Genomic DNA, 71526 nt, shown 5'->3' with positions numbered 1-71526 from the left:
TGCCAGAGGCAATTTAGTATTTGAATAATTAGAAAAAAATAATAAAATTCCTAACATGATTGCATATGATTATTAACTAAATTAAGCATGATAACATGATAACAAAAGATAAATTTCTTTTTATTTTTATTTTAATTCAAATTTTAAAACTTTATCTATAAAATTTAAAATTATATTTTAGTTCAAATTCAGTTTTACACACACACACACATATATATATAGAGAGAGAGATTTTAATTCAAATTTTAAAACTTTATCTATAAAATTCAAAATTATCTTTTAGTTCAAATTCAGTTACACACACACACACATTATATATATATATATATATATATATATATATATATATATATATATATATATATATATATTTGACTAACATAATCAAATATAGAATAAAGTTACCATACATAATTGACATTTATTAGGTTGTCACTTGGCTTAACCACATTGCTAATTATATTTGGTAACTTTATTCCTTTAATACATATATAGATTTCTAACTCATGAACATGCTCGTTGTTGGCTCACCAAGATTTCATTTAAACTCTATAGGCAGTTTTTCAAAACAAAAAAAAACGTGCATGCAACACAATAACATTTCGTCGTCTTAAAAGTAGTGGCGAAGCCAGAAATTTATATAAGAATATTCAAAAAGTTAATAGAATATTATACTTCGGATTTGGGCCTAGGCTTACATACTGTAACTTTTGGACCTCCTTTGCCATTTCACTAGACTTTTTTTGTTATATCAAGCAGATTCAATAATTTATATATAACTGAAAGTATTATTTTTGCCCTAGTTATATAATAATATAATTTTTTAACAAAAGGAATTCAATTGATCTCGTTTGTTCACTCAACTTAGCCACTATTTGCTCATTTTAACAAAACACTTCGTTTTAATTGCTAAAAACAAATAATCTAGTGTTGATAATGAAATATTTTCATTAAATAAGTGTCAGTTTTTGACTTTTGCAGTTGCTCTATCCTCCAGTCTCCATAATGCACTAAAATAATCAGAAAATCGTTCATTTCTGCTTTCAGAAACACGATTTCACATTTAACAGAAAAGGATTGGAAAAATAATTAAAAGCCGGTTAGGCTTTACATATTGGAAATTTGATGAATATATCCCACGGTATTAGGCTATACGACCCTGACTTTGACTATAGGGTACACTCTTCTCTAACTTAATTACTCATAGAAGGTTTTTATAATAAAAATGGGAATTTATGGAATATATTCTTCTTGTTTTCCCTCCTCTTTCTTCTTCTTCTTTTCTTTTTTAAATTTTTTATGTGGACGAAAATTGACCACTGTTTGTTAGGTACCAGAATAAAAAAAATAGAACAAGTGATTTATATTTAATTTTAACGACAATGAAATCAAAATTAGAAAGGTCCTAAATCGACCGTACTGTATTGAAGTGATTGATTTTATAACAAGGCTTTTTATGAAGATAAAGAGCTAATAGCAATATGTATTTACGATATTTTGCACAATTTGGAATTTATGTCTTTATTATCATTTTTTAAAGCTAGATATTCCCCTTTTTTTGTCAAGGAATAGTATACTAGTTTATATTATCCCTTCATTATTCCTTGCATATTGGTTGCCCTTTTAAGTAAATGATGCACCAGAGAACATGTAAAAAGGGAATAAGAAAAAGAAAAGCTAAATATTTTTCTTTGGAAATGTCTGTTGCCCCGTTGAAAATTAAGATACTACAACACACACACACAAAAAAAAATATATATGCTTTCTTGATTTACATTTAGAGCAGTACTTGTGAACTCGCTTCAATCCTACTGAAATAATGTTCAAAACAGACCATGAAATATCTTAAGCCCAGTTATGCATCATGAAATTTTACTGGACAAATGCTATAATATAGCCGCTTTTAAAATAATAGTCGGAAAATATATATTTTTGTATATTTTCTGTACATACATACATACATACATATATATATAAATATGCGCATGTGTGTGTATTTCTATATATTATAGACTAAAAATATACAAATTATATACATTTTTGCGGTTACTAGATGCAAATAAATTTGAGCACGGGCTGAAAGTGATATTTGCCCAATTTTAACTGTACTTGCAAATTGCATCTCTACGGACTTCGACTCCTTATCATGAAATATGTAGCAAAATGTAAATATCATTTCGATAATCAATCTGAGTTATGAGCTTTCATGTGATTAGCATTATAATAAGATGACGTATAAACCAAAAATAACTGGCAAAAATTACGTGTAATTTTAGCAATATGTGCTAATAGATCTTTGGCATAAGCAACACTGCAACAGCTAAATTTTTGCAACCCGAGTGTAGAAATTATGTACTGTTATAAATCACATTCTTTTAAAATTAAAGTGTTGATCTAAAGTTTCAAAATTATAATCAGTAAAAGAATTATTTGACTCTCCAAATAATACTAGCGGCAAACAAACTATGACTCTAGAAGAAGTAATATTAATAAAATAAGAAAAATAATAATAGCAAAAAATAGGGAAAGGAAAAAAGAGACAGAAAAATAAGAGAGGCGCAATTGAGGGCAATGCGACTGTAACTGAATGGTCAAACTATTCACGCTATATCCAAAAATAAAAAATAAAAAAAGAAAAATAAAAGGACTATATTGACGATTTTATTCTCCTCTACTTGTTCCTTTATTTCTCACAAATCATGAATGTTTATCTCATGAGACAACATTCTTGATTTGTCCTCCTTATTGTCTTTTGCCTCTTTGCCAAGATATTCATATGAAACTTGTATTCTGATTCCCATTCCATCTTCAAAATTACTATACGAATAATTCCATTTTCCACATTAGGAAAAGGACCAAATTATAACTAAAGGAAAAAAAAACTCTCTTTGGCTAAATCTGAAAATTATATGGAATGGTTTTAAACTCCTGAGGCAAGATTTATTATTTGTGAGGAGATTATATTGCAGAAAAAAATATTAAAGATGGGTGCATGTTGTTCCTGTCAAAGGGTACGGCATTTTGATCAAGGAAATTATCGTCACCATTTTGTGGAGGAGAAAGAGGAGAAAGATATTATTAATGTTGAAGATGATAATTATAATGGTAATTTTGTAGGAAAGGGAGATTTTGGTGCTCATATTAGGTTGCATGGATATTCTAAATTTGTATCAATGTATAGTCAACAAGGTAAAAAGGGGATTAATCAAGATGCCATGACTGTTTGGGAGGTACATTAATTTATTCTTTCTTCTTCTCAAAAATTAATATTGTAATATTATGCATATTATCATTATGTTTGTGGGTAATTAGCCCATTCTTAAGGACGAAAGATATAATATTTATATTGTAACAGACAGATGAAAGTTGTGTCTCTATTCCTTCTTCACGAGGAAGAAAGGGGGTGGGAATAATTACTTTAAATTAATCCATAGTTTTTTTTATTTCTCGGATATCTAATTTGTATTTCCATTCATTACCATGAATATATAATTTTTTTTATGTTTACCCTCATAATGGTCAAAATAATCATGCCTTACTTATTGATGATTGTGAAATGTTGCCTGGAAATGGATGAATAGGACTAATACATTTTAATTTATTCATAATGGGTGTGTTTCTATGAAAGAATATATTTTCCACGAAAAAATTTTCTGGAAAATAAATGTTTTCTTACTTATTTCCTGGTGTATAGAACTTTGGTGGACAGAAAGGTGCGTTCTTTTGTGGTGTATTTGATGGACATGGTCCCTCCGGCCACAAGGTTGCACGCTATGTGCGCGACTCGTTACCGTCGAAAATTTCATCATTGTTGAAGGAGTCTAATAATGTGAGTGAAATTACAAGCACTGAAAATGGTGATGAATCTGATCAGAACCCACTCTTTGCTGCAACGAAAGCTGCATTTCTCAAATCCTTTAAGGAAATGGATGAAGAACTTGAAAAGGAACCTTCTATTGAGAGTTATTCCAGTGGCACAACAGCTGTTACTTTATTTAAGCAGGTACTTAAATTGAGAGAGAAAACAAGTATTCCTCTGTTTCATTATATGTGATCAGTATTTGACTAAACACAAAATTTAATTGTGTAATTCCGTGAGCAGATCACCTTAAGTTAAGAGGTGTCAATTGACCAGTTGAGGTTGTTGTGAGCAGTAGGCAATCCACCTTAGGTTAAGGAGTGTCAGTTGATACCCTAATTACACTGTTTAATTAGGTCAAAAAATTATTTTGACGTGTATATATACTATATAGTATAAATCCACTTAGCTTTTTAATGTGTTTAAATTTTTATATTTTTGATACCCCTCAATGAAATTTTTGGCTTTGCTGCTTCTCACCAACAACCTAACTTGTTTAGATAGATGATTGACTTGTGATTCTTTGTTTATTCTAATTGTGGAATTTCCAGGAAGAACATTTGTTAATTGGAAACTTAGGGGATTCTCGAGCTATAATTTGCACCAGGGATGAGAAAAATCAGCTTATTTCCGAACAACTCACAGTGGACTTGAAGCCTCATATTCCAAGTAAGTGCATGCTCTCAAGAAAATGTTTAGTGAACTCAATTTTTAGAACCCAAAAAAAAAGAAAAAGTCATATTATATTTATTGTATTATTTTTTCGTTAGGTGAATATGAAAGAATCAAAAGTTGCAAAGGAAGAGTAATGGCAATGGAACAAGAACCAAATGTATATAGAGTTTGGATGCCAGATGAAGATTGCCCTGGCTTGGCCATGGCTAGAGCTTTTGGAGATTTTTGCTTGAAAGACTATGGCCTCATTTCTGTCCCTGAAGTTTATTACAGAAAGCTTACTGAGAGAGACGAATTTGTTGTATTGGCAACTGATGGGGTAAGCATCTTCACACAAATAACTAGGGGAATTCAGTATTTACTTTTTCTAGTGGGTATACATTGATTATATATTGATTATACATATTTATGTATGGGTTATTTTTAATTTGAGGCGATTGGGTGGACAACTATTTAAGTTAATCCTTCAACTTAAATACCACATTGTTGCATATATCTCTTTGGTTTTTCCTACACTTGAATAGATGCATAATCCTACATATGACATGTACAATGCATCTACATGTTTTAGATCATAGGATTAATATATCATATTTGAATGACTTAATTATTACTCATATTATTCTACATAATGTTCGAAAAAAATGCTTACTTTTAGGGTCGTTTGATTGGGAAATAAGTTATCTCAGGATTAATTATTCTAGAATTTGTTACCCCATACTTCCATAGGGATAAAAATAACACTACAATCTCACGATAACTAATCCTGAAAGTAGTTATACCGCGATTTTATTTCAACCAAACATAGGATAAACTCATCTCAATTTAATCCCGAGATTAATATCCCTAATCCCTCGTACCAAACGAGCCCTAGAGTAATAACTGTTATAATCGGTTAAATTGCATTAGTAATATAAAATTTCTTCATGTTATCACTTGATATAAGTTAAACTCTTTCTATTTTTAGGTGTGGGATGTTTTAAGCAACGATGAAGTGATACGGATAGTAGCTACAGCAAGAAAACGATCAATGGCAGCAAAATTGCTGGTGGAATGTGCAGTTAGAGCCTGGAAATACAAATATCCACGCGCAAAGATAGACGATTGTGCTGTAGTATGTCTGTTTTTGAAACGCCAAAGGCCACTATTAACCAAATCAATGTCCGAGGTTACACAATTGAGCTTCAACTATACAGAACTAGCAACCGATCAAAATAACCCTGAGAATGCCAAAACAGACGATGGCCTTGATACGTTGCTTAATTTTCAAGTCGAAGAAGATGAAGATGATCAAGATATTGCTCGTGGACCTGAAGATGGACGGGATAATGATAATAAAAATTCATCGACTACAGAGCATAAACATAATCAGGGCCAGCGAAGAAGATCTGGAATGAAATTTGTGTATCCTGATGATCATCAATAATGTAAGAGACTATAGGTTACTGGAAATTGAAACCAAATGCTTGTATACATATATGTAAGTGCCAGATTTTCTTCTAAGTGTTTAATATTTATTATTTACATAATATGTTGCTCTATTACTAAGAATGTAATAACTTAGAATTTTATTATGTACATATGCTGTTGTGTCTAGTTCGTTAAATCGAGTTTTGTGAAATTTGCTTTTGATCAATTTTATACAATTATAGTGTATTCTCTATTAAATTTTTGTATTTTAAAAATTCTACTTAAAAATAAAATTAATGAGATTTACGTGCCAGGTTAACACAGTTATAGGTAGACACTGCTGCCTACTACCTAATATCCTAAGTTGCTCCGACAAGACAGTTTAGATGCCACACCCATGTCGGCACGATACTAATATGGGTGTGGGTATGGGACCTATACCGGATCTAGTCAAACAATTTTGGGTACTTTGACGATGACGGATAGAAAAATTCGAGATGAGATACAATTTGATTTTCAAAATGAGAACCAAAACTAGGGTAAATTTGAAGATTATAGCATACCTTGTCTACCAAATCAATCCTTTACTTATCGACAACTTGAGAATAAAAAAAAAAACACTTTATAAGCTATACGTAAGTATTCCACAAAATTTCTCATAACTTAGAGTTTTTTATTTTTATTTTTTAAAATTAATTTTAGTCTGATCCCCTGCACCCGTATCCGTACTAGAAATCTTAAAATTTATATCTCGAAGTATCCAACCTCTAGATCCTCACCCGTGTCCGAGCAACTTAGCCCATATCTACTATATTGGTTGCCGAGTTCATAGAAGTGATTTGTAAAGATGACTTGTTTAGCTCTTACCAACATCTTTGAAAATACAAAGTATTCAAAATAAGATTTAAGAGGTACACCATAAGCAATGTAACTTGTAGCTTAAACCTAAGCATACACTTGAAAACTAAGTAGATCTTATTTCCTAACGATAGGTAATAAAGTAAAGTCATTTAAGCCAAAAAGAAAAATATTTACTTATCTACAGAGTAATTAGCCAGCCTGCAATAAGAGTTAATTAGTCGAGTACGATACATACAGCATATCGATTGACTGTATCCTGCAATATATTACACGTGGAATTTAATTCTAACACGATTAGATAGTGTATTGAGCTAGCTAATTAAGTAACACATTTTGCATAGTGATAGAGAAACTCTAATTATCACATATATAAACGATCAATTTTAATTCAATTTAATTATTGTGACGACCCGGTAAATCGTCTCATGAGTTACCGCTCCGATTTCCTCATTTCTGCTTCTTTATTCTTTGTTTATCTGTGTTATGTGGTATCGGGTTGGTCGGATCAAATTTGGATTGATTTTGGTAAGGTTTGAGACACTTAGTCTCCTTTAAGGAAACTTAAGTTGGAAAAGTCAATCGGACGTTGACTTATGTGTTATAACGCTCGGATGTGAGTTCCGATGGTTCGGTTATCTTTGGAAGGTGATTTGGGACTTAGGAGCGCGATCGGAATAAGTTTTGGAGGTTCGGAGTAGATTTAGGCTTGAATTGGCAAAGTTGATATTTTGGCGATTTCCGGTTGGTAGGCGAAATTTTGATCTAGGGGTCGGAATAGAATTCCGAGAGTTGCAGTAGTTCCGTTGTGTCATTTGGGATGTGTGTGCAAAATTTTAAGTCATTCGGACGTGGTTTGTTTGGGTTTTTGATCAAAAGTGTAATTTAGAAGATTTTGGAATTTTTAGGCTTGAATCCGATGCGAATTTAGTGTTTCGATGTTGTTTTGAGCGTTCTGAAAGTTGGAACAAGTTTGAATGAGGTTATGAGATATGTTGGCATGTTTGGTTGAGATCCCGGGGGCCTCGGGTGAGTTTCGGGTGGTTAATCGGACCATTTCATGAAGTTTAGAATTGCAGAAATCTGTTGCTCAGTGTTGCAAACAAATGCTCTTCGCGTTCGCAACAAGGGAGCCGCGATTGCGAAAGGTTAGCTGGAGAAGGCTGAGACTTTGGCCTTCACGTTCGCAATGGAGTCTTCGCGTTTGCGAAGGAGTGGGAAATGATGCATCGCGTTCGCGAGGTCTGCTCCGCGTTCGCATAGAAGGAATTGGCCAGCTGGGTTTTGAGATGTTTTGTTCATCGCGTTCGCGGACGAGGGAGCGCGTTCGCGAAGGTCTGTCTGGGTAAAGCATCGCGTTCGCGATCGGGTGGTCGTGATCGCGAAGAAGAATTTTGGTCAACGAAATTTTTGTGCTTCACGAATGCGAGGCTTTGACCGCGTTCGCAAAGAAGGAAATTTAGGCCTGGACAAAATGTTTAAGTACTCGTCTTGTCCGCGATTTTGGGGTTTATTTCCTCCATTGTTGGTCTTTTTTGGAGCTTTTCGAAGGGGATTGAAGAGGGATTCAAGGGGAATCATATGGAGGTAAGATTCTTGGACTTAAAACTCTATTCTAATGCGAATTCCACCTAGAAAATCATAGAAATTAAGTCAAAAATTGAAGAACTAGGGCTTGAAAATTTAGATCTTTGATTGAGGATTTAAAGGGCCATTTGAGGTCGGATTTCAGAACTTTTGATATGTATGAACTCGTGGGGAGATTGAAATCTATTGATGTAAAAATTATTGAATTTCGAGGCGTGGGCCCGGGGGTCGGGTTTTGGTAATTTCGGGATTTGTGTCGTATTTTGATTACTTTCGCTTGGGCTTTGTTCCCTTAGCATATTTTGACGTCCTCGTTCTGATTTTGGATAGATTCGATGCGAGTGAAGGCCGATTCAAGGGGAAAAGGCGTCACGAGCTAGAGATTTGACCGGTTCGAGGTGAGTAATGATTGTAAATGATGTTCTGAGGGTATGAAACCCCGGATTTGCACATCGTTGTGCTATATTGAGGTGAGACACACGCTTGATGACGAGCATGGGGTCGTGTACTATTAGGGATTGTGACTTAGTCCGTTCCGAATGACTATTTTACCGCGTATTTGACTGAAATCTATTTGTTATCATCATGATTTGGGTTGAATGCCATATTTGGGCCTTTTAACAACTATTTGAACCCTTCGGGAATTTTTACTGGTATTTCCTCACTATTTTGACTCTATACTTGAACTCAGTCATGTTATATTTCACTGTTTTCGTACTCAGCCATGTTTACTCTGTTTTAACACTTAAATGATCTTTTAAATGATATTTTGGGCTGAGAAACATGTTTTACTACTGCCCGAGTGGCTTGTGAGGATTTTGACTGAGTAAGACCGAGGGCCTATGTTGTGAGGAAACATTTGATATTGTTTATGAGCTCGAGGGCCTGAGATATGTACGCCACGAGGTGGATTGATTGATATGAGGCCGATGGCCTAATGATGATGCCACGAGGTGGCTTGATATCGCGCTTGGGTCGTTAGGGTCCCCTCCAGGAGTCTGTACACCCCTAGTGAGCGCGGGTACCCATTGTGATGGGAGATTGAGCCCGAGGGGCTGGTATTGTTCTATGTGATTGCCCGAGGGGCTGATATTGTTCTATGTGATTGCCCGAGGGGCTGGTACTATTCTGAGATGTTGCCCGAGGGGCGGATTTGTTGATATTGTGCCCGAGGGGCGAGCCTTTATGTGTTTACTTTTCATAATTGACTGTCAATTACCTGCTTAATCATTGAAAAAGGCTTTTCATGAAACTATATTTGACTTAAAGAATTTTGCCTATCTTTCACTGATTTACTAATTTTAAATGGTTTTATTGCTTCATTATAGAATGCTTTGTGTCTTACGTGATTTCTTGATTTCAGTCTTTATTTACATTTGTTACTCACTGAGTTGGAGTACTCACTTTACTCCCTATACCCCTGTGAGCAGATTTAGACATTGTTGATCCCGCCAATGCGAGTTGAGAGCTCCCAGCGGACATTCGGAGTTCACAAGGTAGCTGCTTGACGTCTGCAGACCCGTGTTTCTCCCTATTTATCTTTTCTATCTCTTATCAGACGTTTGTAATAGTTTGTAGACTCTTCATACTTGTATTAGGTTATATAGGTGCTCATGACTAGTGACACCTCGGTATCGAGCTGTGTTGGGTTGTCTTTCCGCATATTTATGATATTATCTGCTACTTAGTATTATTAAATCATGTTTTAGACTATTTTCTTACTGTTTAGCTGTTTAACATCGAATTGGGAATAGTTGGTTGGCCTTGTCTTCAAGAGAGGCGCCATCACGACCGAGTTTGGGGTTTAGGGTCGTGACAAGTTGGTATCAAAGCCTAGGTTATTTAGGTCTCATGAGTCATGAGCAGGTTTAGTAGAGTCTCGCGGATCGGTACGGAGACGTCTATATTTATCCTCGAGAGGCTACATAACCTTTAGGAAAAATTTCATATTTTTGAATTCTTATCGTGCATCCTTGATTCAGCTTGAAAAGTAACTCTTTGAATTCCTTCCACGCATTCGTATGCGCGCATGAGCGTTCGGTATCAAATATGCATCGATGGCATGTGATTCCCTGATTGAGGGGCGAGATGTGATTTCTGTGCATTGATGTTAGGCTAGTCTGGAGAACTCGAGGCCGGATTTTTGTCTATAGCTCGAGCCCTGAGCTGTTAATTTTGTGAGCGTATGTTTCTGGATCCATATGTTCTATTGTGTCCCTATTAAGAGAGGTGATGACTCGATAGTTACGTAATGAGTGTGATGTGACTGCAAAATGTATTCATGCGATTTGGAAGTGACGAGAAGGGTCTGCTGGAGGATAGAAGGACTATTAGGTGCTTGATTTTCATTTTGATTTGAGGTATAGCCCCCGAGTTATGGGTATGTGAAGGATCTTTCCATGTTTCCTAGTTGGGAGTGGAGTAAATTTCATGTTGCGGTCTGAGTTCAGACTCAGGAAGTTTAAGTGACTGCGTAATGTTTATGACGGTGGAAAGTATACATAAATATTAGTTTGAGGTAGAGCAGGTGGGGTTATCTCCTGCAGATTGTTCTGAAGTTTGCGTAATCCCTTGTGTTATTTATTGGAAGATCTCTGTTACCAGGGAAATATATATTTTATAGTTTGAATTTGGGTTGCTCAAGAGAGTAGGCTTGACTACTACAAGAGTGAATGCGAGATTTGCAGAAGATATAAAGTACCAGATAGTCTGTGTTCCATGAGCTTATGAAGAATTGAGTTTAATCTCACTATGGTATTATGACAGTAATAAAGTACATGCGTTATGGGTTATTATGTATGTTTGGTCTATGGCTTTGAGCCAAGTGGGGGGAGTCCACTATTAATTAGTCGATTGCACGGATTATGTGCTACGGTGGTTCCAGTTTGAGGCGTGCGAGTGAATCAATCATTGGCTTCAGCGCCAGTTACTTCACCACCACCCGCCCAGTCAGCTAGGGGTCGCCCCAGAGGGGAAGGTCGATCAGGTGGTGGTCAGGCCAGTTTCTATGCACTTCCGGGTAGACCCGATGTTATTGCTTCAGATGATGTTATTACATGTATTATTTTAGTCTGCCACAAAAATGCCTCTGTATTATTTGATCCCGGTTCCACCTTTTCATATGTGTCCTCATATTTTGCTCGTTATTTGGATACGCCCCGTGAGTTTCTTCCTTCACCTATTCATGTATCTACCCCGGTAGGCGATACTGTTGTTGTAGACTGTGTGTACCGGTTGTGTATGGTGACTATTAGGGGTCTGGAGACCTGTGTGGATCTTTTATTATTGTGTATGGTGGATTTCAAATGTCATTTTGGGTATGGATTGGCTATCTCATTATCGTGATATTCTGGACTGTCATGCTAAGACAGTCACATTGGATATACCGGGTGTGCCATAGATCGAGTGACGAGGTGTGACTGATTATGTTCCTAGTAGAGTGATCTCATTCTTGAAAGCCTAGCGTATAGTTGGGAAGGGTTGTCTTTCGTATCTAGCCTTTGTGAGGGATGTCGGTGTTGAGACTCCCAGTATTGATTTTGTTCCAGTTGTGAGGGATTTTCCCCATGTGTTTCCTGCAGACTTGTCGAGAATGCCACCGGATAGGGAAATTGATTTTGGTATTGACCTGGTGCCAGACACTCGGCCCATTTCTATTCCGCCATATCGTATGGCACCAATGGAGTTGAAGGAATTAAAGGAGCAACTTCAGTAACTCCTTGATAAAGGGTTCATTCGGCCTAGTGTGTCACCTTGGGGTGCGCTTGTTCTGTTTGTGAAGAAGAATGATGGCACAATGAGGATGTGCATTGATTATAGGCAATTGAACAAGGTAACAATTAAGAACAAGTATCCTTTGCCTCGCATTGATAATTTATTCGACTAGCTTCAAGGAGCGAGAATGTTCTCCAAGATTGATCGTCGTTCAGGTTATCACCAGTTGAAGATCAGGGACTCGGTTATTCTCAAGATAGCTTTCAGGACCAGATATGGTCATTATGAGTTCTTGGTGATGTCTTTTGGGCTAACCAATGCCCCAGCAGCGTTCATGCATTTGATGAACAGCGTGTTCCGACCTTATCTTGACTCGTTTGTCATAGTTTTCGTTGATGATATTCTGGTGTATTCGCGTAGTCAGGAGGAGCACGCGGAACATTTGAGAGTTGTGTTGCGGAGATTGAGAGAGGAGAAGTTTTATGCAAAATTCTCCAAATGTGAGTTTTGGCTTAGTTCAGTGGCTTTCTTGGGGCACGTGGTGTCCAACGAGGGTATTTAGGTTGATCTGAAGAAGATAAAAATGGTACAGAGTTGACCCAGACCGTCCTCAGCCATAGAGATTTGCAGCTTTCTTGGTTTGGCAGACTATTATCGCCGGTTTGTTTAGGGATTCTCATCCATCGCATCACCCTTGACCAAGCTGACTCAAAAGGGTGCTTCATTTGTATGGTCGGACGAGTGTGAGGAGAGCTTTTAGAAGCTCAAGACAGCTTTGACCACAACTCCAGTGTTAGTTTTACCATCAGCTTTAGGTTCATATACCGTGTATTGTGATGCTTCGAGAGTTGGCATTGGTTGTGTATTGATGCAAGAGGGTAGAGTTATTGCTTATGCTTCTCGTCAGTTGAAGCTTCATGAGAAGAACTACCCCGTTCATGATTTAGAGTTTGCTGCCATAGTTTACACGTTGAAAATTTTGAGGCATTACTTGTATGGTGTGTCTTGTGAAGTGTTTACTGATCATCGCAACCTCCAACACTTGTTCAAATAGAAGGATCTCAATTTGAGGCAGCGGAGGTGGTTGGAGTTGCTTAAAGATTATAATATCACTATATTTTACCATCCAGGAAAGGCCAATGTGGTGGCTGATGCCTTGAGCCGAAAAACGGTGAGTATGGGGAGTTTGGCATATATTCCAGTTGGGGAGAGACCTCTTGCGGTTGATGTTTAGGCCTTGGCAAATCGGTTCGTGAGATTAGATGTTTCGGAGCCTAGTCGAGTATTGGCTTGTGTGGTTTCTCGATCTTCCTTATATGATCGCATCAGAGAGCGCCAGTATGTTGATCTGCATTTGCTTGTCCTTAAGGACAGAGTTCAGCATGATGATGCCAGAGATGTGACCATTGGTGATGATGGGGTGTTGAGGGTACAGGGCCGGATCAATGTGCTCAATGTGGATGGGCTTCGGGAGTTGATTCTAGAGAAGGCCCATAGCTCGCGATATTCCATTCATCCGGGTGTCGCAAAGATGTATCAGGATTTGAGGCAGTACTATTGGTGGAGAAGAATGAAGAAAGATATTGTGGGATTTGTGGCTCGACGTCTCAATTGTCAGCAGGTGAAATATGAGCATCAGAGACCGGGTGGCTTGCTTCAGCGGATAGATATTCCCGAGTGGAAGTGGGAGAGGATCACTATGGACTTTGTTGTTGGACTTCCATGGACTTTAAGAAAGTTCGATGTTATTTGGGTAATTGTGTATCGGCTGACCAAGTCCACGCACTTCATTCCTGTACCTATTCTTCAGAGCGGTTGACAGAGATCTATATCCGGGAGATTGTTCATTTGCATGGTGTCCCAGTTTCCATCATTTCAGATAGGGGCACTCAGTTTACTTCACAGTTTTGGAGGTCTGTGCAGCGAAAGTTGGGTACTCAGGTGGAGTTGAGCACAACTTTTCACCCTCAAACGAACGGGCAGTCCGAGCGCACTATTCAGATATTGGAGGACATGTTGCGTGCTTGTGTCATTGATTTCGAAGGGTCATGGGATCGGTTTCTACCGCTTGCAGAGTTTTCTTATAACAACAGCAACCAGTCGAGTATTCATATGGCTCCATATGAGGCTTTGTATGGGAGGCGGTGTAGATCTCCCGTTGGTTGGTTCGAGCCCGGTGAGGCTAGGCTATTGGGGACAGACTTGGTGCATGATGCTTTAGAAAAGGTGAAGGTGATTCAGGAGAGGCTTAGTACCGCGCAGTTGAGGCAAAAGAGCTATACTGACAGGAAGGTTCGAGATGTGTCCTACATGGTTGAGGAGAAGGTTCTGTTGAAGGTTTCACCCATGAAGGGTGTTATGAGATTAAGGAAGAAAGGGAAATTGAGTCTGCGGTTCACTGGGCCTTTTGAGGTGCTTCAGAGGATTAGGGAGGTGGCTTATAAGCTTGCTTTGCGACCCAGCTTGTCGAGTGTGCATCCGGTATTTCATGTTTGTATGTTCCAGAAGTATATTGGGGATCCGTCTCATGTTTTGGATTTCAGCACGGATCAGTTGGATGATGATTTGACTTATGATGTGGAGCCAGTAGTTATTTTGGTCGTCAGGTTTGAAAGTTGAGGTCAAAGGATATAGCTTTAGTGAAAGTGCAGTGGAGAGGTCGGCAAGTGGAGGAGGCTACCTGGGAGACCGAGCGGAAGATGCAGAGCAGATATCCTCACCTGTTTGAGGCTTCATGTATGTTTTTTGATTCGTTCGCGGACGAACGTTTGTTTAAGTTGGGGAGGATGTGACGACTCGGCCAGTCGTCTCATGATTTACCGCTCCGATTTTCCCATTTCTACTTCTTTATGCTTTGTTTATCCGTGTTATATGGTATCGGGTTGGTCGGATCGAATCCGGATTGATTTTAGTAAGGTTTGAGACACTTAGTCTCCTTTAAGGAAACTTAGGTTGGAAATATCAACTTGACGTTGACTTATGTGTTAGAAGGCTCGGATGTGAGTTTCGATGGTTCGATTATCTTCGGGAGGTGATTTGGGACTTAGGAGCACGATCAGAATTAGTTTTGGAGGTTCGGAGTAGATTTAGGCTTGAATTGGCGAAGTTGATATTTTGGCGATTTCCGGTTGGTAGGCGAGATTTTGATCTAGGGGTCGGAATGGAATTCCAAGAGTCGCAGTAGTTCCGTTGTGTCATTTGAGATGTGTGTGCAAAATTTCAGGTCATTCGGACGTAGTTTGGTTGGGTTTTTGATCAAAAGCGTAATTTAGAAGATTTTGGAATTCTTAGGCTTGAATCCGATGCGAATTTGGTGTTTCGATGTTGTTTTGAGCATTTCGAATGTTGGAACAAGTTTGAATGGGGTTATGGGATATGTTGGCATGTTTGGTTGAGGTTGGGGGGCCTCAGGTAAGTTTCGGGTGGTCAATCGGACCATTTCATGAAGTTTAGAATTGCAGAAATCTGCTGCTCAGTGTTGCAGACAAATGCTCTTCGCGTTCGCGAGAAGGGAGCTGCGATCACGAAGGGTTAGCTGGAGAAGGCTGAGACTTTGGCCTTCGCGTTCACGAAGGAGTGGGAAACGATGCATCACATTCGCGAGGTCTGCTCCGCGTTCTCATAGAAGATCTGGGTTTTGAGATATTTTGTTCATCGCGTTCGCGGGCGAGGGAGCGTGTTCACGAAGGTCTGTCTGGGTAAAGCATCGCGTTTGTGATGGGGTGGTCACGATCGCGAAGAAGAATTTTGGTCAACAAAATTTTTGTACTTCGCGAACGCGAGGCTTTGACTGTGTTCGCGAAGAAGGAAATTTAGAACCTCGACAGAAGGTTTAAGTACTCGTCTTGTCCGCGATTTTGGGGTTTATTTCCTCCATTGTTGGTCATTTTTGGAGCTTTTTGAAGGGGATTTAAGAGGGATTCAAGGGGAATCATTTGGAGGTAAGATTCTTGGACTTAAAACTCGATTCTAATGTGAATTCCACCTAGAAAATCATGGAAATTAAGCCAAAAATTGAAGAACTATGGCTTGGAAATTTAGACCTTTGATTGAGGATTTGAAGGGTCATTTGAGGTCGGATTTCAGAACTTTTGATATGTATGAACTCGTGGGGAGATAAGGAATCTATTGATATAAAAATTATTGAATTTCGAGACGTGGGCCCGGGGGTCGGGTTTTGGTAATTTCGGGATTTGTGTCGTATTTTGATTACTTTTGCTTGGGCCTCATTCCCAAAGCATATTTTGACATCCTTGTTCTGATTTAGGATAGCTTCGACGTGAGTGAAGGCCGATTCGAGGGGCAAAAGCATCGCGAGCTAGAGATTTGACCGATTCGAGGTGAGTAATGATTGTAAATGATGTTCTGAGGGTATGAAACCCCGGACTTGCACATCATTGTGCTATATTGAGGTGAGACACATGCTTGATGATGAGCGTAGGGTCGTGCACTGTTGAGGATTGTGACTTAGCCCGTCCCGGATGACTATATTACTGCGTATTTGACTGAAATCTATTTTCTACCATCATGATTTGGGCCGAATGCCATATTTGGGCCTTGTGCCAACTATTTGAACCCTTCGGGGATTTTTACTGGTATTTTCTCACTGTTTTGGCTCTATACTTGAACTCAGTCATGTTATATTTTACTGTTTTCATACTCAGCCATGTTTACTCTGTTTTAACACTTAAATGATCTTTTAAATGATATTTTGGGCTGAGAAACATGTTTTACTACTGCCCGAGTGGCTTGTGAGGATTTTGACAGAGTAAAGCCGAGAGCCTATGTTGTGAGGAAACATTTGATACTGTTTATGAGGCGAGGGCCTGAGATATGTACGACACGAGGTGGCTTGTTTGACATGAGGCCGAGGGCCTAGTGATGATGCCACGAGGTGGCTTGATATTGCGCTTGGGCCGTAAGGGGCCCATTGTGATATGAGATTGAGCCCGAGAGGCTAGTATTGTTCTATGTGATTGCCCGAGGGGTTGGTACTATTCTGAGATGTTGTGTGAGGGGCGGATTTGTTGATATTGTGCCCGAGGGGCGAGCCTTTGGGTGTTTACTTTTCATAATTGACAGTTAATTACCTGCTTAATCATTGAAAAAGGCTTTTCATGAAACTACATTTGACTTAAAGAATTTTACCTATCTTTTACTGATTTTAAATGGTTTTACTGCTTCATTATAGAATGCTTTGTACCTTACGTGATTTCTTGCTTTCAGTGTTTATTTACATTTGTTACTCACTGAGTTTGAGTACTCACTTTACTCCCTACACCCTTGTGTGCAGTTTCAGTCATTGCTGATCCTACCAGAGCGAGTTGAGAGCTCCCGGCGAACATTCGGAGTTCACGAGGTAGCTGCTTGAAGTCCGCAGACCCGTGTTTCTCCCTCTTTATCTTTTCTATCTCTTATCAGATGTTTGTAATAATTTGTAGACTCTTCAGACTTGTATTAGGTTATATAGATGCTCATGACTAGTGACACCCAGTATCAGGCTGTGTTGGGTTGTCTTTCCGCATATTTATGATATTATCTGCCACTTAGTATTATAAAATCATGTTTTAAACTGTTTTCTTGTTGTTTAGCTATTTAACATCGAATTGGGAATAGTTGGCTGGCCTTGTCTTCACGAGAGGAGCTATCATGATCGGGTTTGGGGTTTAGGGTCGTGACAAGTTGGTATCAGAGCCTAAGTAGCGGGCCGGTCCGGTCCAGGTTTCAACCGGTCTGGGCCGGGCCGATCCCGGGGTCAACCCAGCCCGTTTGACCACTATAAATTAACATAGTTAAAAGAAGGTGAAATGGCTTCCTGGCCACTTAAACTTGTATCGGTTTGTAAATCCAATATATAAACTTATATTTTTCCTATTTGAACACTTCAACTTGACGGAATGAATACTAATAAACACTTTCTGTTGAACATGTTCGTCAATCGCTCTGACATGAATGTCATGTCACATATTTGGTCTTTATTATATGACATGTGGATTTGTGGGTCCTATATTATTAGAAAAAAAATTAATCTTTAAATTTTTTAATTTCTTTTTCGTTCTCTTTTTTCTCCACCATACACAACCTATCCAACAACTCTAAACCTCAACCATTTTCAATCACCATCATTTTCTTCCTCCTATAAGAAAGCTTCGTCCAAACTCCAAACCTCACCAATAGACAATGGGACAGGGATAGTCCCTCCCGAGAACTACTCGACTTTGATTCCAAACCCTGCCCTCCTCATATTGACGGCTTCTTCGCTAAGCCCCACATGCAAATCCTAGATTTTCCCCAAAACAGCTCCAATCCGATCTGGAAGAGCTCAGTGACGGCCAAGAAGAACCAGATGATAATGATGCTAATGAATTTGATATTCGGTCTTACATTTCTTTTTCCAGTAAATCAACGCATAACAATTTGGACTATTATTAGATTTGTACTTGCCATCCTTATGCATGAGCCATTTAGTGAATGGGGAAGAGAAAGAGAAAAAGAAACGGGGAAGGAGGGGGGTAAGTAGGATAGAAAATGAAAAACGTTTACAGGACGGAGGAGTTGCTTGGGAAGATGAGAGAGGAGGGAGGGAGGGGAAAGAGAAGGGGAAAGAGAAAGATCTTTTTTTTTTTCCCTTTCTTATTTATATTTTATTCTATTTCTAATATTTTTTTAATAAAAATAAAATTATTCACGCATTTTAACAGCGTGATTTGCACACAATTTAGCCATGTCAGCTATGTTACTTCCACATAGGCTTGGTCAATGGTCAAATATATTTATTAATATTTATTCCGTCAAGTTGAAGTGTTCAAATAGAAAAAATATAAGTTTATGTATCGGCTTTACAAACCGATACAAGTGGTCATGAAGCTATTACGCCTTCAAAGAATGTAATTTACAATTTTTGTATGTTAAGGAGGTTTATAAAATATTTTGAAACAATATAAAAAGAACTTAAATAAATAATAAAGTTGTCATTTTCTTTCCCTGTACTTATAAAGTTGGGGTTTAACGTGTCTGTTTCGCTCCTCCACTACACTGGCAGTTCCTTTTTCAGACTATCTGCATTTTCCATTGCTGCCAGGTCTGTCGTCTTTCCTTCTTCTGCTTAAGCTACATTTTCACGTCTCTGTTCTGTCTTTCTACATTAACCATACTTTTATACTCTGAATCCATCACATTTTGCTTCACTGGAAACATCGATCACTGAGTTGGAGCTTAAAACGTGGGTTTCTAAGTTCATAATATTTGGTGAATTTTTTGTTGTCAAGGAACATAAAAAAATGTCTATATTTTGTGAAATGTTTTTCATATCGTCGTGTGTTACGTTGCTGAATTTTTGATAGTTATACCTTTGATTTTTTCAAAAAATGATCATGCTCTCTCTTGCTCTTTTAATAATGGCGGTGTTCAAGCCAGCTTGTGGTTAACTCTGTCCTAGAAAAATATAAAAAATCACCTAATGAGCACCCAAGGGTCAATGAAGTGGGAGAAGAATCACGAGGTCTCGGTTCAAATTTTAGTAGATGCAAAAAATATTAGGTGATTTTTTCTCATGTCTAAGTTTTGGGAGACAGAGTTACGGTATTTGTACTGGTGGGAGATAGCAGGTATCTGATGGAATAGTTGATATGTGCTGCAAATTGGCCCGGATACAACAAGTCTTTGTACCTGGTGGAATAATCATTATTAAAAAAAATCACCTAATATTTTTTGCTCCAGGCTCCGGCTAGAATTTGAACCCTGGTCTGCCATAGTTCATTTTTCGCTACACATGTATCCGGTAATTCTTCCAAAAAAGCGTAGTAAGCGGAACACCTAGTGTTTTTGCCTATGTTGAGATTTAAAGCCTGGTCTCCCACAAAATTTGTCCCACTTTATTGATAGTTAGGGCACAGTGTGGGTGGCAAAAATGATCATGCTCTCTTGGGTGGTAAATGCGGAAACAGGGGTGAGCTATAGGTTGTAGTCGTTCTTAGCGTCCCAATGATATTTACCTTCGACTTCTGAACACCAAAATAAACAAATTACTAGACAAGTGGAGACATATGTTCATATGTTGTAATTTTATTTTTTTTTCGTTTTCAAATGGTTTTGCTAGACCTCTTGTTGTACTATTTATGGAATTTTATGTGACACTTTGTAGGACTCTTTTAAGCAATTTGAATTCCTGTGTGGCTGTGTCATCTCTGTCTCTTTTTGTTTTTAAATACAATTTACTATAACATAAACTTTCCTGAAAAAACATTAGCATGCAATTGGGTTAGCTTGCTTGTAATAGTATTTTGATTTTTTTTCTGTTATAGTCATGATGAGTAAGTTTTATGCATATTAATTTTTCAGGATGGGAGCAGGGAGAAGAACGCAGACCTTTGTATTTGATTCTGCATCATCACTACCCAACCAGACAAGCTACACTGGAGATTTTAGATACTTGACGAAAAGAAAACTTGGCGGTGTCATATTTGGTTGCACGAATGATACCATGAAAGAATGTCTATGTAAACAGCTATTTGGTTAGTTATTTGGGTGCTAATAAGTTGACCGCTTGGCCTTTCACAATAGTATTTAGGACATTTAGGAGTAAAGGCATATATATGGTTTGATAATTAGCTTTAAATGTCCTTTTAACTATCACATGAGAGCTGGAAATTGTTATATATCTCTTTCCTTTCTTCTTATTTTTGTCCTTTGATCGAATTGCTTATCTTTCTTTCTTTTTTTTCCTTTTTTCTTTTTTAGGTTTGCCTGCTAAACATTTTTCATATGTGAAGAACATAGATCCAGGTCTGCCACTGTTTTTGTTCAACTACAGCAATAAGGAGCTTCATGGTATTTTTGAAGCTGCAAGCTCTGGAGCAATGTCTATCAATCCATATGCTTGGACACAGGACGGTTCTGGAAGAACACTATATCCTGCTCAGGTTTTATGTCATGGTTTTTACTTCGGGTTTATTTTCTTTTGTTTATGCTTTCCTGTTTGTCCACAGAAGTATCTTCTGTTAAAAGTTTGCTGTTTTCCTGTCTATAAATGAAGGTTCAGATGCGTGTCCGTCTGCAGTGCCAACCACTTCCAGAAAGTCTGTTTAAACCTATAATTCTGGATAACTATTACAATCAGAACCATTTCTTATTTGAGCTAGATCATGTTCAAGCTGGTAAATTGATCTCCAAGCTCTCATCTCTTGCATTTGCTCCAAGCAGCTGCATGCCGGAGAATGCAACTACATGGAGAAATATAATACAAGGTTTACCGGCAAAAGACAATAGAGAGGAAAATGGTCAATCCGAGCCACAAGACTTGAAAGAAAATTTTGTCAACCCACTTGATTTAAATGGGAATTTTGGTGGGGGAGACATTTTTCTTTGTCCTAATGGCGCTGACCAGCAGCTGGAGGCACCATTAGATAATCAAGTAGAATTATATGATAAGGATCTTATACACACGGAAATTAGAGAATTGGCTATTCAACATGAATGCTCGGGGACCTCTATAAATGGGCATGCAGAGGAAAGCACTAATGCAGTGACGAATGCCACTATAAATGATGTAAAGATTGGGCAAGAAACTTTTCAGAAAACACAGACACTGAGAGAGGAAAAGAATGAAGAAAGCTCGTCTGACTTGGCTGTCTATCCTGATATTATAGCTCAGGTACTTCATCTTCTTGTAGTATCTGCTGATTGATGGAATTTTAGTTCACTTCAACTATATATTTTGATTACAGTTGCTTCAAGGAATGGAAGAATTGAAAGCTTCTAAGGAGGCGCAAACTCATAAGATGTGTAGTTTGGAGCAGAAGCTGGTATGCAATCTCAGAGCTATAGTACCATATCTATTCTGTGCTGAAATTGCATTCCTTCTTGGTTTGTCTCTATTGGAGAATATGGCCGCAGAAGACATGCACTATGTTAAATATCTTGGAACAATGGATGAATACAGAGATCTGATCTTTTCCTCTCCTTTTTTTTCCTTTTCCGTTTGGTATTTTTTATTTTTTTGTGTGTGTTGGGGGAGGGGGAGGGGTGTAGGTGGAGGTGTGTTGGCATAAGTAAGAAAACACATTTTCATATAACACTGGAGTCCATATGCAACCCAAGGATTTGTATTACCACTTTTGACTGTGAAAAGTCATCAGTCTGTCATCTTTCAAACAAAATAAAGGAGTTTCAGAAGGATTTTGACATTTGTCTCCTCTTTCGAAGTAAATGAAACAATCAGAACAAGCAATAGCTTCCAATGGTCTTCAGGATTCATTGGGATGTATGCATCTAAGAAAAGCTAGCCTAATTTCTGAAAGAAGATGATAGGGATATTGTCACCAGAAAATTATCTTTTTGAGTAACTCGTATGAGAAAGTTACTCTGTTTTCAAATGATATTTATTTTAATTGACTAAATTAGCGACCAAAAGATAGAACTGTGAAAGTAAAGGCTTAATGATAAGTAGAAGTGAGATAGAATATATGCACTTCAAATTTAGCCCCCTGTAAGAAAAATGTAGGTCGGGTGAAATTAGATGAGATTCTTGTGCCTAAGTGCAAACAATTCAGATATAGGCTCAGTCTTCTAGGAGAATGGTTGATATACCTTACATAATCGGAGTAATGTTTTTAGGTGGTATAGTGGTGGAGCTTTAATAGGCTGATTCATGGGTTCTATTAGTGCTATGAATATACTGAAGGACAAAAAGTAACATGAGTAGTAATTATAGAACTGGTTAGTTTACTTTAAAACTCTTTAAGTCGGGCTTCAATTGTTGTGAGAAGAAGATACTGGAAATTGAATATTTAGAGGAGAACCACCTGTGGGATTACGCTAGGTATGTTGTTGTTGTCGTAGAGGAGAAATTATCAGCTTTAGGCTGTAAGAGACTTGGAAGATTATAACTTGGGGGAAATGGGGATTTGATCATTCAACAATTTGGAATCGGATGTCATGGTGTAATTAAGGTTACATTATGAACCAAAAGGAATGAAATAAGGTTCTTGGTGCGCTGCAGGATGCAAAGGGGAAATGATATTTGTATTCACGAAAACTGAGAAGTGGATCCAGTGTTATTATCTAGCGTCAAACATGAGACAAACCTTGTGTTTCCTTTATCAGAAAAGAAGAAGAAGGAAAAATACTGGTATTTTGAAAACCTTGTGGTTGTGTCAGGGAATTTAGTATCTCTTGTTGCTTATTGTGCATTCTGCTGTATCTAGATGTTCTAAGGGTGAACAAACCTTTTGCCCGCCTCTGGAATTCTAGTATTTTCCCCACTTCATAGTGTTTATTGTGCATGCTGTACTGTATCTACACGTTTTGACGATGAAATTTTGTATTCTTGTCCTCTTTGGTAAATAAGAACTTACCACTTGTATGCATGATGTGCATTTTAGAAATGCACTCCTGATGACTGTTATCTGCCTTGCATTTCAGGCCGATGCAAGAGAAGAGATTAAGCAGTTAAAATATAAATATTTCATGCCTGAGTCCTCAATTCCGTCATGTCAATTGGCTGATGAAACAGTGTTTGAGCCAGTTGATCAAGTATTGCTGGATCCTGAGTCAATCATCCTAGCCGGAGGATATGACGGGGTATCATGGTTATCTACCTTGGAGTCATACTCACTTTCAAATGATGTGTTAAAGTCTCTTAAGCCAATGAGTTCAGTTCGATCATATGCCTCAGTTGCAAAACTGTGTGGAGAGCTTTATGTATTTGGTGGCGGAACTGGAAGCTTGTGGTACGACACAGGTACATCTTATAGTTTTTAGCCCCCAGCACTCATTGCTCCCATGTGCCACTTTCTCTAGCATCTTAAGTTGCTAATGCTGATGCTATGCTGCTTTTGTATAGTTGAATCATATAATCCAGCAGATAACGAGTGGACCCTACATCCTTCCTTGAATAAGAAAAAGGGTAGTTTAGCTGGTGCTACTTTGAAGGACAAAATTTTTGCAATTGGCGGTAGCAATGGGATTGACTGCTTTTCAGAGGTCGAGATGTATGATCCTCTAGTAGAGCGTTGGATTTCTACAAGATCCATGTTGCAGAAGGTTAACTTAGTTGCTCCTTTTATTTGCATGTACCAGTATTTATTTGTTTCAGAAACAACAAACTATATATGAAAAGATGAAACTTGTTTGCTTAGATGGACGAATTTGAAATGATGAGAAAGCTTATTTCGGTTAAAGTCAAATTTCCAACTAGCACGTTGATGTGTATTGCTCTGGAGTTTATTGTCACTCTTAAAAGTTGTGCGAAGTCAATATGGGATCATCTTGTCCTTGAGCTTCATTTTTTCTTATTGAAATCTTTATGTGTTGCCTCTTGGTCAAGCCTTATCAGCCTCTTATTATAATTAATTAATAGTGAGAAAACCTAAAAATGAGAGGAAGGATAACTTAAATTGCAAACTGAAGTTATGCAGGTGGATTAGCAACGATTTTAATCCAATAGCAAGTGAATTCTTGTCAGTGCTCGGTAACTCAGACAGTATGCTGTTTCCTTGCCTTGACCTTGTTTATGTTGCGGAAGCTAAATGTATATAGTGTGAATAAGTCACAACTACTATACCAAAAATTATGACAGCCACCAAATAATAAATAAGACAATAAAACAATAATAAAGGGAACACCAGAATTTACGAGGTTCGGCTAATTTTGCCTACTCCTCGGACACAACCAATATTTTATTTCACTCCAAAAATACAAGTGAAATAATACTAAAGAGAGAAGATACAAATGCCTTAAACAGATGAGAAGGCAAATGAGAGGTGTGTTTCAATCCTAAACATTAGGCCTTCTTTTATAGGGGAAAAATCCCCCCCAAACTTAACTCCCAACCAATGTGGGACTTTGGCATTTTGCCAAACTTCAACAAATCTCCACCTTGGCAAAATTCCACATTTTCAATTCTCTCTCAATAACAAATTTTGGTTGTGTCTTCATCTTCAATCTTCAGTGTTCAACAATGTTGATCAAATCCAAACAATGTTGAAACTTGACCGCAGTCACCACCTTTGTCAGCATATCAGCAGGATTCTCTGTAGTATGAATTTTCTTCACCGTGACTCCACCTTCTTCTATGATTTCGCGTACGAAATGATACCGAACATCAATGTGCTTCGTCCTTGCATGATAAACTTGGTTCTTCGCTAATTGAATAGCACTTTGACTATCACAAAAAATTGTGATACCTTTTTGTTCAACACCAAGCTCCTTTAGCAATCCTTGAAGCCAAATTGCCTCTTTCACAGCATCTGTAATAGCCATGTATTCTGCCTCTGTTGTAGACAAAGCAACTGTTGACTGCAAAGTAGACTTCCAACTAACTGGTGCCTTTGCAAAAGTAAACACATAACCAGTAGTTGATCTTCGTTTGTCCATATCACCCGCAAAATCTGAGTCACAATATCCAACTACAGACTGATTGTCTTCCTGCTCAAAAACTAACCCGACATCTACAGTATTATGAATATACCGTAGAATCCACTTCACAGCTTGCCAATGCTCCTTCCCTGGATTGTGCATATATCTGCTAATAACTCCAACAGCTTGTGAAATGTCAGGCCTTGTGCAAACCATTGCATACATCAAGCTACCAACAACATTTGCGTATGGTACCTTTGACATATACTCTCGTTCAGCTTCATCCATTGGCGACATAGTAGTACTTAGCTTAAAATGGGAAGCAAGTGGAGTACTAACTGGCTTAGTCTTGTCATCTATGCCAAAACGTTGAAGTACTCTCTTCAAATATTCCTTTTGAGATAAACAGAGTTTCTTTGAACGTCTATCTCTAATTATCTCCATGCCAAGAATTTTCTTTGCCTCACCCAAATCCTTCATCTCGAACTCCTTCTTCAGTTGAATCTTCAACTTATCAATTTCTTCCAAATTCTTGGAAGCTATCAACATATCATCAACATATAGGAGAAGATATACAAAAGAACCATCTTTAAGCTTGTGCAAATACACACAATGATCGTATTTGCTTCTCTTGTACCCTTGCCGCAACATAAACTCGTCAAATCGCTTGTACCATTGTCTAGAAGATTGTTTCAATCCGTACAACGATTTTTCAAGTTTGCACACCATATTTTCTTTTCCAGCAACTTTGAATCCTTCTGGCTGAGTCATGTAGATTTCCTCCTCCAAGTTTCCATGTAAAAACGCAGTTTTTACATCCATCTGAACTAGTTCCAAATCCAATTGTGCTACCAAAGCCAACATAATTCTAATGGAGGAATGTTTTACAACTGGAGAAAACACTTCATTGTAATCAATTCCCTCCTTTTGAGCATATCCTTTGGCCACCAATCTTGCTTTGTAGCGAACATCTACTTGGTTAGGAAATCCTTCCTTCTTTGCAAATACCCATTTGCACCCAATTGCTTTCTTTCCCTTCGGGAGATTGGCCAATCTCCATGTATGATTCTGATGAAGGGACTGTATTTCATCATTCATGGCAATCCTCCACTTATCTTCTTCTGAACTTTGGACAGCGTCTTTATAAGTAGTAGGAACATCATCAGCTACAATTGAGGTTGCACAAGCAACCGTCTCTATGAGACGAACAGGTTTCGTTATTGTTCTTTTTGGCCTGCTGGTTGCTATTGATTCAAGTTGTTGTTGAGATTCCTGAGTTGGAATCTCCTCTACTGGCTCTCCTTCCAGAGGGTAATCTTCATTTGTTTCCTCCTCTGCTTCTTGTGTAGGAAAAATAAATTTTCCCTCAAACTCCACCTGCTTAGAAGCACCTTCATTTTGTTTGGTATCTTCTGTTACCTTATTTACCATAGCAAATTCATCAAAGGTAACATCTCTGCTGAATATTACTTTCTTTGTCATAGGACACCATAAGCGATATCCTTTGACTCCAGAAGTAATTCCCATAAAAATAGCCTTCTTTGCCCTTGGATCCAATTTTGACTCTGTCACATGATAATATGCAGTTGAGCCAAACACGTGCAAAGAGTTATAATCTACAGCAGGTTTTCCGTACCATTTTTCAAATGGTGTTTTGCCATCAATAGCAGCAGATGGTAGACGATTAATGAGGTGGCATGCATATGTAATTGCCTCAGCCCAAAATTCTTTGCCCAAGCCAGCATTGGACAACATACACCGTACCTTCTCCAGCAAGGTCCGGTTCATACGTTCTGCCACTCCATTCTGTTGTGGTGTATGTCTAACAGTGAAGTGTCGGATGATGCCATCATTTTCACAGACCTTATTGAAATGATCATTTTTGTATTCACCTCCATTGTCTGTGCGAATACACTTGATTCTCCTGCCTGTCTGATTCTCCACCATCGTCTTCCATTTGAGAAAAATTCCCAACACTTCATCTTTGCTCTTCATTGTATACACCCATACTCTTCGGGAAAAATCATCAACAAAGGTTACAAAATAGTGCTTCCCACCCAATGAAGGTGTTTTGGAAGGACCCCAAACATCAGAGTGTACATAATCCAAAATGCCTTTAGTATTATGGATCGCTGTACCAAATTTAACCCTTGTCTGTTTCCCTTTAACACAATGCTCACAAAACTCCAAGTTGCAAGCCTTTACTCCTTTTAACAATCCTTGATCTGATAGAGTTTTCAAGGATTTTCCTCCAGCATGTCCCAAGCGCATGTGCCATAGCTTGGTTGCTTCTGCCTCTTTGTCGTCACTGGATGTTACTGTCGCTGTCCCAATAACTGTACTGCCACGATAGCGGTACATATTATTATTCTTCCGATTAGCCTTCATTACCACTAGTGCACCGGAGCATACTCTCATCACTCCATTTTCTGCAATGATTTTGAACCCTTTTGATTCTAGGGCTCCCACAGAGATGAGATTCTTCTTCAAATCCGGTACATATCGAACATCTATCAATGTTCTGATCATTCCATCATGGTTCCTTAATCGTATTGAACCAATGCCATATGAGGTAAGAGGGCTGTTATCCGCTGTGTGGATGACTCCATATTCTCCTTCTTGAAATTCCATGAACCAGTCCCTGTTGGGACACATATGATAGCTACAAGCCGAGTCCATCAACCATATGTCTGATGATGTTGATGACTCTGTTGTAACTAATGAGAAGTCTGAATCATCACAATCAGCTACATTTGAATCCATAATAGCCTTTCCATTGTTATGTTTGGCCTTATTCTTCAACTTCGGACAGTCTTTCTTCCAGTGCCCTTTTTCTCGACAAAAGGCACATTCATCTTTACTGGGTCTGGATCTTGACTTGGATCTTCCCTTCTTTGTCCTCGTTTGATTTTGAGGACGACCCCTCACAAACAGTGCTTCTCCTTCTCCGCCCTTCTGTTTTTCTCGCTTTCTTTGTTCATAGCTGTACAAAGCTGAACAAACTTCTCTGAGAGAAATTTCGTCATTTCCATGGAGTAGAGTAGTTTCAAGGTGCTCGTACTCATCAGGAAGTGACGCCAACAACATTAAGGCCAAGTCACCATCATCATAAGTTGTATCCATATTTTGCAAATCTGTGACCAACTTATTGAAACTGGTGATATGTTCATTCATCGTGGTACCAGGAACATAGGTGAAGTGAAACAGTCTCTTCTTCATGTACAATTTATTTTGACTGTTTTTCTTCAAAAATTTATCCTCCAGTGCTTTCCATAATTTACTTGCAGAAGTTTCCTTTGTGTATGGATATTTCTGCTCTCTAGCAAGGTAGGATCGAATGGTACCGCAAGCAACACGGTTGATAATTCTCCAATCTTCTTCTCCAATAACATCTGGTTTCTTTTCTTCAATGGCCAGATCTAGCCCTTGTTGAAAAAGGACATCTAGAACCTCGCCTTGCCACATCCCAAAATGTCCGGACCCGTCAAAAATTTCTACCGCAAATTTCGCATTTGACACAATTCTTGTCATAAGCGAAGATGCCAATGATGACGTATTGTTGACACTTGATGTAGATTCTTCTTGTTTATTGTCCCCCATATTTGACACAAATATTATTTAATAGCTGACGACACAAATCAAGATTATTTCCTTTCTGATGTAGAAGATCAGACTAAGCTGCAACTACAGAGCATACTCAGACAGAACCTTGACTCAGTTACCAAGATAAATCTTTTCTGATGTGGAAGATCAGACTATGCTGCAACCACAGAGCATACTTAGACAGTACCTTGGCTCTGATACCAATTGTTGCGGAAGCCAAATGTATATAGTGTGAATAAGTCACAACTACTATACCAAAAATTATGACAGCCACCAAATAATAAATAAGACAATAAAACAATAATAAAGGGAACACCAGAATTTACGAGGTTCGGCTAATTTTGCCTACTCCTCGGACACAACCAATATTTTATTTCACTCCAAAAATACAAGTGAAATAATACTAAAGAGAGAAGATACAAATGCCTTAAACAGATGAGAAGGCAAATGAGAGGTGTGTTTCAATCCTAAACATTAGGCCTTCTTTTATAGGGGAAAAATCCCCCCAAACTTAACTCCCAACCAATGTGGGACTTTGGCATTTTGCCAAACTTCAACAGTTTAAACATCAGGACCTTCACTTATCTTGTTTTACATTATTGTTCTTAAGTAATTTCTCATATATGTTTCCATTTACTTGCTTTTACTGTTATCTGTCTTACAGAAGCATGACTTTATCTTCCATGAGTGTGTATTTGCAGCGATTTTCTCTTGCTGCAGCAGAACTCAATGGTGCGTTATATGCTGTTGGTGGATATGATGGAAGCAATTACCTGGCGTAAGTTATGCAATTGCCTTTTTTCTTATTCTGGCGCCTTCTTTGAACTGTATGTTTGAATGATACTTGACATTGTACCTCATGTCTCCAATCACTTTTATAATTGTTAATATCTTCCCCAAGGAGGAGACTTGGTTTTCCAATCTGTTGGTCTCGTAATGCTGATTACGCGAATTTTAGTCAAAGGAATTCTGCAAAAGTGCATGTGTAAAGGCATTTATTTTGTTGTTACAATTTTCTGCTCTCTTCTCTTAACTCCTTTCTGATCAAATGTTATCACAGGACTGCTGAAAGATTTGATCCCAGAGAACATTCCTGGACAAAAATTAAGAATATGAGTACGAGCAGAGGATGCCATGCATTGGCTGTGTTGGACGGGAAGTTGTAAGTTGTTATCATTTTCGTGCTTTTTGATTGCATTTCTAATATTATAATGCCACCAAAAGGAGTAGGAGGTGCATTCTCCTGTAGTCACCCTCTTTATTCTGGTTTGGGGATGGGGTTTGGGACCAGGGACCAGGTGCTATGCCTTATGTTGTAGCCTTTCCCATTTGGGATGAATATCATCTTGTTATTTACTTTTAGCTTCACAACTGCTATGCAGATACGCACTTGGTGGGTACGATGGGTCTACAATGGTGCCTAACACTGAGATATATGATCCCCGTCTTGCAACATGGATGGTTGGGGAGCCAATGAAGCACTCGAGAGGGTATTCAGCAGCTGTTGTTCTACATGAGTCCATTTATGTGATTGGAGGGGTTCAACCTGGTGAGGAAGTTGTAGACGTGGTGCGTATCATTATTTAATAAGTTTAAGTTATATATGCCGTTAGTATAAGTAATATTTTACTCTATCAACCACTTTAAAATATGCGATTTGTAATTTTGAAAATTAGACAGGTTACCTGCTACTATAGGTAAAAGTGACAATGGTGATGTAAAAATTCCTTACACTAATAGTGTTTATAATTTAAACTTTTATTTCATTGTTTTTCGTCATGCTAAGTTTCCATTATGTACACGTGTTGCTCCTGCTAGCTAACTCTCCGATCATGATTGCAGATCGAATGTTATAAGGAGGGTCAAGGTTGGCAAACACCCAACTTGAGGGGAATAGGGAAAAGGTGTTTCTGCTCAGCTATAGTATTGGAAGACTGAGTTCTGTTTTCGAAGTACAGAAGCTGCATCTTCGTTGGCATCCTTTGTTCAAAGAGTTTAATATTTGCATTTTACAACTGTGAATAGGGTTACTAAATGTTTTTGGAAGCCTAAAAGCACTTAACATTGGGAAGTAGCAGAGTTGTGTCTGTTGGATCGACATCAGAAATGGCAAACCCTGTAGAACTTCTGATAGTACAGTTAAGTAATAGCGTTGTTACCCATCTTTTGCACAAATTCACTCTTAGGAAAATCTCTAGTTCCTTTCACAACATTATGCTCTTGCCAAGGGAAAACCATTTAGTATATGGAGGGTGGATATTCAATGTTTTGTGTCTTTCCCTGCACTTACATTTGTAGGATGTTTACACAAATAGTCGATCAAATTCACTATTTACTTTTCCTAGCATCTATATACATAGATTATACATGGTTATACTCATATTATACATGAATTATTCTCGGTTATTTTTAGTTTAAGCAGTTGGATGAAAAGCTATTTAGGTTAATTCTTCTAAATGTTTTTGCTAAAATCACGTGGTGGCAAAATGGATTTAAAAAACAGTTATCCATCCATACTATCCACTAAAAAAATGGGTTACATAATGAATTTTTTAAAAATGGATCAAATATTATTCACTTAGAAAATGGATAACTAATGAATTTAACCTGTATATTTTTGTAAAGACTCAAATTGGGGTTCCTCGAGTTTGAGAGACTAGGAATTCTCGAAAAAGTGATCATATTCAAGAATTCATGTATTAAATATGAGTCGAGTCGGATAATTTATTCATTTGCATTGCCCATTTTCGGCCTTTCCATATTCGACCCGATCCTCCGTTTGCCACCCATAATCACCACCAAGAAACCTCAAAATTGTCGCGAGAAGCTAAATCCAAAACTTTAAAACAAAATGGGAAAGGTGGATTGACCTTACATAAAATCACTATATCATGCTTTCATTGCATTGCTTTGCAAACAAAAAGGAGAATGAAAATGACAGTGATATATATTGGTTTGAGAAAATTAGAGTTTGGAGAATTTGGTAGCCATTGTTGTATCGTAGACCTTGAGAAAGAATCGAGTTGTGGGAATGGAGAAATTATTCTGCAAAATGGTGCCGAGAGTAGCAATAAGGTTTCTCTTGACATCCGAGTTAATGCCACCCATTGATACAATTTCAGCAAATGCAGCTGGTTCCTTGTTCCCTCCAAATGATATGTTCACTGATCCTTTCAGTACAACCATTACGAACTGTGAAAACACATACATGTAAAAGTCAAAACACTAAGTGTTCGTTTTCTTTTTTTGGTTAAAAGTCTAATAACATCTTGAAACCATAAAGAAAAGGAAAAATGATATTATATAGCCGATTTGAAAATAATAATCGAAAAAATGTATATTTTTTTGTATATATATGTATACATTCTGTATTATATAAAAAACTATACCAATTTTATATACTTTTCGGCTATCACATATAAATAGTTTTTGGCGCGGGCTAAAAGTGTCAATTTGATGTTGCTTCATAATAATAGTAACAATTAAAAATAATAAGACTCATGTCGTAGTATCCTCCGATCCGCCCATGCAACAACAACATACTCAATGTAATTTTACACGTGGGGGGGTTTGGAAAAGTTAGTGTATACGCAAACCTTACCCCTATCTTGTAGAGGTAGAGAGGATATTTCCAACATACCCTCACCTCAATATATCCTTCGCCCATGCGTTTTTTTTTTTGACGTGCATTAGCCTTTTGACACGACAAGGTTACCTGAAGTCACTGAATTACGTTACATATTCTTCCAGAGAGTTTAGCTTTTATCAAATTCTCATTTTTTAATTCTGGTATTTTAATATTAATTTTATCTATTAATTTCTTATTTGATTTATGCTGACAAAGGCATTTACTTGCATGCATATAGTTTTTATCATAGTATCTATTACGCACCTGATTACGTCGTTTGGACATGCATAATACTTTAAAATATTGTTAAAAAATTGCGATTCAGTGTTTAGATAACAATATTGTTGAGTATTTCAACTTCTAATTCAAAAATAGAATTTGAAGTTGAATTAATAGTTTGAGTAGTATATTTCAAGTGCAATAATTGTTTCTTCTCACGGATTTTCAACTTACACAAACTTATTTTCAAGTGAAGGTCATATCCAACATGGTCAATTAGTAATCTTTTCAACTGTAACTTCAAATGGAGTATATATTTTTTCCACTAAATATTGCCAGACACGACTAGTGGAGAAAATAATACAATGGTCAAAACTCAAAAGAGTTTTTTAATTTGTGGTCACTTTCCAATAACAATGGACACGTTTTTATAACCTGAAAAAAGTGTGTCAATTTGTTCATAGTTGCTAGGGATCTCAAATAACCTCAAACCCTCGGTGGCCATTCATTTTGGTCAAGGATATATTGGGTCCAAAAGTTGCACTCATGACTCTTTTTTAGAAATGACATCATGCAGCCATTTTAAAGTTCAGGTGTTCTGAATTTTTGTTTTTCAATTTAAAATTTCAGGATAAAAACGTCCTAAATTATCTTGAAATTAAAATTTTTAGTTCAAAATTTTAAATTAAAATAAATATTGGATAATATTTAAATAGCATCTTTGAAAATGAGGTTTCATCAACTTTGGACATTTGTTTTGGATAAGAAAAGTGTGAACCATTTTAAACAACGCACTTCAATCATCTCCACAACTTGATAATACACAAATCAATCGACGACAGACAAACAATAAGGGGCCCTGCTAGTTTTCTAATAATTACAACTTTAAAATGGTAAAATAGACATCTCCTATCAGTATCAATCGCCTGAGAATATAATCATAAATATGTCATTTAAAAGTAATTCTGATATGTATCCAATGGCCGCGGAGCCACCGGGATAGCCTTTTCTGATAAATTAAAAATATTTTGACACTCCTTACTAAAATTTCTGACTCGGCAAGTATATGTGTCTACTATTTTTTCTTCGTAAAGTCCGGCCTGAAGCAAACACAGCCAACATAAAATGAAACGGAGAGTATATAAGAGTTGTTAAAACATGAGCTATTTACAAACCTCACCTTTTACATGAATCTTATACTCCTCTTTAAGAAAGTAGAAAGTAGAATGAAAAACTCGTGCTGAGAAAAAAAAATAGCGAGACATATATGTATAAGAAAATATTGAGGAAAAATTTATATAGTCGATCCTAACTTGCTCGTACAGAGGAAGATAGAGAATACGTACCTTCTCGGGTTTACCGATGATAGAAGCAACAGCTTTGGTGGCTTCAGAGAAGAAAGGAGCAGTGTCTACTCCATCAAGATTCACGTTAGTTGAAACATTAAAGCAAGGCATGATTTTTCCTGTCTTTAATTTGCTGTATAATAGAAGAGAGTGTTTCCTTTTCAAATAGGCTGCACAGCTTCTTAATTTATAGAATCCCAAATAAGAATTATGTTGCAACTTGGCTTTTTTTTCTTAGGACTTTTCGTGGGGTCCTCTGTATGGTACTAAATAATGCGGCTTGTCCCCCTTATTTATTTTTTTTCGCTTTTGATAATTATGATGTTCAAATTAGCTTACGCTTGTCTAGATTAATCTGACAGATTTTTTTTTTTTATCTATGCCAACATATATATAGGCAGTGGCAGAGCCACATTCATTCAATGTGATACTTCTTCATCAGAAAATTACACTATATCGCTGGTAAAAAAAAAATGGCGTAATGGCTTCCTGACCACTTAAACTTATAGGGCTTTTGAAAGCCGATACACGAACTTTGGATTTTCCTATTTGAACATTCAGACTTAACAAAATGGGTACTAATAAACACTTTTGACCGTTGACCATGCCTATGTGGAAGCACTGCAATTGACATGACTAAACTGTGTGCAAATCACGCTGCCGAGGCGCGTGAATAGGACCACTATCCGTCAAGATGGGGAGTTCTCTTAACGTAATGAAGAACTGGGATCCATTTGTATTAGGACCACTATTTGCCATCGAGAGAAGACCAGCATCAGTGTGAACAACTTTAAAGTTTTCGTCTACATGGAGAAATTTTTTTTTACCATCATTAACCAATCATATAACCATTTATCAAACACTCAAACATATATACTACTAATCTACCATATATACTCTCTCCACCAATGCCGGCAAAACATTAAAAGTTTGTGTGCCTTACTTTTCTGGGCTAGAGTTTGGAAGTTAAAGAGTCCTCTGCACCAATTGAAGGTTCAGGGCCCAAAAGGGGAAAAAACATACCATTCCCTTTGGAGAAATCACCACCCTATAGTAAACAGAAAGAAGTCATGGGATGGTGATTATTCCCTAATATATTGACCTACGGGAAAAAAATCTAGAAGTCCTATGTAGATTACAGAAGAAATATAAAGGCAAAAATAGCTATATTTTTTATGCCAACTATAGTCATCAAACCAAGCCCAAAAAGTTCATGAACTAGATTAGCTGATATTCACCCCTACACAATTAATTTCTCATTTGAAATAAATGACAAGCACAACAGTTTTTTTTTTTTTTTTTGAAATTCCAAATTCTTTTTTTTTTTGTTGGTTAGGGTCTAATCATGGCCATAGTGATGTTGTGAATTTGATTTAGAAATAAGAGAGAAAGTATAATGAAGAAAAAGAAAAAGGAGAAGAAAGAAGAGTAAAGAAAGGAAGGGAGGAGGGTGGACGAGGAAGAAGGGGTGGTTGAGTACAGATTAATACTGGGTATGTTTCATGGTTTTTTCTTTTTTTGTATTTGTAACTTTTTTTTTCTTTCTGATTTTGTATTTAAAAATGGGTCCCACAAATAAATAGCTTAGAATAATGTGTTGTATATGTCAGCGCAATTGGTATACACGCTCCGGTGGATGTGTTTATTAGTACTTATTTTGTCAAGTTTGAGTGTTCAAATGGAAAAATCCAAAGTTTATGTATCGGCTTTCAAAAGCCCTACGAGTTTAAGTGGCCAGAAAGTCATTACGCCAAAAAACATTGTGTATATACTATATGTTGACTCCCTTAATATTTTTGTCTATTAGTTTTTTTATTTATTTGGACACTCCTGTAAAATTTCTAGTTTCGTCATCGCCACTAAGCATAGGCACCGGTCTATATATCCTCCAAAGTTTGAGATGGAAGGAAATCACTTACTCCATATTTTTATCCTTATTCTCCACTAAAATTTAAACTTGAAACCTCGTGATTCTCATTGCCAAAAAGTACAAGTTATAAATTAAAAAAAAAAAAAAAAAGAGCCTTGGAAACCTAACGTAGATTTGACTTCATAACACTAACTTTCGTTGTGCTTATAGTATTACACTAGCCTTCATTGCTTTTATCTTTTTGTAAGAAATTCTTTTAAATTACTTATCATAGTGCAAAAAATTTATAATATGACCAATTTATTTTTCAATATTTTTCTCGTTATAATTGATTTTAGGGATGTGTACTTTGAAAGTTATTCTAGAGTATCCAAATCTTTTGATTCTGCATTAATTTTTCAAGTCAGTCCTTATTGATAAAAGCTGAGTGGTTAGTACCGATTCGGTAATGATTCTTGCTGGCAATTTCTTTATATTTTGTCCTTCTTAATTGCTTTTAAAGACTCATATAACTGTTGTCCTTAATTATGGTCATTAACTGATTATAAATGTGTATGTGCTGCTATTATTTTAATACAAGTTCCAGATTTGCGTATCAAATAAACTAAAAGAAAATTGCATAACAAATTACTGTATTCGTAATTGGTTTTAGAACGATAGCACCATTTTTCTGTGTGTGTTCATTGGCATTTGAAGAGTTTAATTTTTTTTATATATTTATTCTAGAAATATTTTTGAAATACTATATTGATATCTTTAATTACTACGATATTAGTATATATTAAAGAGTGATTATAATATTAGAAAAGGGTAAATTAGATTAAATATATGTGTTTATGATAAGTAGGTTAAAACAATTGTTAAAAAAATCAAAGTAAGGAAAGTAAATATAATATTGTACATTAGAAACGAAGTTAGTGTTACAACGTTAGACATGGAGAGAGATCTCTTTAAATTATGTAAAGAAAAAGTAATTTTTTCATGGTCTGGTACTATGACCAGATGGGAACCTTGGAGCAATGGTAAATTTGTCCCCGTATGATTTATATGTCATGGGTTCGAGCAGTGAAAATAACCACTAATATTTAATTTGCATTAGGGTATGTCGTGTACATCACACCCCTTGGGTGCGTCTCTTCTTCAGATCTTGCACGAGCGCGGAATATTTTGTTTATCATACTGCCGTTCTAATGAGATTCAATGTAGTAGAAAACATTAAATTTATTGTTGATTTAGCTTACGAGTCCAAAAATTCATTTAATATAAGCACACTACAATTAGGTTTTAATTTAAACTAATTCTATGAAATTCAATCCCACGAATTCAATTTTAAACTTAAGCTATTACCAAAAAAAAATAAAAAATAAACTGAAGCAGTCGATTATATATTTTTCTTTATCGATTAGTTTATTTGAATTTAATTTTGTAAAAGAAGAAGTTAAAGTTAAATTATCATTTTCGTTAACTTAATATTCATGACGCCTTTATTATATAGTTTGTCTAATCATTATTATAAAAGTCAATTCAAATTAAATTTTCTTTTAAATTGTATTTTAATTTAATTACTTTCAACTTTTGTAAACAGTAAATGAGAACATCCTAGAGGCATTGCTAATAGTACTAGAAAAGAGTCACTTCGCACTAAGCTCATACTTGACTAAATTGTAAGCTCGACTTTACTCTGACTCAAAACAGTAAAAAGCTCATATCGCGCTTAAGTCTAACTATAACTTTATGAGAAGATAAGATCTAAATTTCAATTAATTAATTAAGTGTTTTTTAAAATGAAATCTTGCAACTCTTAGTTAATCCCTTTTCTTTTAGGCAAAATATTTCCCAAACCAATTGTACAACCATATTATTGGCCAATATCCTTTGCCTAGCGAGAAAGAAAACCTTGGAGTAACGGTAAAATTATCTTCATGTGACCTTAAAGGTTACGATTTCGAGCCATAAAATCAATTGTGGCCCTTGCATCAGGGTATGCTACTTACACCATACCCTACTGGATAGGCCCTTCCCCTAACCTTGCGTTCAGTAGGCTACCTAATTACATCACACACCCTTGGATGGGCCATTCCCCTAACCCTGCCTGAACGCTGTATGTTATATCTAGCCAGAAAGGAAGCCTTGAAACAACGATAAAATTATCTCCATGTGACTTAAAGGTAATGGGTTTGAGCCGTGAAATCAATTGGTTATTCTTGACTAGGGTAGGCTGCTTACACTATATAAATACTCTTGTGTAGGCTGCACCAGGGTCCTTCCACTTATCTTGCATTCAGTAGGTTGCTTACATCACACACTCTTGGATAGGCCCGTCCCATAACCCTGCTTGCCTGAACATGGTATGTTTTAAGCACTGGGCAGTGGGTGTTAGGACCGAAATAATCAGGTGTCATGCGGAAGCTAGCAAAACAAACCTTGAACGATGATAAATCATGCAACAAAGAGAAATATACCAAAAGAGACACAAACATTTAACGTGGTTCGGTCAACTTGACCTATGTCCATGGCGGAGATGAGCAATCCACTATATAAAAAGAGAGTACAAAATATCGAGAGAACAACCTCACGAAGAGGCAAACACGCACAAGTGACACACTAACACTTGTCCCGTAAAGTTCTTCCCCTAAAAAAGACTCTCAAACCCCATATGGATACATTGTGGATGCTACTGAATGAGAAGGACGTATCTTCAATTTATAGAACTCCAAACCTTTTCCTACAAGAAAAAAAACTAGCAAAATATGGGAGATTTATAATAAACATGTTGCCCTTTCCTTCAAGAGATAGGAAAACCAAATATGATAATAAAATCAGGACAACTCGTAACAGTGGGCTGAACACAACACCCCCCTCCCCACTTTTTTTTTTTTTTTTTTTTTTTTTAAATCCTTTGCCTAGAGAAAAAATGATTATACAGGAAAAAGACACAATCAGGTGGGTCTGTGAATGATGACATTACTGAAGTATACCACTAGATCTTCTAGAGTGGCTGCTCCGGGAGATAAAAAAGGAAGGGAAAAGAGCATTAAGGTAATGGAAAAATATATAACTGTTTAAATTCCTGCTATGTATATCAAATGTTTATATTGTGAATCTTATTAGGTGAAATAGAGTGGGATTAAAAAAATAAAAAGAAAAAGGACGGGCATTTTACTGAAGTTAATTTTGAAACATTCTATGTGAAAATAGAAGATTGAGAATCAACAATAATGTTATACCACTTGTTATGGTGCTTTCGTGGTCCATTTTCCCCATAAATTAAAGTTATTTATGGTTTCCATTATATATGTATAGTCAACACATTTTTCTTGCCACACCTTTGTCTGTCTTCTCATTGTCTCGATCATCTTTATACCAACATATTTGAAAATAAAGGATTAAGGTACAACAATAATGTTGTACAACTTGTCTGTCTCGTATACCTCTTCTATGAAATAGACATGAGACTAGCATTTTTACTTGGGAATACAAGAATAGTTCACATCAGAAACACAAATTCTACGGTGGATATTTTTATCGTACAAAATCAATGATCATTTTTGACGGAATGTACAAATACCAAAACTAGAGGAATAAATGAGAAAATGTCACTTGAGATAATTCGGTCATGTCTTATGTGTAATCTTTCAAAATGAATCGTTTTATTTGGTGAAATATTTAAAACAAGGTTAAAGTTTTAAGAACAAATTGGGAAGGCAAAAGTAAGCCCTTTAGAGAGAAATAACACATTAAAAGAATCTCTCTAGGATTAGTGTTTCAAAGAGGAATCTCAATCTTGCACTTTATTCTCATCAATCTTTCTCAGTAATATCGCACATGGTTTGCATTTTGATATTTTTCCTTTGACCTTGTTAACATGGTCGGTTAGAATATTTCAGAAGTCAATAGCCTGGGAAAGAAGATGCCTAGAGGAGGAAGAGCAAAAAGAAATTTTGTATTCTGAAAAATGAAACCCCACCACCTTTTGTTTTAGAAAATTGTGCGCTACACCTTAAAGGGACAAAGTAGATGAGTTGGATGGCTACTGGTTTTAATGTGCCTTTTATCATGTGCCATGTAAGATTATGTAGATTCTATTTTAGTTCTTTCACTAGGCAAGAATACTACAAGAATGCCGCAATCCCAAACAAACAAGTTGAGGTCGGCTGTATGAATCTTCCTAACCATGTATACACCCAACAAGAACATCGCCTCTAAACCTAGATGGTATTTAGGGATCTCTCACATCCAGAACATCTGCAATCCAGTAAAGGGACTGTGGCTTCTCAGTAGAAAAACAAAATAAAATAAAATTAAGCCTGCATTGTTTCTGTATATTTTACTTCAATACTACAAGAAAAAAAAAAAAACATAAAGCTGGACTAGAACTTCAAATGAAATCACTATTCCTCCTATTGCATGTTGGTGTAGCTACTGATTTGGGTTCTGAAATTGGTAATTTCAGCCCATTTGTTTGCGCAGATTTTGGAGCTTACAAACGCTGTCTCAACAACAAAAGAGGAAATAACAAAATCTTGAAGAATGAGAATGCAGGGCAAACTTATCCAGAAAGAAAGAGTACATGAAGAATGATACTCTTTTACATTAGTATACAATTGTATGCGTCAAATAAGCTGTTCAACTTTACAAGTATCACTTGGCCGATTCCATAGCCTTCTCTCTATGAATTATTTTACAAAATGGAGAAAGGAAAGGAAACTTTTCCAAGTTGGAGTTTTGCTAGACATTTCTAATGGTCAGTGAGATGATGTCGCTTGATCATAGGTTTTTGAAAGGGATGGTTGTTCTTGAAACCTCCACAATAGCATTCTCAAACGTAAATCATCAGCCCCTAAGTAGAGGCCAAAGAGACTGATGAAATCAACATGCCTGTACTATAGAATGGTCTTCCAGTTTTCAGGAGTTCAATTTTGTCAAGATCTGCAAAAAGCCTGTATAAGGTATGATCAGCAATTCACTCCATTCTTAGCATAAGCCTAATTGACTTTTCCGACCATTTATAGATAGTCAATCACTTGTTCATTGAAAGTCAGACACCATCCTCTTCCATATCCGACCGAAGAAATTTCCATGGTCCATCTCTTGTTTGTAACCTGCTATTCACAAGTACTTGTCAAAATAACGATTTAGACCATTTTCCATTTCATGGTGACTTCGAAGCATAACCCCAGTAACTCGGCCATATGAGAGTTCTTAAAGCTAATTGTAGCTGCACTACTGAAGTAGATTTTGTTTACCTTGCTGCAAGTGGAATATTATGACTCAAACACTCGAGGACAAAAATCAAATAAACCAATCAAAAGCCATTACTTTTTCTTTGTCTTTCTAGAAATATACAGAAATCTGAGGCTTTGATTCAACCTACAACTTCCAAATGATGACTAAATACAGTCAAAATGGTAAAACAAAGGCCTTTTACTATTCATTACAAATTAAGCAACTGACTAAGACTATGCCACTTCATTAACTAACTTTAAAAAAAAAAAAAAAACTAAGACAGCACTTGTGATAAAATTCAACTTAGTTCAATTTGTAAAATTACCAAAATTCTCTCTAAGGTTGACGAAAGAGATAGACACAGATTTACCTCACAAATCCAGCTACAACACGCAAAGTCATGAAGAGAAAAAGCCCTGCCCAGACTCCAGGAAGACCAAATGATGGCGCAGCCACAAGTAAGAAGATTGAGGAGACTAGTCCAATCAGAAACTGTTTGACAAATATAGGAAGCTGAATCAGAAGGAAAGAACATAATCTTACATTATTTATCTTGTTGGTCATAATGTAGGACACACTCCAAATCCACCATCTTTTTCCTCCCAATTGCTCCTTGGATCACATTCAATTAGATACACCAATTCAAGAATGTTCAAGCAGCATCTCACTGATTGGCTAAAAGCCAGCCAACTCAAATTGAAATGTATGTTCTAGACTTTACATTATTCATTTGTAGCAAAGATCCTAGAACATGTAGCAACCAACATTGGGAGTTGGGACAATAATTCATTGATATGCATAATCAGCTTCCAGGACAACTTATTGCTTGATCCTTTTTTAACTCTTCTCTAGACGTTTCCTTCCAGGCGGCTTCTTACATAGTGTTACTGAAAAAGCAAAAGCCTAACCAGAAAAACAAATATCATGTAAAGATTTCTTTTTGTTCAACATTCTGTTCACCTCATCGAACCATATAGACTCTGCTAACAGTTTTGCTTTTAATTTGCCGCTGGCGCTAATAGAAATTCAATTAAAGCAAAAACTAAGTGTACATATCTAAACATTAGTAGGTGCTTGGCAAGAGTTTACACCATTGCACTCTCACTTCGAATCTACTCTGGCTCAATTTCTGGTTTTGCAGTTCAGAATACTATTTCTGAAAAAGGTGCAGAAATGTGCAATAATGCTTACCATAGAATATGCCGCAAATTCGAAGTCTGAAACACCATAATAGAGCCCATCAAGAACGAAGGCAATGGCATTTATTGGCTGAGATCCAGCAACAAACTGTCCAACAAATCATATTAATAAGAAAAGAATGAGTAGTTTATCATTCAAATATCAAGTTAATCCAGATAATGAACCCGACAACTTTATACAAGGTTAGAAATGACAGCTGTATAATTACTTCTAAATGACCAAAACTATTTCATGATAAAGAAATTACCTAGCTGGTGCATAGCAGGAATTGTAGTCTAACATGAATATATGTCAACTTTGGGGAACATGCTACAGATTTGGGGTTCAAAATCCACCAGAAAAAATGCTGAGAGATCTGGATAAGACTTTCATACCAGAGTACCATATCTGGCAATTTCCAGGACTTCAGAATCTGAGCTGAATAAGCCGGAGAGCGCTTCAAAACCAACAAACAAGCTAAAACCCAAGGTGACTCCTGTCAATGCACCAATCTGACATAATTCACATGAAGAGTAAAAGATGTAGCAAGTCAATATTCTGTTCTTAATGCTTTCTCTTAAAAGCTGAGTCAGTAATCACGGTTGAGAATTAATAAAGAGTACTGGAGTAGGCACCCAAGTTACCTGTAGAACTTTATAAACCACTTCTCGTGCTTGGCCATAATTACCTTGAGAAACTCCACTGGCAAGGAGAGCCTAAAAATCAACAGAATAAGAATGCAATCAAAAATGCAACGAAAGACTAAACTGCTATTTCATAACTAAAGATTGCAGGAAATAATTCAATGGAAATTGTCTAAATATGACCCCGTTGGGAACTTCAGTTAAAGAAAAGCCTGTGACTTCATGGGTAAGTGAAAACCAAAAAGAAATAAGAAATTAAAAGAAGCGATTCAAGAGTTATATGATGTAGTTCCATCTGTTACAGGGAAGCAAAATTGAAGTCCTAATCACTAATAAAATTGAATGGTATTTGGCTTTCACTGAGACGTAAAAACAGAGCTGCTAAAAACTTCTCTGAAAATTATTCAATAAAGCCAGAAATGATGGCAGAGAAAACAAATAGTTTAGTCAAAGTATGTTCACCTGTCCAGCAAGTGCCAAGGCATCAGTTAGCAATGATACAGCTAGCCAAACTTGAACACAGATCTGATGACCAGCCATAGGAACGGGGCCCTCTCGTGCTGCCATTGCTGTTGATAGCGTAGTGGTAATTAGAAGTGCTAAAGTCCTCCCTATTAGAAGGGAACCTGGAAAAGAAAAGAACAAACTTAACCTAAGATAGGTTCGATCTTTTCATTTTGAATACGCTAGAGCATTTTGATGTGTTCTAATAAAGTGCGCAAGAGAAACTCTTAATTATCTTTCCACGGGTTCAGAGTTCAGACAATAAAAAATTCTGCAGTCGCCCAAAGACCAAATGCTACTTTATATGTTTGGTATAAGTAATCCTTTCAATCTACATTTTTTCTTGAAACAGATCTAAAGAATCTATAAAAGTAGTTAGTTTCATTAAAGGGCAAGAGATTGTATTTATGAAGTATCATGGGATAGATTAAATCATTATAGTTTTTTTTAAAACTTAATTTACTGTACCTTCGTCATTCTCCCATTACTCAATCTTCAAATTTGAATGAAATCATATTCACACCTTCAATCATTTTCTCATTTGAAGTATTCATCTTCAACTATTCATAGATTTATATGCAGATATACCGATTTCAAGTTTCACTAGCTGCTGCTAATGCTAGAGGAGATTCAGTTGGACATATTTGAATACCGATTTCAAGTTTCACTAGCTGCTGCTAATGCTAGAGGAGATTCAGTTGGACATATTTGAATATCGTGTCAAACACATTATCCACACAAAATGGGAGCCTTTTCATCAAAATTTTCTTTAATAACTACAAACGATATCCTGATTTCAGGTGTCGTTTTGACAGTTTCCAAGAAAGTACCAGATTTAAGATACTGAGCAAATCTTCCCACATCAACGTCTGGAGCAATAAGAAGCACTTTTTCGTTTAACTTCCACATAAGGATAAACGCAGACAAGTATCTGGTAAAAATGTAGATCAAACAAAAAATAAGATAGAGACAGTGGATAGGAAGTTATATCATGTACAAAGTAAAGGTTTACCGCATCACCAACATACTCAGATATCACAGCAGCAGTTGCAGCCCCACTGATACCAAGACCAAAGGGAAATATCAAAATTGGAGACAACAACGCATTTAGCAAGTTACCAGCTCCTGACAATCCAGAACTGTTCTTTGTCAGATACATAAGTAGAAGCGTTAAGGAAGGATTATACTTAAATGTTTGGGACATAACAAAAAAAGAGCCGCATTTAGCAGACCATACTGGGGGGGGGGGAGGGGGGAGATATGCCATCAAGCGAAGACAATAGTTTGTTAATATAAAGCCATACTCTAGCACATCTCACAAGAAGTAGCATTCTCAAGAGTTGTTTTCTATAGCTTACTAAGCTAGACAAGTCTTTGATAAATGTTGGATCTTATCCCTACTTCATCAAGATGAATAAAATCACATAAAGTCAACATCTAAAGCAGTGCCTACCCGCCCATATGTTTGGAACAGTACTTATGCATGAAAGATTACTATATATCGAGGTTTAATAAACAGCATTTAGCTCAACTAAAAGAGTGGTCCATATCAACAAAATATTTCCATCTCAACTTTCCCAATGAGCTCGTGAAGTCAATATCCAAATAGCAATGAACAGCTTGAAACAGTTATCTATCCAACAATCCATAAATAATATTTATGAAACATGATATTAGACACAAGATGTCAGGACAGATTGCACTTGGCCTTTGCTTTATGTAGATTAGAGAAGTATTTGGATATCTTTGATACTTGCCAACAGCATATAAAGGAGTTTTTGTGTCCTTAAATCCACGAAATGTTCCTTGAGCAGCAAGCGCTATTACAATTGGTGGAGCTCCAAAGGCCCGCATCGTAAGGAATTGCTCAGCTGGTACACGCATTGGTGAATCCTGCAATATATCAACAATCCCAAATAGATTTACATTGAAGATCTTCAGCAAACATCAAGACACATGGGCTTTATACTAATGCAAAGGAATAGGGGAAGCATAAATCCAAGTGGCATCTCTGAGATCTGATTGTCACTATGTCATTCTCCAAGATATACTGGCCGAACAAAAAATGCCCCCAATAACTTACGACTTGGAAATTGGAAGAGAAGAATTAAGCCCTCATGCTAGAAAATAAATTTGTTTTCCAAATTAAGACATACAACAGATATACCCATGGTATTCATTAGGAAACCGGAGCCAAAAGAAAGTCCAACAGCTTCAGCAATGCCAAGGCCAAGAGCAAGCAGCAAAGAAGTTGATACTGAAGGAAGTAGGATTTTTCTTTGTGAATCAGGTGAGCGACCTAGTTTAAGGAAAAAAAAAATATAACTCATATCGGGTAAATGCAGAATGTTTGATAAATTAGAAGTAGATGCTTTGACAAAAGACCACTGTCACCTTTAGCAATTAATGCCTGCTCTTCAGCAACAAAAGAAGTTGTGACGTTGAGCAAAGGAACATTGAATAATTTCGAGATGAGATTGAAAATTGATACCGAAATGCCTACTGCTGCCAGTTCAACTGACCCTGCAAAACATATGCATACATAAGTAAGACATACATGGACTAGAATATTGTACTTCATCATTTCAAAATTTTCTTCCCTCCTGGTTTTTTCAGCCATCTCAGTAGAATACCTATTTTTCTTAAAGTGGGACCCACTCTTCTAATTAAACTTTAGTTAGGACCCACTTATACAATACTTGAACTCGCTATAAATTTATGCAAAGGTAAATTGATTTACACTTTGCTTTACATTTGTTGGCCTGAAATGAATTTAAATGGAGAAACATGGTCAGTAAAGATTCATAAAGCTGACCTCAACTTGTTTGGAACTGAGGCGTAGTTGTTGTAAATAATGGGTAAAACACATACAACTTTCATCATGACCCTAATAACTACATCACATAAAATCAAACAAGTAATAAGACAAGTGAAGTAAACCACAACAAAGAGGGGATACTATAAGAGTACCTAAATGTCCAACAAATGCAGTATCAACAAGTGAAGTAATGGGGTCAGCAGCAAGAGCTAACGCAGCAGGCAACGCAATGGACATAATCTCCCATCCAATTCCATCAAATTTCAGCTCTTCCCTGGGAATTAATAACCCAAAACACAAATCAGGAGAGGGGAAAAAAAACACAAACATAAAAAATAAAAAATAAAAACAATACTGCTAAAAAACAAAGAGACGTGTGATGAAGATATACAGTAGGGAAGAGACTGAATCCAACAACGATGACGAGGATGGAAGGTCCGAATCGGGTCCTAGGTCAGGATCCGGACTCTTGACCCGATTTTCTCCCAAATCAGAATTGGAATTATCGATAGAAGTTTCGGATATGACAGTACGGTTTTTATCCCTAGAAGATTTGATTAGTGTATTACGCAGTCGAGCTGAGTAGTTAGTATTATTATTCTTTAGTGGAAGAAAAGTAGAGTAACAGAAATAATTGTAATTATAATTGTTTTGATGAAATAAGGGATTATTTTGGTGGTAAAGAGCAGACGCCATTGTTGCTTATTTGGGAGAGGAAAAAAATATTTTGGATAGAAGAAGGAGGTGAAATCTGGTACGTGGGGAAGGATAAGAAAGGGTGAATATCAGTTTTCTTTTGGCTATCAACTGAATTAACGGCTGGAATGGGAGTTCACAAATAAATATCTTTCCTAGCATTATACTGTACCGACACTTAGGGCGCCAAACGTTGTTATTTAGATTATTATATATTGTACTCCCTCTTTTCGTTTGGAGTTATCGAATCTATTTTCTTTTTTAGTTCGTGCAAAAAAAATAATTTTTTTTCTTATTTAAAAATAATATAGTCACACAAAATATATGTGCTTCATTTTGTACTACAAATTCAAAAGTCTTCTCTCTTTTCTTAAACTCCGTACAGAGCCAAATGAGTTCACATAAATTGAAACGGATGGAGTATGTTATTTTGTACCATTTTCTCCTTTTTTTAAACAATTTTTCATGTACTATTTAATATATTTGCTATAAAGAATTATGATCTATTATTTAATTATAATTAGTTCGGTTTTAGGTTAAACGAATTAACGAATCAATGTTTTGACTTTGAGCACACGAAAAATTAGAGACTTAAATTGGATATTCGATCGGTAGGGATATATCTTTCCGTTGTACTTTGAATTTCAATAAGTTTCTGCATTCTGTAAAGAGTCATATTTCATTTTTGGATTTTGAAGTGTTCAAATGTACCTTCATGATTAATTCATTTTGCAAACCGGTTCATAATTCCTAGTACTAAGAATTTGCTTGACCCATCTCCATATCTTGATCGTTTCGTATCTACAACAACAACAACAACCTAGTATAACTCACAACTGGGGTCTGGGAAAATTAGTATGTACGCAGACCTTACCCCTACGCTGTTTCCAATAGACCCTCGGTATCCTTCCCTACAAGAACTCCCACCTTGCTCTTGGGGTGACTCGAACTCAGAACCTCTTGGTTAGAAGTGGAGGGTGCTTACCATTAGAGCAACCCACCTTGTCAGACGAAATGATCTTGATCATTTCGTCTCACAGTGTAAAAAAAAAAGGGAAGATCACTTTTAGCCCATTGCCGAAATTATTTATATTCCGTAACCGCAAAAGTATATAAAATTTGTATATTTTTGTATATAACGTAAGGAAATACATATATATACAATATATATATATATATATATATATATATATATATATATTTCTTAAACTGTATTGTTTATAACTAATTTTCAACATATGAAAAATAAACTGCAATCACAAAATAAGAGAAAAATATTTTTACTAATCAATTGTGAGTACAATTCTGTTTCTCCCTTGATTCTTCTCTCCTGATTATCTCCGTGATTCGAGGGCTGAAGCCATGTATTTCTCGAATGTAGGATGATGCAGACCTTCTAGGGATATATTTGATCTCCAACTTCTTGAGTTATTTGATTGTTAAGAAGCATCCGACCATATTTTGATTTCTTTGTGAATATCCCAAGAGTTTATGGGATTTTGAGACGTCTCTTCAAGGGAATATGCATCCCTTTATATAGGTGTGAGTTAGGGTTTAGGGTAGTGTAACCTCCAAAAAATCCTAATAGACTCCTAGGATTTCAAGAGTCCTATAGTATCTTTAATTTAGAATTTAGATTTATCCTTTAAAATTTCGATGTCTACAAATGCCCTCTACTTCAAGGTTTGTCGAAACTTTAAGACGAGACTTGAAGTACTCGACCATCGCACCAAATGGTTTTGAAACTTTGAATTTTTGATTTACAAGAGGAAGAGATGAAGGGCAGAACTGGTCCTACCGGGTGTGCCAATTTATTTATAACTAATTTTCAACATATGAAAAATAAACTCCAATCACAAAATAAGAGAAAAGTATTTTTACTAATCAATTGTGTGTACAATTCTGTTTCTCCCTTGATTCTTCTCTCTTGATTATCTCCGTGATTCGAGTATTTCTCGAATGTAAGATGATGCAAACCTCCTGGGATGTATTTGATCTCTAGCTTCTTGAACAATTTGATTGTTAAGAAGCATCCGGGCATATTTTGATCTCTTTGTGAATATCCCAAGAGTTTATGGGATTTTGAGACGCCTCTTCAAGGGAATATGTATCCCTTTATATAGGTATGAGTTGGGGTTTTAGGGTAGAGTAACCTCCAAGAAACCCTAATAGACTCCAAGGATTTCAAGAGTCCTGTAGTATCTTTAATTTAGGATTTGGATTGATCCTTTAAAATTTCGATGTCTACATGTATCTCTAGAAAATCTCTTAATACCTCTTCAAGACTTCAACTGCCCGTTTATGGTGGTGTTTGTTGGTAATACAAGTACTTCAGTGGATAATTGCACAACTCACTCCAAACTTCAGGGGCCAATCTAAGGACCCGTTTGTGCATAGATTTTGCCAAAATAAACTTGGGTTTTATTTGATAAACACATATTTGGCCATAGATTTTGCCTATATTTTGGCGAAATCCCAAATCTCAAATCCCAAAACCAACTCAAAAGCTAGTTTTGGGCCAAAATTTTTACAAACACTAATAATATACATATTTTTCCAAAATAAATTTGGAAAATATGTTTTGAAAACATATGGCCAAATACATTTTCATCTTCAAATCAAACTTCATCCAAATCAGATTTTTCAAAACAAATTTGGAATCTATGGCCAAACGCTAGCTAAATATTCCCAAGTTCAATGCTAAAGTATTGGAAAGAGTAGCTTAATCACGTTTACAATCTTAATTAAGCGTACTAAACATATTAGAAGATTAGACAATACTAAGCTAGCGTTTGACATAGATTTTAAAACTTGAAAAAAGAGTTTTTGAAGTTGTGTTGAAAAATAACTTTTGAAAGTTGAAATTACGTTTGGACATGCATTTTATTTGAAGAAAAGATGAAGTTTAGTGAGTGGAAGAAAAATTTTCACTGGGATCTTGAAATTTTTTGATTTTTTTCCCCAAAATATGATCATATTTCATAAACAAAAAATGTTTTGAGGCCAAAACCTATGGCCAAACGGGAGCTTAAGAATGCTCTTACTGCAGGTCTAGAATTCCCTCATTTGGCTTGTGGCTTTTGGCTAAGCTCTCAAACCTCAATTTACTGAATTGAATTGCTGCTAGGGAGCTTTTGATACCCTTCACGAAGTTCATACACTCTAATTTGAATTTCCCAACTGTGATTCATTGTATACACTCATTTAAACAAAATTTCGAGCAAAACAGAAGAACGATTTTTTTCTGTAAGGCTGACATCCGCTAGTTTGAACATATATTAACTATTTCAACGGGTACTTGCTATCAAAGTGAACTCAAAAGAAAGAAGCATCATCCCTTCACTCTGTAATTGGTTTACCTTGAGGTTCAAGAATTTGCTTTAATACTAACAGTAGAAACATGGGCGTGCTCATTCGAGATGTACATTACGTTCAAGGTGTGAACTTTTCTTTTCTCCAATGATAGTGGAAAGATTACTTACAAAGTGCACCTGTTCTTTTCACAAAAATTGAAATAGCAACTCGTTCCATACATCAGGAACGCCTGGCAAGCACCAATGGATGCAATCCGAGTAACTTGCAGGATCTGCTAGTTTCTCAGGAGTCAGCGTCTCCCAAAACTTACGATATATGGAAGGGTGGCCGTCTTTCCTGTATTCTGATAGCTGAGTAATGTTGAGAACATTAACCTTTGAGCCCAACTTGGCCAGTATCCTTTCAACCATCTGCATTGTGGGAAAGTCAGAATCTATACCCCAGTATGTTCCATTCTTTATTGGAAGCTTCTCATCGTAGCAGTTTCCTTCGCTTCCTGGTTCCCATTCTTGTTTCCTGAATGTTGAAAGAAGAAATAAAAACACGATTTCTTACTGCAGAGGAGATAAATCTAAACCAAGATAAGCATCTTTCATGTCGGATCTCCGGAAACTGACTTGTCTTAAAACTATACAATTAACTGAAATTGCCGTTATTTTAAATGGGTAATTAGAGTTCGTCACTTGGCCTCGCTCCTCACTGTTTCAGATTGTGTAATCAGAAAAGCATTCATGCACAAGATAAGTTATTATGGTTCTTCAGGAGCATTTTGCCTGAAGAATGGACTCATAGCATATTTTACGAATTTATATTTCAAATGAAGAAGGAACTCGGCATCAACTTTAAATAATGGTGAGACATTTATGAACTCATGTGAACAAATGCACAATGGAAAATGAATGAGAGTATTATGTTGGGTGCAAATCTTTTATCAGTTCAGTTCACCACCAATGTTTTTGACCCGGCATTGACAATCTAACTAAAAATGTTAAATTCAGCTACTTAATATTAGGTGCAAAAATCAACACACACAAAACATGCTGCTGCTTCCGATCTCCTAATTTGTTCATCCATAACAATCAAAATTGATTCTGAACTTTGAAATCCAGTCAAATCCATGCAACATGTAGTTAAGTACGTAAGGTAAGCTTTAGCAATAAAAGAAAAGCTCCTCACTTACGTGAAATGTGTAGGGGACATAGTGACAAAAAAGACCTTCTTCACGCGATCAACATTGGAATCCACCCACTTTGCCCAGGCTTCCATAGCTAACTCCATGCCTCCCAACCCATCTATTTCCTCACAAACTCCTTTTTCTTCACTACTCCATCTAAAAAAAGTAATGGAACTGATAAGAAAGCAATCCTTCTTTCATTGCAAAATTACAATTTATTATAAATTAGAGATATAAATAGTTTTAATCGTTCCTTGAGCTGAAAGTTTGCAATTTCAAGAAGTATGAAATACGTCAATCCAACCGAGATAAAACGGCAGAGATAAAGCAATCAGTCCTCTTTTCTATCTTCTATGTTTCAAATTTTCATTCAAATATTAGTTCTTGGCATATCTGCTGAAGTGATGACCGAATTAGAGTTCATACTTACAATAACTTAACAGGGCCCTGTCTCCACCAAAGATATGAATTAAAGACTAATATATCAGCGTGCATCCACTCTGATGAATGCCTAAGAAGTGAATCAGGACGCAGTATTCGCTCAGGCAGTCTGTGATCAACAGGATCATCAGAATTTGATTCGACAAGAAGTGGCGCCCAAAGGAACTCTATGCTGGCGTTGTATTCCTGTCATCAATAGCGAAACACATGAATTTAGTAACAGTCGTTAAATTATATTAACATAATCGTCACCATCTGTATGTACCAAAATACATTGAAATTTGAGCGGCACTTGACATCATATAAAGTTTGAGATCACTTAGTTGAATGCTAAATATCATATACTCAAAAAAAATTCACTTGACCTCTGCTCTAAATATTGAAAGGTGAGCCTGTGGTGTCATGAACTTCTTCTCAGCTGGAATAACAGATTGCAAAAGACACACCATCGATATCCACTGTCCTCTATTCAGTGAGTCTCCCACAAACATTAGTCTTTTCCCTCTTAATTTCTCCCACATTTCAGTCACATTCCACCTGCGTATCAACATTAACAAGTCAATAATGTAATAAGCATGACACAACAATTACTACAACCATAATACAAAAATTCAAACATGTATAGGGTGAGATTAACAAATTTAATATTTTATAATTTGATTATTTTTTTAATTGATAGTGGTGTCCGAGCTAACTTGCGTGCACCTCAAGTGTTCCACTCGGTACCTGCTATTTTCGAACAGGTACCGGGTGACTCTATCTATCAACGCTTGGACAAATAGAAATTATCAAACATTCTTTCATCTAATGGTTCAGTTGGTTATTTAATGTTACTATATTTATGTATTGGTTACAAATGAGCTATTACACAAAAGCAGAAAAGAAATTAATGGAAATCAAAATGTTACCTCTTCAAATTGCAGTGGTGAGGTTGCCATCTCCAGTACTGGTAATCCAGATCTTGCCGACCATGCTTGTGGCACGCCAATTGATCAGACATATAAGGACAATCAGAATCCTTATACAGTGGATATGAACTATTATCAAACACCCATTCCCCTGAAAAATAATCACACGTCTCCGGCATTTCTCTCCGGCCAGTAATCTCCGGTTTGAAGCTATCCCATTCAGCTCTCTTTCCACTATACTTCACAGTAGACTGGCAAGCACTCGATTTATCCAAAGGCACTACAACACCACAAATATCCCCTCAGATGGATTCAAAATGAAATACTCCCTACGTCCCAATTATGCGGAACACTTTTCTTTTTAGTTTGTCCCAAAAAGAATGATAAATTTCTATATTTAGAAATAATTCAGCTATAAAATTCTCATTTTATCTATAGCTTGTTTTAGATCACATGTTTCAAAAGTCTTTCTGTGTATCTTAACTTGTGCTCAGTCAACAAGGGCGGAGCTAGAAACAAAACCATGTATTTGTCTTAAGAAATTCATCAAATATGTACAATTTATTAATTTAGAAACTAGCAACTTAAACAGATTAGATTCTGAACCGATAAAACTTCAAATCCTGGCTCCGCCTCTGTCAATCAAACAAAGGACACATAAAATGGGATGGAGAGTGTAAACATCAAAGTTCTTTTTTCTTCTTTAGCATAATATTGAAATAACTTATTCAAGGAAAAAAAAAGGGGTTCTAAAAATATGTTTATTTCTGAATTCCAATTTCAAGAAAATGCACAAAAAGACACCATATACAAAACCCCACAAAAAAGACCTAGAAAATTTGCTAAAAAAACAAGGAAAATGTCAAAAAGAAAGGATTTTGCTGATACCTAAGAATTACAAACTGACCTGGAGGAGTTCTTGGGAGGGTGTGTTTGGAATGAATTTCTTGAATGTTACTTTCATTATAGAGGATAGAGAAAACTATAAAGACGAAGAAGACAAGTGCAATTAGAGGATACTGTGTTCTCTTCTTCGGCCATTTCTGCATTTTGTGTGTGTGCGCGTGAGAGAGAGAGGAATGAAGAATGTTGATTGACTAATGTAATAAGGCATTTGGACAGCCGACAGTGACACCCTTTTAAATCTGAACAACTTTTTATGAAAATAATAATATCTGCTTATTGTGATTAAAGTATGATTATTATGATTGTGTTTGCTTATATGGCAACAATTAAGAATTATAATTTGGATTATATTATCGTTAAATATTGGATTTATTAATAATGGAAGGGTCCAACTTATTGATTCCTAGATAACGTGCATCTAACTAAGGGAGTTGTATAAAATAAAAATAAAACTACGGGAGTTGGGTTTTTTCGTTTGCTTCATTGAAAAAAAAAACACTATGGGAGTTGTTTGTGTTTTGCACGTTAATATTGGTTCCCTTTACCGTTAGCAGTAATTAATTTATTTATTTTTTGTTTTAAGATTTATCCATAATCTCTTCAATATTTTTGCAAAACACGAACTCTTTAATTTACATTCTTAAAATGTATGTTCCTTTTCTTTTTATATTTTCACTTGATCAACATTTTACGATCTATATTCGTGATTAGCCAAAATTTCTTACGTTCGAAAATAAAAAGGACTACGTGCAAAATGGGAAAAGAGTATAAGTTAAAACTAAAACACAAAGAATACATTATTATGCAAAAATAATAATAATAATAATAATAATAAAGAAATTATACGGTAATTCATAAAGAGTACAAAGATGATCTTAGAGACGTCGGTGAAAGTTCTTGCTAATCATAAGGCTTCGTAGTAAAATTATTTATTTAACATGGAGATTTCTTATTTGGAGTGAAATTTATTAGCAATAAATAAGTAGAAGGTTTCACATAAATGCCTACGTATACAGACATATATAAATAGGTGCAAATTATCATTTCAGAATGCTTTACCTTTTATAAATATTCGTTCTTCTTTCCTCGGCAGGTTAAAGGGATCAATAATGTACTTATAGAAATAATGCGATTTATCCTGTTAATGCCATAAATATCTATTGATATCTGCTCATAGGTGACCAGATCAAGGTAACGAGAACAACTAATTGCATCATTAAGATTTAAGAAACTCTCTTATTTGGAACACATTTAACACGAGGAATCATTTTGGAACTCACCATATAACTTCTCTAAAATTGTTACTTCCTCTGGTCCACTTTAATTGAAATTTTTGTACTTTTTGTGGTCCATAATATTTGATTTTTTTAGATATCTAGAAATAATTAAAATTTTTTTTTCAGAAGTTGCCCTTGGAGTAAAGAGCCTAGGAGTATTTGTTATATTGCCAATGAACAAATTAAGGTTAATATGATCAATTTTGTTATTATATAATGCTAAAAGGTTGATTCCTTAATATGTATAAAAATAGCTAAATTATCAATTACATTGGCTATTTATCTCTCTCTCTCTCTCTCTCTATATATATATATACACACACACACACACACACACCTCATTTCTGTATAATAGCCAATAAACTACATAGGAGGGTAAACCGTACTAGGCAAGCCCCGTACGACGGACTCGACCGAGAAAGAATGTAAAAGTACTTATTTGTACGATTATGTAAGTATTTTCTAACCACAATTCACAATTTTCATCATTCCTTTTCGAAGATTGTAAATTTCCAAGACGGAGTGATTTAGTGTGACTAGAGCGAGAAACTCCAATTTCTTACTAAAACTACACTACCTCCTCTTTCTTCTACCACCTTGAACCTATCAAAAATGACTAACATTCCACCTGCTCCCAATACTGATCCACCTGACATAAGTTCAATGAACATTGATAACCCAATTGCTACCCACCAAAATCTATCTTTTATGCAAACTTTACAACACAATCACAATACGTGTATACCGACCATCTCCAGTACCCAATACTATCTTGACATGTCGGTTGAAATAGTAGAGGACCCAACTCCAGAAAATTTCATCCCCATTTCCACTGAAGACAAATCAAGGCTTTACTCCCCTTGGAACTACTCACTTATAGTTAAAGTGTTTGGAAGGAAAGTGGGCCATTTAGCTCTCAAACAAAAACTACAAACGCTATGGAAACCCACAGAATCAGTGTCACTCATTGATCGAGGGAACGAGTTCTTCTTCGTCAAATATCAAAAGGAAGAAAATATGAATAAAGCATTACATGAGGGTCTGTGGTTTGTTTTAAATCATTTCCTCTTAGTAAGAAGATGGGAACATAAGTTTATAGTCTCTAGCGTGAAATTTACTTACACTGCCATCTGGTCTCAATTACCAGAGCTGCACACTGAATTCTACGATGTTGACATCCTACAAAAAGTAGGAAATAAACTCCTTAAAACCGATACATGAACGTCGTATACGACTAGAGGGCGCTATGCTCGAATCTATATCGAAGTACCACTTGAAAAACCACTAAAGTCTCATGTATTCATTGGGATCCATCGCCAACAAATCCTTTATGAAGGTCTCTTTATGATGTGCATCCTTTGTGGACGAATTGGCTATACTAATGCAAATTGCCACAATAATCAAACGCCAACAGCTACATCACCACAATTAAACAACAATTCATTGTCTAATGCAAATGCAAGACAGGAAATGCAAGCTCCAGACTCCGAATGGAAGACGGTCACATTCCCCAAACGGCCTCCAAAATCCATATGCACAAACACACATCAAATTCAAGCATCAAGGTTACCAACTTGGCAAATTCATCGAGTCACCCTAAAAGACATCTACTACTCAACTCACTGCTGATACCCAATTTTTTCTCAAAATATTTTAAAATTACATATATACCTTCAAAATCATGCATCAATAGCAATTGGTATTTTTCTATAATTTTCCTATATTTATCTAGCATTTTATTCCCCATAAATAATTACAAATGGCATTACAAATGATGTCAAAATCATCTCTTGATTTAATTTATTATTTATGGTCCTATTTAAACAAAATTATTTTATAATTAGCCAAATTGACATCTTTTGGCTATAATTGCAGTAACTTTGCAATTATAGTCCAATCATATGATTTTATACTATTTTTGATCGGAAATTAATTATTTGTATTTTTAAATACTAAGTAATTATTTTTAACTGTTTTCTATGCATAAAATTCATTTTGTATAATTATTAGCCAATTTATAAATTATTTTATTCAATTTAATTGGATATTAACAAATAGCCCCATTTTATTTCGATTATAATCCAATTAAACCAGCCCCAAAACCCCAATTAAATCAGCCCAATACCCAGGCCCAAACCTAAATCCTACCCGACCCAGTCCCTGGTCCAATCTGGACCGTTGATCAATTCTAATCAATGGTCCAGATCCCACATACCATAATTAACCTAAAGACTACCCCCCCAAACCATCATTCCCATCCTTTCATTTGCTCTCATCCTCTCCGCCGTTACATCTCTCATCTCTCTCAAAATCCTCTCTACTAAACCTAGATCCTCTCATCGGCCGTTAGCTTGCTGGTAACAATGGAGGTTCCACCACCACCCCTAGCCTCCATGGCTCTCTTCCTATGCCGTTTGTTGCTGCCTTGAGGCCCCCAAGGGAACCAGAAGACGGATCACTCACCTATCATGGTTTCTATGTCGTTCTCCGATCACCTTGGCCTGTCTGAATAAGATTTTTCTATTTTCCGGCTAGATCCATAGCTTCTAAACCTGAATCTCTCTATATCTGGGCTCTCTCTCTCTGAAACCTTAATTTTAGCTCTTGACTTCTTAGATCAGATCTAAGAGTTTTCGAAGTTGTCTTTACTATTTTCTTAAGAATCTCTCCGACTTTTCAAAAACGCCTTTTCATCTTCAAACTAGGGTTTCTTAACCCTTCTCAAAACGACTTCCCTCTGATTTTTTGGTATTATTATATGATTCTTACTATGTTTAAACGGTTATTTAAACTTTTCTCTTCTATCTGATTTATCATGCTAAGAACCCTAATTTTTTGGTTTTAATCCTGGGTTCTGAGGCTGTCTTTGCTTATTTGCTCGTCTGATTTCTGCGTATGTCTGTTTCTCATGCATATGTTCTAAGTCTATGTGATTTTCTACCCCCTTGTGCTCATTAGGATTTCTGATTTTGCTTCTCCCGCCTATATTATTTTTACTTTGTTTATTGACAGAAATTTGTGGTAATTTCCTCTAATCAGGACTATTTCTAGTTGAATCCCTAATTTTCTGTGATTGATACCCTTTACTGATTCCCTATGGTAATATTCTTTACTGATTTTTGACCTTTAGTTTTCTTCTTGCCCTATTACATGGCCGACTATATTGTTAATTGATTCTTATTATTTCCTTAATTAGAGCCTTATGAACCTAGCCCTAATTGTTTACTCTGTACCTATGTTATTTGAATTCTTTCCTTATTTGTCACCTACTTTCTACCGTTGGTAAATTACTCCCTTAATTAAGGAAGACTTAGCTGATTTTCGATCTTTAATTGATCCTGTAGTTCTATAATTGCTGAACAATTGATTCTTGCCTTATGGACCTGACTTTCAAACTATTATATATACCCTCGTTTTTTTTCATTAGGGACGAACACATTAGTTCAAAAAAACTCTCTCTCACACAAAGAACATTCTTCTGCTCTCTTTTCTCTGGTTATTTGCATTGCTCTCAGTCAGTCGGCTGCAAGCCAAGACTGATTACTCCACTCTCTCCCCCTCACTTTGTGTTTACTATCTTCTTTACTGGTATGTTCTGATTTCAATTCAAGTTTCAAAACAATGTGTTTCTTTTACTGCTTCATTTCATCCTGTTTCTAGTATGTTTTCACTTATGGTTATGCTGATTCAACGTGCAATTGATATGTTTACATCATCACTTCATCAGTATGCTTCTGAATGTCTACCCTCCCTTAGACTCATTATGTTTATAAAATGTTATTCCCCTTCCTAATATACCCCAATGTGGCCCTTCCTTACTTATGTTTCTCTGATTCATGGCATGAACCTCTCTGTGCAAAGTAGTTGGTTATCCTTAAGTTACATGATTCTGTGTTAAATATGAAGTTCTCTAACCTCTCAGCATATTATTGATTCTATACTCGAGTGCTTCTGCAACTATGTGTTTACTTATGTGATCTATGTGTCCCCAAATCCCACTACCCCTATTTGTGATTGCTGAACCTGCCTTGGTCCAATGTTCCTTGGTTATGTGTGAACCTGTTTTGGGTGCTGTGTTTGGACTGTTGCTTGTTACTCTACTCTCTTTTCAAAATTGTCCTATTGAACAACTCCACATGTTGTTTTACAAAACTATTTCAAACAAGTCTCTTTTTTTTTCAAACTGTTTTCCTGCTTAAATCTCTTCAAAACTATGTCAAGCACTCTCACTCTACTCTTAGACCACTTAATTCTGCCCCTTTTGTGTGAACCTTGCCTTGGGACCCTTGAGCTCCTGTTTAACTTGGGCACATGAAAGCTGTCCTTTCCACGCTGCACTTACTCTGTCTTGGCTATGAAACCTGGGTGTGAGCACTTCCCGGGATCCCTTGAGGTCCTTAGGGAACTCTGACACACCCGAATATGAGAAAGGCTATGAAACAATCTTGGCATTTGAGGTTCTGGAAATCTGGGCCTGTTTTCAGGCTCTCTATAATGTAACTTCTTATTTTTCTTTTCTACTTATGTAATTCATCTCAATGTTGGTCTGTAATAATCTTTTGTAAATGAATATTGGGGTTGGCTAGTAAAAAGGGGAGGGTAGTTATATATGTTATCAACATCAATGGGTAGAAACCATGCCTTAGGTTTACATTTCCTATATGTGCATTAGAATCCATGTGTAAGACCAACTCATTCAAAGCATGTCGTGCAGTAGATACCATGTTCTTAGGTTTACTATTTCAGCATCTCATTTGACATCATTTCCCACTTAGAAATCCTGCTTTAGGCTAAATAACAGCATCAACATAAAACTGTTGCTCCTGCACGTCTTGAAGTCATGCTGTAACTCTTGGGGCATTTAGAAATCATGCTTTAGGAATTTCGCAATCATTCTGCATTTTCATATATGCACATTAGATACCCTATTTTAGGATCTTGTTCACACTCGCTCAGTCACACCTAGTTAAACTACTGATGCATGAAAAAGGACATAAAACAGTCTCGTATTTGATTATCCTGTTTAAGTGAAACTAGTCACAATCCCTGCATGTCTTTGCAACATTTAGAACAACATGCCTTAGGTAAAATAACTTCCAAACTGTTTTTAATAATTCTGGTAACTGCTTCATATTATTTTACGCCTAGGCAAGTCTTATGTAATCAACTTTAAAATAAAACCAGAACCGTCTTTGTGATTAATGTTTAACGGTCAACATGTTTAAATAAGTAAGCAAGCCTGATTAGGACTTCCTCTTTGAGTTATGTAATAAATCTGACTCTGCTGGTTGATACCATGCTTAGGATATGAATTTAGACCTTAATTGTGTATGAGTCATGCTATTTATGTGTACTGTGTGTGGAGGTATATCTGAGCCTTTCATTTTGTCTTCCATGCTCCCCTTAACTGAAGTCCTACTTGTTTATTATATGTCGCCTTAGTATTTTACTTTTAAACTTGAGGGCTTGCCTAGAACCCCCTTTTTATAGGATAGAAGTCCTAAATTCCTCCGGGACTGATAGGAATGGATGGGTAACAGCATGCAATAAGGATCATACCAACCCTCACTTTAATTACCTTCACAGGGCGGGAAAGGGTAGATATAGATATGATGACCGGTGCGTTAATACCACGTGTATCCCCTCTTTGAGGAGTGTCATACCGAGTATTGCATAGATGTGATCCATATTATAAACAAATCCAGGACACCCCTTTACATTCACAAATATGCTTAGATCATAATTCTTTTCAAAATCTTGCGTTTCATTAGTTGTATTTTACACCTGTGTATTTAAACTTAAATCCCTACTATTTGAGTCATACTTGTTTATTTACCAATTGTACAAATTCACAAAAAACTGTTTGGCCGGAAACCACACTAGTGGATCCTGAGAGGTGCCTAACACCTTCCCCTTAGGATAATTTCAAGCCCTTACCCTATCTCTGGTTTCCAAACGTAGTTATAAATGAACCCTATAGGTGCCCTAACGCACCTTAAATCGTTAGGTGGCGACTCTTCAAAAATGGAAACCTCCTTTCCAAAAGGAAAGAGTTGTCCCAACCAAAATGTCATAAACCCGGATTCCGCGAGGAAAAATGGGGCGCGACACTCACATATGCAGGAGATTAAGGAAGACCAACCAGGTACGTCCCTCGTTAATTATCACGCTAAAAGTTTAAACACTATATTATCTCCTCAATTAATTGCTCAAAATCTATTAGCAATAAAAATTGTTTTGATTTATTAAAAAACTCTAATGACCTAATGGATCACCCTACAAACCCAAACCTACAACAAAAGGCCCAACCACACAATATGGTGATTTCAAACGGGTCTACCCACTTACCACCCCAATTACCCTTACCACCTATAGAAAATAACCTACCTAATTACCCTACATCACTCTCTTCTTAGATGAATAGTACACGTAGAGACACGAATCATTCATCTTTATACGTCGCATTGGCAGCACCTCTCACAACTGTCAATCAAACAACGACTACCATCCACTCTCCAAAACCTAGTACAAACCCACACACAATTGCACAAGGTAATCATGACCCTCTACACCAAATCTTAAGCCCAACTCAATACACGAAACTGCCACACCACTCTCCATGCAAACTATACAATTGCTCCCTAGTCCATGTGACAAGCCCACCATACACGACACCCTCTCTGATACACCAACACAACCACCTCAATTAACCTCACATACCATTACAAATACTGACAAACCATCATTAGCAACAAGACACCACATGCAACTTACTAATAAACCATCTTCATCTATATCAAACTATAACCATGCAAGTCACATGCACCAACGTTTCCTCTTAGAACTCACCGCCAACGACCATCTAAACTCCCCTTCAGGCCACTCAACATCCAATTCCTCACCCCAGCAACCATACAAAATAATACATCACCTCCAACAACTAATACAGTGATCTACACATCACAAGCACCCAACCCTTTCCACCCACCTCAATCATGGCTGGAAATAGGTTTGCAAGACTATGCACTCACCTTCTCTATGATAGTGAACAATCAGGAGGTGATAGTTCGCCTCCAAAATCCATAGGATTTGGCCCAGATAGTAACAAAGGGCATGACAATAGTCATGACCTAGTATGGCCAGTGCCACTGGGCGACAACACTAATTAACACCAACACCACATGGTGGAACAACTTTCCTCACTTCCAGAACCAATTCAATGCTCCAATCTATGCGGAACTACCCTTCCACCCACAGTCCCAACCCTAGATCCCTTGGATTGTAATGGCCGGTCGGTCGCTTTGCGAGTTGTAGCCCCGTTCCCTCATTTACTGCTCATTTTATGCTTTATAGCTATTATGTGACTTGCCAGGTTAGTCGGTTTGGGCCCGAAGAAATTTCGAAATGAATTGAGATACTTAGTCTTAAGGTTGGAAGCTTAAGTTCAAAAGGTTGATTGGATGTTGACTTAAGTGTAAAAAACTCTGGATTGGAGTTTTGATGGATCTGTTAGCTTTGCTGGATAATTTTAGACTTAGGAGTGTGTCCGGATTGTGATTTCGAGGTCTATAGTTGAATTAGACTTGAAATGGCGAAAGTTAGATTTTTTGAAAAGTTTGATCGGCAGTGGACTTTCTGATATCGAGGCCGAATTTCGATTTTGGGAGTTGGAGTAGGTTTGTAGTCTCATTTGTGACTTGTTTTCAAAATTTGAGGTCAATCAGACATGATTTGATAGGTTTCGGTGTTGTTTGTAGAAGTTGGAGTTCCTTAGTTTCAATAGGCTTGAATTGGGGTGTGATTCGTGTTTTTGATGTTGTTTGAGGTGATTTGAGGGCTCAACTAAGTTTGTATGATGTTTTGGCACCTGATGGTATGTTTGGTTGAGGTCCCAATGGCCTCGGGTGAGTTTCAGATGGTTAGCAGATCGATTTTTGACTTGGTGTTATGGCAGAAGATTTTCTTGTGTCTGTACTTGGTTTCCTTATATGCGATCGCGTGGAAAGGTCCGCGATCACGTAGGCTTGTTTGGGGCAGCGATGATTTTTCCCTATGCATTCGCGAGTGATGGTCTGCATTCGCGTGGGTTTCGCTAGGTTGTGAATCGCGAACTCATGGGCAATGCCTCGTTCACGAAGAGGTGAGGAGGCAACTGGGTGTCACGCGTTTGTGCTTCACCATCGCGTGAGTTGAGACGCAATTGTATGGGTTGGAGGAGGCTGAGGTTCGCGTTCGCGTGGACGTGTCCGCATTCGCATAAGGTAAGTTTGAGGGGCAGACTGGTTTGTGCTACGCGAACGCGAGAGGATGGCCGTGTTCACAATGAAGGATAATTGGGCAGTAGATTTAAATGTTCAAAAGCGAGTATTTGAGTTCATAACATAAAAATTGATTCGGGAGCTCGGTCAAAGGCGATTTTTGGACGATTTTCACGTGCGTGTTTGGGGTGAATGATTCTCACCTAATTTTGGTTAATTTCCATGATTAGGCCTTTGATTTCATCATTAAATTTTTGAATTGGGGTGAAAAATTGGGAAAAATGGAGAAAAGTTCTTAAACTAAATTTTGAGGTTTTGATCGAGATTTTGGTATCGGCTTTGAGTAATTTTGATATGGGTGGACTCGGGGTCGAATGAGTGTTCGAATTTTATGACTTTTATCCAATTCTGAGACGTTGGCCAGGGGGCCAACTTTTGAGTTGACTTTTGATTAAAAGATTAGTACTTTCTTATGGAATAGAATTTTTTAGCTCGTGCTGATTCTATTGAGTTGTTTGTGGCTAGATTTCAGGCATTCAGAGGCCGTTTCGTGAGGCAAGGGTGTGTTGGAGTAGAGATTTGCGTGGTTTGAGGTAAGTAACACTTCTAAACTTGGTCTTGAGGGTTCGATACCCCGAATTATATGTTATATGATTGGTGTAGAGGTGACGCATATGCCAAGTGATGGGCGTGCATGCGTGCCCTATAAGAACTGAACCTAGTCGATTCCATGCAACGATATAGTGGATTTATCTTATCTATATACTTATTTTCATCATGTGATAAAGTAATTGAGCTGCCAATCATGCTAGAAATCATGTTTAGGCTATATGCTGATACTGTTGGGACCTATAGTGGTTGTTTCTTGCTGTTGACTTGTTGATTATATTAAAATTTTGTACTCAGTCATCTTTATTCATTCCATATCATATCTCAGTCTCTGTTGCCATTTACTGATACATCATATCATCATTTTTGGGCTAGTTTCATGACACTATGAGCTCGAGAGAGAGAGAGAGAGAGAGAGAGAGAGAGAGAGAGAGAGAGAGAGAGAGAGAGAGAGAGAGAGAGAGAGAGATGATGGCTGAGTGGGGCCGAGAGCCTGATTAGGAGTGATATTTATGGGATCGGGCTACACGCCGCAGTAGGTTTTATTGATTTATGCTTGGTCTGGCTTATGATAGCGCTTGGGCAAAAGAGCCCCTCCTGATTCTGTACACAACCCCAATAAGCCCAGTTGATTTATATTGAGGGATGGATCTTCCCTGGACATGGATCTTGTCCAAATCATTTAAACCTGGGGATGGATCTTCCCCATGGGCTAGATTGGCCCTATCAAGTACTGAGTGGCGAACTATCAGTCGATGTATATATATCTGGGATGGATCTTCCCTGGGCTAGACTGGCCATATATAGTACTGAGTGATGATCATTCTGAGAGTGTGCGAACACGAGGCTTCCAGCATGGTGCATTACACATAGTATGTGCATTGGCATACAAACGTAAAGAGGTCATATTTCTCATATCATTCTAAACTTATCGGTCTTACTTGTATTGATTTTAACTGTTGAACTTGAGAGCATGCTTACATTTTTGTACTGTTATTTCTATATTGAACTGTACCTGCTGAGTTTTTCACTACCTCCAGTACAAAAGTTAGATTTGTTACTTATTGAGTTGGTTGTACTCACGCTACACCCTGCATCTCGTGTGCAGATCCAGGTGCTTCCATTCACGGCAATTGCTGAGTCGTGAAGTCCGGATTTTTGGAGATCATCGAGGTAGTTGTTTGGCGTCCGCAGACCTTGACTCTCCTCCCTTATCTTTGTTTTATGTTTCATTTTTATTCTCTAGATATTGTATTAGACTATATCCCTATGTAGATACTCATGTACTCGGTGATGCCATAGTTTTGGGAGTGATTTTGTATTGATTTGTGAATTTTTGTTCTCTTTTCAAAAGGCTTTCCTTAAATTTAACTGCTTCTATATTTTTCAAAGCTTTAAAGTGGAGATGGTTGAGTAGTTGGCTTGCATAGTTCTACGATAGGCGCCATCATGACGGATTAGTTTTGGGTCGTGACAAGTTGTTATCAGAGCCTAGGTTACATAGGTCTCACGAGTCATGAGTAGGTTTAGTAAATTCTTGCGGATTAGTATGGAGACGTCTATACTTATCTTTGAGAAGCTGCTGAACCCTTAGAAAACTTCACATTCTTGTACTCTTGTCGTGCAGATTTGTTGATTTCGGTAACTAAACTTATGTTATTCTATTCTCTCACAGATGGTGAGGACACATGCTATCGGAGAGGATAGACAGCCACCAGTATGAGCACGTGATTTTTGCCCTATGAGAACTACTCCCAAAAATTCAAAATAAAATGGTTTTGTGTTGTTTGTGATTTATTTGTATTTTTGTCTGTGCATGTTTATTTCTACTTTAATTAAGAAAAATACAAAAATATGTGTTGCACGTGCATTTAGGATTTAATTTTACAATTTAGGAATTAATTAAACAATCAAGTTTGTTTACAAAACGGAAAATCACAAAAATATGTACTTTGCATTTTTAGCATTTAATGGGGAATTGTGTGATTTTTGTTATTAATTGGCATTTAATTATATGTGATAAATGTTATTAGAAGATAATTAGTATTTTAATAATTTAACTTAGTTTATAATTTTAGAAAATAATTTAAAAAGCAAAATGAATGAAAAGAACAAAAACTAGGAAGGAAAATCGGATTGAGCTCAATCCCTGGCATGTCCCAAACCCGGTCCAGGCAGTTTCTTTCACAAGATGGTGAAACGACGTAGTAGAGGGACCAAACTACGTCGTTTCAATGGCAAAAAATCTCAGCCATTCAACCAAGCCACATCCAACGGTCACAGATCAATGCCCACATCCAAGGACCAAGCCTGACCCGTTACCCGGTTCAAACTGACCCCCTACTTAAACCAAACGACGCCGTATGGGTTAATCTCCTTGATCCTGGCCATTGATCGTGCTTGATCCAACGGCCAGGATTAAAACACCCCCTCCGTATATAAGTCCAATCCCTTACCCCACGCCCCCAAAACCATACACCCCCTCACCTCTTCGTCTTTGAGCTTCAGAGACCAAACAGATCTGCCGCCTTCAACCACCGTGCTCCGCCCCATCGGAAATTGCGTCACGGCAGTTCCAACGACCCTATCTTCTCACCACTGATTCCCCTCGACCTCCCCGTTCTGGATCCCTAACTCTTATCCCTCGAATCCCAGCCGTGTACCTCGAATGTTAGATTGAAAATCAGGTCGGAACCCTATCTCGTCCAATAGCCTCCAAATTTACACCACAACTTCCCCAAGACTTCCTCGTTCCAGTCACACGCTCATGTTTCTTCGAATCACTCCCGAGATCCTCGAATCTTAGATCAAAGGAATTGACCCAAATCCTAATCCGTTCAAATACCACCAAACTCACACCCTGCCACCCCCTGACCTCCCTCGTTCCCAAACCACCCTTAGTTTGTGTCGAATCACACCGGAAAGAGTCGAATCAAAAGTCTCAGAGTGGTGATATGAAGCTAGTTCAGAGACTGAGGTCAAAACGGACCTTAGTCGAATGTGTTTTCATTCAGGAACACTCGACTATGGTCCGTCTTGGCCCCAAGTCCGAAAGGCATCGGAGGTTCGAACCCATGCCCCGTTTAATTGGTAGTTTTTCGTTTTATTTTCTTTTTTGTTCAATAAATTCATCCTCTACTCCTTTCTTATTTTTTGTTTAAATTCGAATGTTTTGTGCTTACTCTGTATTTTGTTCCTTCTTTTGTTTTCCTGAATGATTCGAATCAGTCAGTATTAGTAAGTTTTGTATAAATTGTAGCTATTCCCGTAATTGCTTGTTATTACTGTTAGTTCGAAGTATGTCATCTGTGATTGCCCATCACTTTGTATATGAATTCAGTGTTTTCATTTAATGTATTTACAGTGTTGTTCGTATTTAGGTTTAACATGGAATTAAGTTTAGTTATTCCCTGAATCATTGTTCTTATGTTGATGCCATTTGATCTGATTTAAATTCTAGTTTGAATGGTCATTTGAGTTCGAATTGAACTGGTTATAGCTAAAAGATGTAGTATAGATTAAAGATTTTAAGGTAGGACATTAAATTTCAGGAACTTTAGGAGGGTAATTTGGGGTTTAAAGGTTTAGCAAAATGGTCTTGCTAAGTGGGCTGACAGTAAAGCACTTAATTAACCCTTAATCTAATGTGTTAGTGGGGAACACAACATAATGGTATGAGGAGGGTCACAAGGACTTGATATAGAAAAATAGGCTGCTCATACCCGCGTGGGATTAATAAACAAAAAGAAGTTTAGTGGGGAACAAATGAATTAAAAAGAGGGAAAACATAATATAGTGGGGTTTGAGAGATGGTGGGCAGAATTAGTTTAAAATTCTGCCTAAAGTGCTTTTGAGAGTTGAGGGGGGCAGGCCTGCTTTGGGGGTTATATATAGAGTCATTTTTAGATAGAAAGGGGGATTATTTTTTTTCTGAAAATCTTAAGAGAGTGCTGGAGAGTTTAAAAAGAGAAAACAAAAAAGAAAGATATGGTTTTCATTGCATCTGTAGGAGTAACTCGAATCCTGGACAGTTAATCCGATTCCCTTTGATTGCTTAAGTGGTTCAGTGGTCTACTGGTTCAGTTTCGGGTTTAATATACGCTTGGTTGAGTTTGTTTGTGGTGATATTGGTTGCTGCTGTTTAGTCTTTTACAAACTTTCTAGGCTGTGTCGGTAGTTGTTTGGAACTCCTAACTGCTGTTGTTGAACTGCTGTTGTATTGCTTCTCGTATTATTGCTGTTGCTGATCTCTCTTCTACTTTATTTCTATTTCCAATTCCAGGTACACTTTTTGAATCGCCTTGGTGTAGCTCCTTGAAGTTGGAAAAATGAAAATATTCACAGATTTGTGTTCATTTGTAGGCTACCAGTTGTTTACAATTGGATGAATTGTTAGTTAATTATACCTAGTCGATATTGATTATGTGTTTTGTATTATGTGAATAGTGGATACACACGGATTGTAATTAAGAGCTACTGAACTGCTATGCTCATGTTGACATGCTGATTAGTTTACAAATTTGAGCTGTTAGGTTGTCAGTTTGCTTTACCATAACAATTAGTACTAGATGAAGTTATTTGAACTCTTGATTTATTCTGCTATAAGCGATTCATGTCAAAGTGGGCAACTAGTTAGGGACAATAATTTAATTAGAAACAGAAGCATCAGAATGTTCGAATGTGCGCTGGTTTGTTTTGGGACTACTTGAATTCATGGTTATCTAGCAACCGCTTTAGTATAGATAGTGCTCACTTTAGTATAGCACTATTCTGTTAAAAAATCAAATTCAGAAACATGATTGGGGTTGCAAGTGTATGATGGGCCATCAAGTTTGATTTCGAGTTAAACTTAATATCAGTAGGCATCAACAGTTTAGGCTAGTAATATCAGTAGGCATCATCAGTAACTTGTTTAAAATAAGCAGGCACCATTAGCACTGACTAAACAAATTGGTCATGATAATTGGATATGAATAAGTAGTTAATTTGAACGAGTGTACGTCGTAGTATTTTATTACTATTTGGTAAACACACTCTAGAGAGTTGGAGTAATTGTGGTGTGCAAATGCTTATCCCGCGATCTTCTCGGCCTGATCCTGTTCATTTGAACTAGGATAGTCCTAGGCCTACTTTGGGCCACTGAAAATTCACGGTTGGCCTGCACGAATTTTATGGCTTGGGTTCTTTGGGCCCAAGACAGATATGGCAATTGGCGCATTAGCACTAAAGGATGGACTGAGCTTTTAAGTTAGGTAGTGGATTCAAATTTAAAGGTTAGTCCTTTCGTTTGGATCCGGACTTGAACTTGAGGCCCGATTTTGTAATATTAATTAATTAGGACTTTTCCTTTTTTTATTTTTATTTTTTAGAGACAAATAAAGTAGAAAATTATAGATTGCTTTAGGTTTTCCCTTTTAAAATAAAAATGAGACGAGCCTCGCCGAACAAAATAAATAAATCACGGGGCCCTCGTTAAATGTATATATTGATTGCTTAGATTTCGGGACGGGCCATTTAGCGAATTTCATAGCTTTCCCAAAATAATAACGCGCTAGTCACTTTAGGCGCGCTTTTAATAATTTACTTTCTGAAACTCGGGTGTACATTTATGTGACCCAAATCCAAATCTCGACGGAGTCGAAATTTGTCAATAACCACGGGTGCATTGATGTGACGTGGTTCGAGATGTATTTTTGCGACGTCGCAATTCTTATTAAAAATAATAATAATAAAAGTGGTAAAGAGTTTAAATTTGCACATAGGTTCAACATGTATTAAAATTAGATAAATAAGCCGAATATGACAGTTGAGCGACCGTGCTAGAACCACGGAATTCGGAAATGCCTAACACCTTCTCCCGAGTTAACAGAATTCCTTACTCGGATTTCTGGTGCGCGGACTGTTAAACAGAGTCAATATTTTCCTTGATTCGGGATTCAACCGGTGACTTGGGACACCATAAATCTCCCAAGTGGCAACTCTGATCCTTTAATAATAAATCCCGTTTCGATTGTCGTTTAATTGGAAAAAACTCCCTTTTACGCCCCTCGATGGGGTGTAGGTGAAAAAGGAGGTGTGACAGCTCTGGCGACTCTGCTGGGGACGAACCCAGAATCTCTGGTTCAGGGTTCGAGAATTTGAGCTTGGAATAATTGTTATAATTGGCTTTGTTTATTATCTGATTTTTACATGTTTGGGCCTAATGTGCTAAATGCTGCTTTTACCGCTTTGATATTATCTGAACTGTATATAAACTGTGCCGAAACCCTTCTCTTCTTACCTCCGGGGATGTGCTTGCTGGGCGAGACTCCCTATTCTGTTAGTGTTATACCTTGGAATAAGAAAGAGGCCGGACAAGTTTTAAGTCAAAAATTTCAAAGTTTCGTCATAAATAAGTCGGGTGACGCCGTTTTTGTCAAAATATCCGAATGTTCCCAAAAGGGACGCTGGAAGGTTGACTTTGAATAAATGGCCACTTGTAGTCATTTTTTGGATTTTTGACCGGTTGACTCACCCAACTTCAAAATCTTCGTTCCCGAAGTGCTGAAAGGCCATGTGCGGAATCAGATTTTCCTTTTTATCTGTGGAAAATTAAAAAATAGTCGATTTGTTGAGTCAAATAAATTTTATTTCTTAATCACCTTAATAAATGTGCAGGATGAGCACGATGCAAAATGAACCTTTTTCAATAATGACTAAAATCCCTTTCAAGTTGCGGCTATGGTGGGATGATTTAGGTGGTGAAGGGCAAGATGAGGTCAAGAAATATCTAAAAGGTCTTACAGGTTTATTGGAAATCCAGCCTCGAGGGGATATCATAAGAGATTTGGTCACCTGCTGGGACCCGACACACAATGTCTTCCACTTCGCCGATTTTGAGCTCATTCCGACTTTGGAGGAAATAGCCGGGTACATCGGAAATGCTGAAGTTCCGTTGAGGCAAAAATACTTGGTTGCTCCAAGAGCTGTCACTGTGCATCGGTTTTTAGATTCGTTAAAGATACCTAGGATGGTCCATAACCCAGATTTGGCCGCAGGTTTTTGTAATCCGCGCTTCATATATGACAGATACGGTCATGTCGGAGGATTCAACAACCCAGGTAACAAGTTATGCAACAAAAGTAACCGTAAAAAATGGGACGAGCATAGACGAGTGGCTTTTACGATAACCTTTTTGGTCCTTTTGGTATTTCCAAGGAAAGACGGAAACATTGATCTGAAAATAGCCGGGGTCGTCAGTACCTTGCTCATTCAAGATAAAAGCACTCTTGCGCCTATGATAGTATCTTATATCTTCCGAGCTCTCACAGCCTGCAAAGCCAGAGGGAACTTTTTCGAGGGGTGTAACTTATTGCTACAAATATGGATGACTGAGCATCTCTGCCACCGTTCCCAGCTCTTGAGTTATGGCTCCTCGAAGAAAACTTGCATAGAAGAGTTCTACAC

At 37.0% G+C, this 71526-nt stretch overlaps 5 protein-coding genes across 8 annotated transcripts; 2 read left to right on the top strand and 3 right to left on the bottom strand.

Moving 5' to 3' along the window:
* The first annotated feature begins 2660 nt into the window (after positions 1 to 2660).
* Positions 2661 to 6112, top strand: LOC104231567 (probable protein phosphatase 2C 65). Its single transcript, XM_009784581.2, has 5 exons — positions 2661 to 3230; positions 3695 to 4003; positions 4411 to 4528; positions 4630 to 4853; positions 5502 to 6112. The coding sequence occupies exons 1-5, from the start codon at positions 2985 to 2987 to the stop codon at positions 5958 to 5960; spliced, it is 1356 nt and encodes a 451-aa protein (XP_009782883.1). The 5' UTR covers positions 2661 to 2984; the 3' UTR covers positions 5961 to 6112.
* A 13000-nt stretch (positions 6113 to 19112) lies between these two features.
* LOC104231566 (uncharacterized) lies at positions 19113 to 31404 on the top strand. Of its 2 annotated transcripts, none has more exons than XM_009784579.2 (11): positions 19113 to 19184; positions 20444 to 20616; positions 20843 to 21024; positions 21138 to 21755; positions 21829 to 21906; positions 23525 to 23843; positions 23946 to 24145; positions 29764 to 29840; positions 30123 to 30224; positions 30445 to 30631; positions 30905 to 31404. In XM_009784579.2, exons 2-11 carry the CDS (start codon positions 20445 to 20447, stop codon positions 30998 to 31000), a joined length of 2031 nt encoding a protein of 676 aa, XP_009782881.1. In that variant the 5' UTR covers positions 19113 to 19184; position 20444; the 3' UTR covers positions 31001 to 31404. The 2 variants fall into 2 exon arrangements, with proteins under 2 accessions (XP_009782881.1, XP_009782882.1); XM_009784580.2 differs by having other exon boundaries at positions 19131 to 19325.
* Positions 31405 to 31927: 523 nt separating this feature from the next.
* On the bottom strand, positions 31928 to 34440 carry LOC104231564 (uncharacterized). Its single transcript, XM_009784578.2, has 2 exons — positions 34256 to 34440; positions 31928 to 32254 (listed from the first exon to the last, which is right to left on the bottom strand). Exons 1-2 carry the CDS (start codon positions 34364 to 34366, stop codon positions 32027 to 32029), a joined length of 339 nt encoding a protein of 112 aa, XP_009782880.1. The 5' UTR covers positions 34367 to 34440; the 3' UTR covers positions 31928 to 32026.
* A 6234-nt stretch (positions 34441 to 40674) lies between these two features.
* On the bottom strand, positions 40675 to 47330 carry LOC104231562 (protein DETOXIFICATION 44, chloroplastic). 3 transcript variants are annotated; one of them, XM_009784576.2, is made up of 13 exons: positions 46888 to 47327; positions 46649 to 46770; positions 46073 to 46201; positions 45835 to 45977; positions 45436 to 45571; positions 44707 to 44803; positions 44509 to 44609; positions 43637 to 43800; positions 43175 to 43246; positions 42926 to 43042; positions 42543 to 42638; positions 41722 to 41843; positions 40675 to 41227 (listed from the first exon to the last, which is right to left on the bottom strand). In XM_009784576.2, exons 1-13 carry the CDS (start codon positions 47190 to 47192, stop codon positions 41164 to 41166), a joined length of 1668 nt encoding a protein of 555 aa, XP_009782878.1. In that variant the 5' UTR covers positions 47193 to 47327; the 3' UTR covers positions 40675 to 41163. The 3 variants fall into 3 exon arrangements, 1 of the variants encoding a protein (XP_009782878.1); XR_011404399.1 differs by lacking the exon at positions 40675 to 41227 and adding an exon at positions 41895 to 42254 and having other exon boundaries at positions 41738 to 41827; positions 46888 to 47330; XR_712105.2 differs by lacking the exons at positions 40675 to 41227; positions 41722 to 41843 and having other exon boundaries at positions 42553 to 42638; positions 42799 to 43042; positions 46888 to 47329.
* Positions 47331 to 50502: 3172 nt separating this feature from the next.
* On the bottom strand, positions 50503 to 54142 carry LOC104231561 (protein trichome birefringence-like 35). Its single transcript, XM_009784575.2, has 6 exons — positions 53938 to 54142; positions 53031 to 53310; positions 52488 to 52659; positions 52112 to 52308; positions 51688 to 51837; positions 50503 to 51023 (listed from the first exon to the last, which is right to left on the bottom strand). The coding sequence occupies exons 1-6, from the start codon at positions 54077 to 54079 to the stop codon at positions 50693 to 50695; spliced, it is 1272 nt and encodes a 423-aa protein (XP_009782877.1). The 5' UTR covers positions 54080 to 54142; the 3' UTR covers positions 50503 to 50692.
* Positions 54143 to 71526: the final 17384 nt, after the last annotated feature.

This window comes from Nicotiana sylvestris, chromosome 12, assembly GCF_000393655.2.
Source record: "Nicotiana sylvestris chromosome 12, ASM39365v2, whole genome shotgun sequence".
Taxonomy (NCBI): Eukaryota; Viridiplantae; Streptophyta; class Magnoliopsida; order Solanales; family Solanaceae; genus Nicotiana; species Nicotiana sylvestris.
The sequence above is the reverse complement of the archived record's forward strand: the minus strand, read 5'-3'. Positions and strand labels throughout refer to the sequence as shown.

Excerpts from the sequence above, each read along its gene's own strand:
- LOC104231567 (XM_009784581.2), top strand. The coding sequence starts at position 2,985 with ATGGGTGCATGTTGTTCCTGTCAAAGGGTACGGCATTTTGATCAAGGA. Across the intron at positions 3,231-3,694 it reads ATGCCATGACTGTTTGGGAG|AACTTTGGTGGACAGAAAGG; the intron begins GTACATTAATTT and ends CCTGGTGTATAG. Across the intron at positions 4,529-4,629 it reads CTTGAAGCCTCATATTCCAA|GTGAATATGAAAGAATCAAA; the intron begins GTAAGTGCATGC and ends TTTTTTCGTTAG.
- LOC104231566 (XM_009784579.2), top strand. The coding sequence starts at position 20,445 with ATGGGAGCAGGGAGAAGAACGCAGACCTTTGTATTTGATTCTGCATCA. Across the intron at positions 20,617-20,842 it reads TCTATGTAAACAGCTATTTG|GTTTGCCTGCTAAACATTTT; the intron begins GTTAGTTATTTG and ends TTTCTTTTTTAG. Across the intron at positions 24,146-29,763 it reads CAAGATCCATGTTGCAGAAG|CGATTTTCTCTTGCTGCAGC; the intron begins GTTAACTTAGTT and ends GTGTATTTGCAG.
- LOC104231564 (XM_009784578.2), bottom strand. The coding sequence starts at position 34,366 with ATGCCTTGCTTTAATGTTTCAACTAACGTGAATCTTGATGGAGTAGAC. Across the intron at positions 32,255-34,255 it reads TCATCGGTAAACCCGAGAAG|TTCGTAATGGTTGTACTGAA; the intron begins GTACGTATTCTC and ends GTGTTTTCACAG.
- LOC104231562 (XM_009784576.2), bottom strand. The coding sequence starts at position 47,192 with ATGGCGTCTGCTCTTTACCACCAAAATAATCCCTTATTTCATCAAAAC. Across the intron at positions 45,978-46,072 it reads GCAGGCATTAATTGCTAAAG|GTCGCTCACCTGATTCACAA; the intron begins GTGACAGTGGTC and ends TCCTTAAACTAG. Across the intron at positions 43,801-44,508 it reads TGCTCAGTATCTTAAATCTG|GTTCCCTTCTAATAGGGAGG; the intron begins GTACTTTCTTGG and ends TTTCTTTTCCAG.
- LOC104231561 (XM_009784575.2), bottom strand. The coding sequence starts at position 54,079 with ATGCAGAAATGGCCGAAGAAGAGAACACAGTATCCTCTAATTGCACTT. Across the intron at positions 53,311-53,937 it reads CCTCCCAAGAACTCCTCCAG|TGCCTTTGGATAAATCGAGT; the intron begins GTCAGTTTGTAA and ends GTGGTGTTGTAG. Across the intron at positions 51,838-52,111 it reads CAGGGCCCTGTTAAGTTATT|ATGGAGTAGTGAAGAAAAAG; the intron begins GTAAGTATGAAC and ends TACTTTTTTTAG.